We start from the raw sequence: 72,089 nt of genomic DNA, 5'->3' as shown, positions 1-72,089 counted from the left end.
AAAACTGAGTGGTAGGGGACATTTTCAAAAGTTGAGCACAGGGCTTCCCTGGTGGCGCAGTAGTTGAGAGTCCGCCTGCCGATGCATGGGACACGGGTTCATGCCCCGGTCTGGGAAGATCCCACATGTTGTGGAGGGGCTGGGCCCGTGAGCTGTGGCCGCTGACCCTGCGCGCCCGGAGCCTGTGCTCCGCAACGGGAGAGGCCACAACAGTGAGAGGCCCGTGTACCGCAAAAAAAAAGTTGAGCACAAAATTCACACCTTCAAGGAAGTTACTATATAGTTGGGGATTTAAACTGTACAAACATGAACTAATTCAGGATAATTAGGTCCTAAAGTTGGTGGCCTTGATTATAATTGAAACAGGAGCTCAGAGAAGTGAGAAATCAGGTTGGGCTGAAGTTTCATGGAGGAAATACATGGCAGAGACAGACTGGTTATTTATTAAACCTGTTTCTTCTTTGTCCTAGACACACATCCAGACTACTTTTGCCAGCAGCCCCTCTTTGCAGTCAGATGTGGCAATATTACCAAGTATTAGCCAATAGAATGGGAAAGGAAGTGGAATGTGCCACATCTGGGGCTGGCTAGTAAAAACATGCCACTCATGAGTCTCCACATTCTTTGCTTTTTTGCCAATGTGATCCAAATAAGCACAATGACCTTGGGAGCCATACACTGACAATGGCAGAGCCATAGGAAGGAAAGTGGCTCATTCCCTAAATCACCACCTGAATCAGAGCCATTCTTTAATCAGGGATACCCATTTTGGACATATAAGGAATAAACATCTATTGTTTTGATTCACTGCACTATGTTGGATTTATTGAAGCAATTAGTGTTACCTCAACTAATACAAGTTAGGGCTTAAATTACCCTGGAATATGTGTGTCAGGAGGTAATATTTTGAAAATAATGACTGTGCTTTTCCTCTACTGTTTTTTGCACACCCTAGTTGCCCAGAGGCATTCATATGTTTTTTGCACACCCTAGTTGCCCAGAGGCATTCATATGTTTCAGGGACTATTAGGATTATTAAATAAGGAATACAAAGAGAAAGAATAGTTTTTTTTCTGGCAATATGGCAGAAAAGATATCTTTAAAATCTTCTGAAAACAATCAAAAATGCTGGACAAAACATGTCCTCATGTTAGCATTAGTTTGAAATGTTAACTTAGGCTTCTGTTTTTACAAGTTAGCAGGGCATAAGGGTCAATGATAAAGTTGCTGGCACTGACAAAGCCAGGGCCCACCAAGGTAAAAAGTGGAATAGGAGGTGTCCTGCTAAAGACAGGACTCCAAAAGGCTACCAGAATTGCCTGTCTCAAAAATCAGTGCTCAGTAGAGGGGAGAAAGCCTTTACTGAACATTTATAACCATAAGACAATCCTTACATGGGTTTTGAGTATGAATTGATTATGTGGTCGGTCCCCAAACCTCTAGTTGAGAATCTTTAAGTCCTTGCTTTGCAGATTGGTGATGATCCCAGGCACTTGGGAGAAACAAATGCAAAATCTAGTGAAACTCACCTTCAATTCAAATCTCAAATTATTCCCATTGATAAAGTAAAAAAAATAAGGTCACAGTAAAATAAAACAGAGTAAAATAAAAACCACAAACACACACATGCATATAGAAACAAAGCATCATGAACAAAAACTAGCAGAAATAAGAGATAGTAGAACTGAACCCATAGACATCAAATTTTTAAATTATCAACTAACAATATTGCATGTCAACTCTATTTCAGTTTTTTAAAAGTCTAAAAAATTATCAGATGCACAATATAAATGTTTAAAAAATAATAGAAGGACACAAGTATGTAAACTATGAGCAAGATGAGACAGGTTAGATACAAGAAACAAAAAGGACTGAAAAAATTATCGACTGTAGCATATAAAGATTATAGACAGAAAATATGAAAAAGAGGTTAATACATAGAGAAGACAACAGAAGTCTAACATATACCTAATCTAAAATCCAGAAGTAGAAAAAAGAGTATAAGCAGGAACAATACTCTGAGAACCTTCCAGAATTGATGAAAAAAATCAATCCACAAATTCACAAAACAAAATATCCAAAGCGAAATAAATACATAAAAAAGAAATTCACATCTATAGACACTTTATAAGAAAACTGCAGAATGCCAAAGATAAAAAGAATATCTTCAAAGCAGTTATAAGGTTTCCTTGAAAAACGGATACCTTCCAAGACAAATGGCAATTAGATTCAGTATTGATTTCTTAGCAGCAGAAGTCAGAAGACAACGGAACATCTTTAATGTGTTGAAAGAAAGTAACCAGAATTTTATACCTAGCAAAACTATATTTTAAGGAAAAAAAGGAAAGAATTAGAATTTTCCAACAAACAGTAAGTAAAATAGGTCTCCCTCAATTGATCCTCACTTAACGAAATCTATGAAGAGAAGTGATGGGTAGGGGAGTACAAGTCGGGGAAGAAATTATAAGCAAAGAAAGTAATAAATATGTGGGTAAATCTGAACAAATTTCTATTTTTAAATGATAATGTCTAACCCACAAAGCTAAAAAAACCCACAAGATAAAACTAAAACACTGGGCAAAAATGGGACCCAAGCTAGCAGGGGGAGGTGTGAGAGGTGGTAATGACTACAATTAAATGGTCTAAGCTCCTTGCATTGTTTAGGAGGGGAGGAAAGATAATGATTCACTTTAGACTTTTAAGTATGCATGCTTAAATTTCCAGAGAACCGCTAAAAGAATAATAATAGAGTGTAAAACTTCCAAAGTACTATAGAATAATACATGAAATAAGGAAAAAATGTTAATCAATTCAAAAGAAGGCAAGAGGTGAAAGAAAAAGAAACATGAAGATGTGAAAAAAAAAGAAACATGAAGAGGTAGGACAAATGGAAAGAATAAAATAACATGAAAGAATAAATTGAAATCAATCTGAAATTACAATAAATATAAATGCTTACATATTTCATTTAAAAGATATGTATGACTGCATAAAAACAATACCCAGTGTTACATCATTTACAAAAGATACATCTAAAATACAGGATGTAGGGACCTCCCTGGCAGTCCAGTGGTTAAGATGCCTCACTTCCATTGCAAGGGGCATGGATTCAATCCCTGGTCAGGGAACTAAGATCTCGCATGCTGTGCGGCACGGCCAAAAAATAGAAAACAAAATAAAATAAAATACAGATGTAAAGAGTTTGAAAAATCAAAGAATGGAAAACAAAGAGCAAGAACTAATAATGAAGAAGCTATTATATCCTTCTGTTGACTAGTATTGTTGCATGGACACCAGACAAAATATGCTTTAAGACAAAAAGCATTATGAGAGTTAAAGTGCACTACTTCATAATAATAAAAAATTTGATTCTCCAAGAAGATAGAAGAATTCTAAATGTGTATATACCAAATAGTGTAACTTCAAAATATATCAAGAAAAAAAATGATAATCTACCACCTTACTGAGAGACTTTTAATACACTTCTCTCAGTAAAAAAATAGATCAAATTGGGATAGGGACTTCCCTGGTGGCACAGTGGTTAAGAATCCGCCTGCCAATGCAGGGGACATGGGCTTGAGCCCTGGTCCAGGAAGATCCCACATGCCACGGAGCAACTAAGCCCTTGTGCCACAACTACCGAGGCTGTGCTCTAGAGCCTGCAGGCCACAACTACTGAGCCCGTATGCCACAGCTACTGAGCCCACATGCTGCAACTACTGAAGCCCGTGTGCCTAGAGCCCATGCTCCGCAATAAGAGAAGCCACCACAATGAGAAGCCCACGCACTGCAACGAAGAGTAGCCCCCACTCACCGCAACTAGAGAAAACCCATGTGCAGCAACAAAGACGCAATGTAGCCAAAAATAAATAATTAATTAATTTAAAAAAAAAAAAATTAGGATAGTGGTCATCTTGCAAAAGATAGTGCCTTGGGGCATAAGGGGACTTCTTGGGTGAAGCTAACATTCTATTTATTAACATAAGTGCTGGTTACATAGGTGTGTTCACTTAAAAAAAAATCCATCTGTTTACAGATGTAACTGTAGACATAAATATACACACAACATATGTTTACATATATATAAATACATAGGTATCTATACTATATATCTATATATACTACAAATGGTGTGTGGGTGTGTATATATATATAATGTTTCCATCTATATGAAATCGTGTGCAACTAAACTATATACAGTTTCAGGATTTAAAAAGTATGTGGTAAAATTATAAAGAAAAACAGGGCACAAACCAGAAACAACATACTTCACATCTACTCACATCCAAGTGGCTAGAATCTTGCCATTCTTTTTTTTTTTATAAATTTATTTATTTATTTGTTTTTACTTTTTTGGCTGTGTTGGGTCTTCAACGCCGTATGCGGGCTTTCTCTAGTTGTGGCAAGTGGGGGGGCTACTCTTTGTTGCGGTGTGCGGGCTTCTCATTGTCGTGGCTTCTCTTGTTGCAGAGCATGGGCTCTAGGCGCTCGGGCTTCAGTAGTTGTGGCACACGGGCTCAGTAGTGGTGACTCGCGGGCTCTAGAGTGCAGGCTCAGCAATTGTGGCGCACAGGCTTAGCTGCTCCACGGCATGTGGGATCTTCCCGGGCCAGGGCTCAAACCCCTGTCCCCTGCATTGGCAGGCGGATTCTTAACCACTGCGCCACCAGGGAAGCCCAAATTTTGCCATTCTTAGCTGCAAGGGAGTCTTAGAAATGTAGTTAATGGACATAGGTGGGAAACTAGTTCACTCTGCCATAGGCCGAAATTCCATAGCCTTGAAAGTCAGGCTTTCTCCTGGGACAGGATTTTCACCTATTAGCAGCAGTCTGGAGGACCCAGCTCAAAGAATTGACCTGAAGGCTACAGAAGATACTCCTTTCTTCCATGAGTGACAGTGAAGTTGCTAATCTTTCTGCCTGGATGGTAGAAGGATGAGATGGTGGAGGGGAAGTGAAAGAAAAGCCCACCTCTTTCTGGGTCCAGTTAACGATGGGAAGGAAAAAGGAGATAAGAGAAGAAGACAGTGGATTCTGCCTCTGGATAGAGGAGCTACCCCTGAGTGCAGAGGGATGTGTTTGTGTCCATCCCCCTCCATCATCCAGAGCCCTAGGAAGAGAGGGTCTGCACCAGCCTGGAACACAGCTTCCTCAGCCCAGCACTGCAGCCTGATCAAACAGAGGGAGCTGTGTGGTTGAGTGCCTCGGGTAGACTGTGGACTGAGTAGTGGACCCCTTGCAAGGACCACCAGGCCAGTGGGCTTGATGGATGGTGTCACACATACTCAGAGTTTGCTGCCAGTGGGAGCTAAGGGTGGACCCAGCCAGCAGGGGATGACACGTCAGGTTCTGATAAAGCCAAGAGGATGACCAGATCAACTTTTTTTGCAAACTGTGGGTCACTTATTGGGTCCCAAGTGTGGTTTTTTGTTTTTGGGTTTTTTTTTTTCATTAAATAAAATAGAATGGAAAAGATCTGAGTACATCAAGTATAAATAGGATAATAATACCTTGTAAAATTTCTATTTCAGCTATACAGGTTATTTTGTAAAAACTTTTGTATCACCTGTCCACATATGCTTACTGGAATCTCATGAAAATGTATCTGTGTTTTACTTTGAATCTTTGGAAACCACTGGACTAGACTATGTGTTATAAGAGCCACAGACTTCATCTGCTAATACAGAACAAGCAACACCATGGCAAGAGACCCAGCCTCTGAGAGTCAAGGCCACCGTAACTAAGGAAACAGATTTGCTAGTCCTCTGTAAGAAATAAGAGTACACGAGACACCCCTTCCTCACACTCTGACATCACCGGCAAAGAAAGGGAACAACAGGAAGGAAGGGATATTGTTTTCCTAGGAAGACTGAGCATTATCTTAAGGGACTATTTGGATTATCAGATCAAACTAAGTTTTTAAATAGACGGGATCAAAAGTTATTATTCTTTTTCCTGATAACCGATGGGTGTCTGCTGGGAGGAAGGTTTGCCGCAGACAAAATAGACAAATTGCATTTTTCTGCACCTCACAGTTGCAGAGTGGGTGAAACTGGTGACCCTACAACATGTGAAGCGGGGAAGAAGAAGGTTGTGGTCAGGGAACAATATGAACAAAGTCAGGGGAGCTAGAAGGAATAAGGCAAGTTCAGGGATGAATGAACCCTGACCAGATCTGGGGGCATTTCCTGAGCACTAATGGGGACGGCCAGATTACAGAAGGTCTTGAAAGTTAGGCAGAGGAGGACAGACTCGGTAAGGAGAGCAACAGGGAGCCCGCATAGGTTCTTAGTAGATGAGGGACATAACACAACAATAACAACGTAAAAATAAAAATAGCTACGATAATTTAAGTTGCAACTACGCATCAGGCTGTCTGTCAACGGTTTCTCATTAGCTTTCACAAGCATCCTTTCAGGATTTCCACATTAATGAGTCTTATTTCACATTACTGAGCCTGAGGTTAAGGTCACACAGTTCAAAGTAGGTTTGAAAGCCAGAAGTCTAACTTCAAAGCCCTTAACTTCCAGAGTGGTTTAGGGACAGAAGTCTTCAGGAGGACAGAGGAAGGAAAGGGGGCAGGAGGGACAGAGCACCTCGGAGGTTCCCAGCAGTATTCTCAGAGTGAGGCACTAGAACTCAAGATGAGGAGACGACCATGAGGTGGATTTCAAAGAAAGCAGCAAGGAGCCCTGGTGATAAATGAGATGCCTGGCATGTAAAACAAGTGGCTGTCCAAGTTTCCCAACCTGGGAAACAAGGATAATGGTTGTAACAGAGAAAAACCAAACCAAAACAAAAACATACACAACAGAATAAGTGCCCTTATTGAAAATTTCTGCCTGAATGCTTAGACTCAGAGCTTATGTCCTTCTCTTGTTCCCATTTCTCAGACCGAAAAACCACTTTCTCAGGATCTTCATTTTGAAGTTCAGAGGACCACTAAAAATGACTCTTGTAAAGCATTCTCAGTTCCAAGACTGTGGAAGGAGCTGAGAAGTGGAGAGCATTGTAGAGGCTGCTGGTGCCCGGCCCACGTCCCCTTCAGGCCTCACTACTCAGCGCCACCAGTCCAACCTTCTCCTCGACCAGAGGTGTCAAGAACCTCCCTGAGCACCTTGTCTGGCAGAAGCTCACGCACCAACCTTAAGTGCTGGGAATCAACGTCTCCTGAGTCATCAACCAGTGCCCAGAAGCGACATGCTGGACACCAGCTCTCAGCACGCCTAGGCACCCCTCGCAGTGTAACCGGGGATGGAGGTGGAGGGGGCGGGGTGCGGGGGCATAGACGAGTCTCCCACTCACGCCCCCTACTGCTGTCTTCCTGGGATCGTCTCCCAAGTAAACTACCCACCCTGGAATCCTCCTTGCACTTACACCTGGAGAGAGGAACTCGGGGAGGGCATCACTTCAATCTGTCGACGTCAGCTTAAAATATAAACTCCAATAGGGCCAAATTTGGGGATACTTACAGTTTAAGAAGCCACTCAGAGTTAGGGAACAGACGGTTGACTCTGCCAGTGATTTCTTCCCCTTTAGTTCCCTATCACAGGGCACAGTCGCTTACATGCAGTAGGCATGCAATAACTGTTCATTGAATGAACGGGTGGGTGATCCGTTCCCCCAAGTTGGTGCATATATATATATTGAACACATCCCTAGATCAATTCTTTAAAATGACTTCACATGTGAGATCTGTGAAAGTACACGTGTGAAATATCAATTAGTTCCATTCAAGTGCTGATCATTTACCTGAAGTCTTCCAGAGAATTAGAAAGTACCGGGCACCTGCATCACTGAAAATGTCCACATCGGTTCCATTGCTAGTTCCAACCGGTCACATACATACCAGGCATAGTGGGGTGCCCAGGTGAAGATTTAACTTGTCATTTTCCCCTTTGCCAGAATGAGAGCAGAGCTCCTGGCTTAGATGAGAAAGTCAGACTAACCCAGTTTCACTTGGTCTGTATAAACCCATGTGGAGTTTGTTTGATTTACAGGTAAGGGGGTCTCAAGAAGGAGATACCCAACACCCTCCTAATCTGACAACTTAAGCCACTTGTTTTTTATTCCGAAAAAAATAAAGGAAGTATCATTGAATTTGCATCTCTGAGTTTCTTGAGCAGTTCATATGAATTATAAAGAGAACACTGTCTAGGAAATCTGTTTTCTGGATGCCACCAACAGAAATTCTAAGTGTACTATTTGGGTAATTAAAGAAAATCATATCCCTGTGGTAAGAGCCCTTTGTTCACCAACTAGGTGAACGTGCTCAGGGACGCATGAAGGGAATTTCAAAAGATGAAGATGGCAACCTCCCTGGTGGCGCAGTGGTTAAGAATCCGCCTGCCAGTGCAGGGGACACAGGTTCGATCCCTGCTCCGGGAAGATCCCACATGCCACGGAGCAACTAAGCCCGTGCGCCACAACTACTGAGCCTGCGTGCCTAGAGCCCGTGCTGCGCAACGAGAGAAGCCACCACGACGAGAAGCCACCACGACGAGAAGCCCGCGCACTGCAACAAAGAGTAGCCCCCGCTCACCGCAACTAGAGAAAGCCCGCGCGCAGCAATGAAGACCCAACGTAGCCAAAAATTAATTAATTTTAAAAAATTCATTCAAAGAAAGAAAAGATGAAGATAAATTAAGGAAGGTAAGCTCTGACAAGGGAACTAAAAGGGTCCTCCCATCACGGATGGTCAAACATGGGAACACAGAATGTCAAGAAGCAAAACCCTACTTCTTGCCAAAATCACAATATTTTTCCCGCCCCTTGCAATTTTTCCCAGGAGGAGACTCCATTTCAAGCATAGAAGGGGGAGTTATCAACCCTGGAATAGAAACAGAGGAGCAGTTGTAAGGTAGCCAGTGGGACGGAAAATGACTGGAACTTGGAGTCAGGGGGCCTGAGGGTGAGAACTACTTGGACCAAAGAGTGTGTGGCCTGGAAACATAGTTACCTCAGTTTCTTCATCTGTGAAGGGACATTACTGCATATTATCATTATTTATTATTAGTAGTAGTAATATTAATACTAGATTATTACAATAATGAATAGGGGCAGCACCTGATAAACGAAAACCCCTTATCAGTTTGATGTGACTTTTCTATATTATCCAGTATTGCCAAACTTACCATGAGCAACTTATTTCTTTTCCGAGAGACCATTCTAAATGCTAAATCCAATTCCACGAAACAATATGACTGTCTTAATTTAGAGACCTTATTAACTAGTCATTAAATGGTAACTGTTTTCATTTTACAGGCTGCAAAAATGTTAAGTTTGCCAAATTAGAACATTTCAGACTTTAAAGAGAAATGTGAGGTTATCTAAAATCTAACCTTGTATAGTATTCTAAAATCACCTCTTCCAGTAGGACTTACTACTGTCTGAATCTTAAGAAAGTGACATCTGCAAAGGTAGCGGACACACTCTGTGTAATATTTGGAGTCCTCCATTAACAACTTCAGCAAGGTCCTGGTAATTGGACAGCATCCTTGAGTTCCAAAACAAAGTCCCCAAGAACATCGGAGTATAAATGCCCACTCAAGGAGAGTCACTGGTCTATCATTATGAATACGCCTTGGGACAGCTCCGGTGGTTTTCTATGGCTGTACACACTCATTCTTCTTTGAAATGCAGGTGGGAGGAGGGAATAAGATAGCTTTAAACAGCCTAAACATGAAAAGCTTTATTCAATCCAATTCAACAAACCAAAGTTAACCACAGTCATTTTCATCCACTACCACAGCCAACTATTTTGTGCTTATACTAGTTTTATCTTTCTAGAGGAAACATTTTCTTTAAAGACAGAAAAAGTTCCGGCACAAATTGTGGGAAGATCTGTGGCTTCCCAGAATATTGATTATTTTAATCGCCATCTCTGACCCACACAGGTACTAGAAGCATGGCAAGCACAGTGGAAGTAATAGGAGCATGCAGACAGGGGGCTGTCCTTTCTACTTCTATAAACTCCCCAACTGTGCAGCCTCCAAGAAACAATGCGAGGAGGTTTGCTGTGACCCTAAGAAGCACAGTGCTATGGATACCGTACGCGTGAAGTCCCTGCTGCCGGCTCCTTCTTTCTGTAACCGAGCACATGTGAATCAAGGGGTTGTGAAAATTAGGAGTGGAAGTGAAGGGGATCCCTCTGTCCGCCACCCCTAGAAATCTTAATATTTATGGCCTCTGGGATGTAAACAAGGGGAACTGAACTCAATCCCAATACTGCCATTTCAGTAAATCTCATAATAGAAGAGATAATCTGAATATGTTTGATGATATTCAAATATCATCCATGTGTTATCATTTTACTCAACATTCAAAACACTACCGCGTCTGCCAAGCAGATTATACAGCTTGGCAAACTTTCATTTCATGAATGACACTTAATATGAAATAATTTTCACTGACAGAGTAACAGTGATGTAACAGATCCTGAGGTGGCACTAGGATAAATCCACACATTCCAGGACAATGACAATCGACTCATCTCAAACACCTCCACATGGTGTTCCTGTAACTTATGAGGAAAGGGGGCCCTTTAAAAACGTCCTTTCCTGGGGATATATGTGTATGTATGGCTGATTCACTTTGTCATAAAGCAGAAACTAACACACCATTGTAAAGCAATTATACTCCAATAAAGATGTTAAAAAAAAAAAAAAAAAAGTCCTTTCCCCTTCCCTTATTACAGATGGAACCAGGGCTCTTTCATACTTATAGCCAGTCCAGCCTAGCGCTATATACAGAATGGCTTATTAGAGCCCATTGTCTGCCATTCCTTCTTCCTCCTCTGAGCACAAGTGCCCTCTTAAATTGTCAAGGCAAAAGTTCTCTCTTCAGCTCAGAAGTTCCAGGACTCTGCAAGCAATTCCCTCGGGGCCTTCCTTAGAGAATATTTGGGGCACTTTAAAAGCAGTGGTTTTCAAACAGTTCACAGGGATACTAGGGTCCTAGGGTGTGCCCCAGGCACAGCCCAGGAGAAAAGAGCAGATTCTGGGTTCCTGGCTCTTGGTTTCCCCAGAGCAGCTCTGTTTTTATTCCACTCATATATTAGGGTCTTGCATAAGACTCCATTTGGTGCTAAATATAAAACCAAAATGATGTCTTCAAAAATGTGTGAAAACCATCGCAACAAATGGTGCCCTCCCTTAGGCTCTCTTAACCCCCTCCCCCAGCTGTTCCCTTCAAACGGAGGTTTCTGTACTTATTTTCCTTTAAAGAACCTCACCCTGCTTCCTCTTCCAGAATTTGAAACATACATGAATTGAAACTGTTAAATATATTTATTTTATAATATTCAGAAAGTGATCCAGAGTTTTGCACAATAAATCTTTTCAAGGTTAAGCTTCATTTTTCTCATACGGACTCTAGCCTGGCTTTAGCTATAGCCCCTCCCCAAATTCCAACTCTCCCCAACTCCATCAGCAAAGGAGGCATACACCTGACATGTAATTTTTATGGATTTTACTGTTACAAGCCAAGAGAAGAATGAAGCTGACTCTTTCCCTTTACCTCTCCACAGAACTGGCATTTGGTTGGTATTCTGGGCTAATTATTAGAAATTTGGCATCATCATCCAAAAACGCCAACTTCAATTAATGTCTATATATCTGACAACTGAAAATGAATTGGAATTTTACTGAACATCTTGTGTGTTGGTCAAATAAGTTGTATATAGCAGTATAATGAACCATGTTTCTAATCTCAGAGTCAAAAATAAATGAACAGAAATGCCAAAGATTTGGAGTAATTTAATTGTACTCCTCCAAAGTCCATTTAAAAATGAACTGTTCTGAGCAAACTATTTGACAGACAATGGAGCATGAAGGCAGATTCTAGAAACTAACAAATCCCATTCATTTCCTTCAGTTTGTAAAAACAAGCAACTGACATGTTTCCTGCCAATGAACACAGTTGAAGATAAGAAAGCTCCCTACAGGAAATCCTTTGCTAAAAGAGAACAGTTGTGCCACTGAGCTTAACCTTTTTCACCGAATCACAATCAGTTAAATATTTGACAAGAGGGGATCATGAAGTACACGCTAAATCACCCCAATGATGCTATACTGCTTCTAACGTCTGTATTTCCTATGGCATAGATGCAGGATATTAAATAAATATTACAGTATAGTTAAGAGTTTTTCCACCTCCTCTCCCCTGCCACCATGCAATTAGTTTATGAAAACAAGGGGAATTTTCTGCTTTTTAAAAAGACCAAAGTGTTCGTTAAGTGAGATGTAAAATTGACCATTTTCAGTTAAGACTAAGCAATACCATGCTATAAATCATCACGATTATAAGAAGGATATTTCTCAATGAATATCAAGCACTTCAAATTTAAAGACTACCATTGACAAGATTAGAAAAATATAAGAAATGCACCGGTTTTATATTTACAAGCTTCAATGTTGACCCTCAAATTCAAAATTTAGCCTCCTCAGTTATTTTTTGCTTAGCAAAGTGAAAGGGGGAGATCTCCAAACTTTTCTCCTTTCTTTACTCTCCTCACTAAAACAACTACCAAGATATTTAAAATATTCGCAACCTTGAGTTGGGGAACCTCTCAATTACCCTAAAAACTAAAGCACTCTTCTCCATCCACAGAAGAGGAGGAAACATTTCTAAGTTAACCAAAATAATAATAACTGCAGTTTTGAAAGAGCCCTTATTTCTGTTTAGGATTACCCTTTCCCTGCTTTGCTATTAAGAACACCCTCATACTTCCCAAAGCACCAGACAGAGTCTTCTTCTATCCTGTACAGGCAGCCTTAGAGCAAAGCTCCAAAATGCCACAGTTCTTCAAATTCAATTGCAACAGTTCAAGTTAGAAGCCTCTTGCAAACAGAAACTCTTCATTATACCGTCCCCAAATGACTCTTCAGCCACAGGTAACAGCCTAGTCTTTACAGCTCCACAGAGTGTTGTTCTAACAGTAGACTTACAAATCAGTTCGCTTCTACAATTAAGTGATCAAATACATTCTTCTTAGCCTTCCCTGGCGCAACTCCGAGGTAGCAAAATGCAAAGTAAGCACGCGTGCTCCTCCTTGCTTTAAGCCCTTTTCCTCACATCTTTTCAGTAAAAATACAGTTATGAAATCCAGGAGACTGCATTTTTGGTTGTTGTTGTAAAATGACCTTGATTTGACAGGCACGGTCTCAGGTTTCAACAGATGCTGTGGGAAAGCTTACAGAAGGCAACATGTTCTCCAGGCATCTGTGATGACATGCAGGTTTTGTTTTTTTGTTTTTTAAATGGTGGTTATGGTAGTGTACGTGTGTTGGAGGGGGTAACTCGTCTCAGTTTCCATGACAACCATGTCTCTACTCATCGGTTGTTAGATACCATCCACTTCCTGTGTCTAAATTTTTAAGCCAATCGGAAAAGTGTTTATACATTTAACAACTTCTGGGACGGTGCTTCTTTAATTGGGGTGTTTTAAGGCTCAAATGGAGTTGTCCACCGGCCTTGTATTTTTCCGCTTATGTAGAACATTTCACAATATTTACCAACTCATTCTTTTAAGGTGAAGAATGCCCCTTTTTTTTTTTAAACTTGAAATGCATTCTCCTCAAACCAGATGCCACAATTTCTTATAACAGTGTGCAAGCTGATTTTGATTGTTGGCTCTTCGTGGCCTTTTTCTTTCCCTGTTACAGACTTAAATTTAGTGCGTGATACGTGCTAATAATGCACAAGACACATTATCAAAGTAAAGATGCAATTAAACACCATCTGCTGACACTGATATTTAACTCTTCAGATCAAAAAAAAAACAGGAAAAATTATTCTAAGTTGAACAACTTTGCATTCTATAACTCCCAAGGAGAAACCATTGAGAACGTATTGTAAAGTGATATGTCTATAAAAGCTGATGTCTGCAAAGAAATTTGTCACCAGAATGGCCTACTTTCTTTGGATAGAAGCAACAACAAAAAATTAAACACAAAGGTATCTCAAGCAAACTGCACCCAAATTAAAAATCAACCTTGCAGAAATCTGGGCACGAGAAGGCTACTCTGAAATTACAGCATGATTTTCAAAGAAGGTTTTGGGTGACTGTTTCCCCAAGTCTTCATCGAACTGACCAATCAGTGTGAGAGCAGAGTGGGCTGGAGTCATCTGTGCAGTCTTCCGAGCTCTCCAAGCTGCTCTCCCCTCTGTAAGGCAGCGCTGGCGATCAATGAAAAACAGGGAACAAAAGGAATATAACAGGATGTCTCCTTAGCTAAGGAAAATGATTCCCTTTTTCCTCAATGAGCCAGCCGCACCCTGCCCACAACAGCTCCACATGGGAGCTCCCAGCAGACCAGACCTTCCGGCTGAAGCACATTTTACACGTGCAAATCATGTGTCCCAACTGCTGGCAAATGTGTCACCTTAAGCACATCCTGTGACAGAGGGCTCCCCGAGCCCAACCAATTGAAACTAATAAATTAAATAAATTAATAATCCCACCATTAAAAGCTGCCAAGAAAGACTGTGTTTCCCTTTCCCAAATGTCAAATCCGAGAGTATAAACAAAGCATGAAAAATACTCTCTTCAGCCTCCCCAGCCAGTAATCACGGTTTTCTCCTCAAAACCAGGTTTCTCCAAAAAGAGAAATATTCTGACTGCCCTCAAAGGAAACTCTCATCTGTATATGTCATATCAGGATAACCAGTTACAGTATCTGAAAAGAGGTTTAAACTGCCCACAGATTTGACTGTTTATAATTGATAGCAAAACACTTGACTGTTTATAATTGATAGCAAAACATTTGCGACAGCAATGCTGTAAACTCTGCCCGAGCCAAACTCCACATTTAACACGTTAGTTCCTTGAAAATAAAAGTAATGCCTGGGGAGCCCACAGAAGTAAAGACCTAGGAAGTAATTAACAGAATTACATCAATTATTTCATAATTTTTTAAAATTATCCATTTGTCTGCTATTTAAAAAAACAAATTTAAAAACTACTATCCACAAATTCCTGAGAAACTTTTTTTTTTAAATGAACTTACTTTTGAGACAAAACTAATGAAAATATGCAACTTGCCAGCCCTGGATCTCTCCCATTCGGACTGCATGCTATAAATCAATCTGAAACCAGGTGGAAATACGGGGGCGGACACCTTAAAAAATCAAAGGGTGCCCCCAAATGCAGCAGCCTGAACACTGAGGGCTTCTCGTGACAATGCTGAACCAGAGCAGAAGGTCAGGAGGCAGGAAATGAGCCCCATTTTCGTTACCTTCGATCGCCTGCCCCCCCTTCTGCTTCTCGCGGCCGCATTGGGGGGCTGCGGCGGCGCTGGACTCGCGGGTGGCCCCGCCGCCGGGTCGCGCCGTCTCCCGGCAGAGCTGCAGCCGATCGCGGCCGGAACCCCGGCTCCAGCCCCGGCGCCCGCCCGGGGTCGGCGGCGCGGCTCTCACCCGGGCCCGGAGCCCTGCTGGGTCCTAGTGCGCGCCGCGCGTCTGCCGGCGGCCAGGTCTGCAGCCCGCACGTACGGCAGGCGGCTCGCGAGCACCGTGGTTCCCCGGGAAAACCGAAAACCCCGTCGTCCTCTTTCAAAACCAGACACGGTAGGTGCGAATGAACTGGAGCTTAATGTCAAATCCCGGCCTAAGATGTTAAAAGAAAAACACTGGGGACAACTGAACTCTTTGAAGGCGGATATTAACATCTGTAGCCCCAGTGTAAAGCGTAGGGCAGTAACTGGTTTCCGTAGGTTCGCCCGGTGCACTTGTGATATTGTACATTCACAGACGGTAAGAGAGAGAGTGCGGGATCAGTAATGATACGTTCCGAAGATATAACGGCGCCCCCGAGAAGAAAAAGGTTGAAAATTGTGTGTTTAAAACAACGTTTTAAACAGTTTTCCAGTGATTTTTTTTCCTAACACGTCCTTCTGCATTTTGCTTTCTCTTACTTTATCATATGCTATTTTAAATAACAAAGGCCCATATGGCAAAACACGTAGTCATTTGATTTTCAAAAGACCTCAACAATTGCATCAGAATATGCACTCATGTATCTCCTAAGAAATCAACGAGCAAGAATTAATGGTGGCATATGGTGTGCTTCATGGAGAAAACTGAATTACAAATTAAAACAAATGCAAAAATTCACAAATTCAGTAAACTGAAAGTAAATTATGACCCTAGATATATACACAAATCAGCTTATGTACAATTAGGGGAAATGTAAGTTCTAGATTTCTCTAACTGCAGAAAGTGTGTTACATGAAGAGATTCCCCTCATTTGCCCCCAAAAGGGCTTTCAGCGCCCTCTCAACACATTTGTTTACTACAGCCCACCTGGAAGGCAACTTTTAAACTTGCAAGTGCTCATTTAAGAGGACAATTCTATTAGCTCTTAATTCAAAATAAAAGTGCTTTAGTTTGAAAAGCCTGTTTAAAAGGCTTCAAGACTGGGAGCTTTACTTTCAGTCTTTGATATCACCAAGTTTCAAGGTCACAATTCTGTAAAACTGCTAATAACAATGGCGCTGTGGTTTGACACCAAAAGGAAAATCAAATGTGTGTTTTCTGAGTTCTATTTTTGGAGCTCAAAAAGTCCCTTTGAAAATTACTCTTGCCCTCCTCCTTCCCAATTATAGCTAAATAAATGTAATAGAAGATTTTTAGTATTAATTAAACATCAAAGTCACCTTTCCTGCTGCCTGATGTCCATGCAAAGAACCAGTTGTAGTATGTTACACTTGTCGATCTTCAAAGCCCTCGCACAGACATCTCATGTGATCTTTACCATACTTCTGTGATAAAACAGACACTATAATCCCCGATTTTCAAACGAGAAAGTGGAGGTCCCGAAGGGTACAGTGACTTGTCCAAAATCACACAGCTGGTCCTCAGAGCAGCTGGGATCCCCAACTCAGATGCCAACATCTCCAACAGACTCCTGCTTTTTCAAGTGCCCACCTGGCCTCCCAACTATTTCTCTACAAACACTATGGAAAATGAGGTATCCAAAACAAAAACTCAGTTATGTTCCTGTAGTCATCATTTCTTACCTGTTTTAGAGCAGCGATTTACCAAAATGGAAGTAAGAGGCTAGTTGCAAAAGTTTTAGTCTCTGCTAATTGAGAAAGCTGGCTGGTCAGACTTCTGTCCTGTGGCTGTCCGGGGCACCCTGGCAGACTGAAAACTTGAAACTCTGGGGCTAAGCAATGTCCCTGTCACCTATACACCTTTTTATTCTTTATCAGAGACTAGAAACTGACTCCACTTGACACATGGAGGAAAGAGGTTTTCTCAACTTGGTTGGGAAACCAAGGTATTTGGAACTTGGTTTTCTATGTGCAGTCCCAGCGCTGAAACTCCACAAGAACCCTAGAACCTCAAAAGTTTCAGATACCTGGTGGCCTGTTCATGATATCCAGGGCATCCCTGCCCAGACCTGGTGATAATGGAGGTGTTACTTCTCAGCCCTCCTGCACCCCTGGGAAAGTCGCCAGTCAGTTCTGTTTGTAGCATTCTACTTCCTCCTCTCCTCTGCTGAAAGGAAATGTAACTTCTCTTATGATGTGGCCCAAACCAGCTAAACACCGGCCAGGTGAGTGCTGGGTGACATTTAACTGAAAAGACAGAAATATCTGATTCTTAAAAATGATTCATTCCTGGGCTACCCTGGTGGCACAGTGGTTGAGAGTCCGCCAGCCGATGCAGGGGACACGGGTTCATGCCCCGGTCCCAGAAGATCCCACGTGCCGCAGAGCGGCTGGGCCTGTGAGCCATGGCCACTGAGCCTGCGCGTCCGGAGCCTGTGCTCTGCAATGGGAGAGAGGCCACAACAGTGAGAGGCCCGCATACCGCAAAAAAAAAAAAAAAAAAAAAAAAAAAGATTCATTCATTTCGTGGGCAGCTCATAAGGAAGAGTCTGGGCGTGTCAATGTCCTCAAAAGAGGTGGACGACCTTCCTGGGGAACCACTTGGAAGGATTCATGCAAAACTTACGTGGTGAATTCGTGTGATTCCTTTGTTGAAAACTGGTCTAATTATAATCACACCATCCACTGTGGCCTTCAGATGTTGTACATGCTAGGCTGAAAGTCATCTTAGCACCAATAGGAGGTGATGAGAAGCTGAAAAGAAGAGCTGGTGGTGAGCAATTCCTCAAAGCAAGAGTGCACCAGAAGAGGGGCTGGTCAGAAGAAACCATCATTCATTCATTCATTCATTCATTCTGTATACCTCAAACGTTGAAAACCTAATGTTTTCATGTTTAATGTAAGCAAGGTACTGTTCTAGGCTCTGGGTATAAAATATAAATAATGCATTATACGGAGCCCTCAGACAGTCAAACAGTTGCAGAGTGGTGGTGTAAGTGCTGCAGTAAAACCATGTTACAGGCACTGTGTGTTCGAATGCCAATGGTTCCAGTCCTGGGCCAGTTTGACTTCAGAGCCATTCTCAGCCTTGCCTCTGCTCTGTTTTGCTACTAGCTGACTCGTGCAGGCCAAGGTTTACAGAATCCTGGTCAGTTGGCTAATAGCTGGGTATGGTCCATGAGAGGCACTGGAGGGAAAGTGGAGGGTGGGAGGAAAGGAGAGGCCAGAGAATGTCTTCACCTCCCTCTTGCCTCTGACAGCATCTCTAGCCATGACTGCATCTAGCTGGGGCTTCTGCCAGGTGACCCCAGCCCTTGGCTCAGGTAACACCGTCACTTCCTGTTAACTCTCCAGCTTAGTGATATTAATGGCTTTCTGCTAAAAGTAGTTGCTGGGTAACTTCACCTTCCTTTGTTTGCATCTCACATCCTCCATCACCTGTGGAGCAATCCCCTGTATTAAGTTCCTTCTGTGCACATCAGCAAATCCCAGTGGAAGGGCAACTTACAAAATACCTGAGCAGTACCCCTCAAAAGTATCAAGGTCATTAAAAACCAGGAAACGCTGAGAAACTATTACAGCAAAGAGGAGCTTCGAGGAGACATGACAATTAGATGTACTGTGGTGTGCTGGATGGGATCCTGGGACAGAAAAAGGACATCAGGTAAAAACTAAGTAGATTTAATAAAGTATGGATTTTACCTGGTAATACTGTATCCATACTGGTTCGTTGATTATAACAAATGTACCATACATTAACATGTAAGATGTTAGTAATAGGGGAAAGTAGGTGTGAGGTAGGTGGGAACTCTCCGTACTATCTTCTCAATTTTTCTGTAAATTTAAAACTGTTACTTTTTAAAAGTGTATTTAAAAAAAATTCTTCCATGGTAAACATTTGAAGTGGTTTTGTTTCCCTACTACAGAAACCCCACTGCCTCCCTTCCCAAGCAGGGGCTAGGTCTGATCCAGCAGGTCTAGGGCTTTTTTACAGGGAACTAAAACAGGGGGTTTCATGGTCAAGACATCAAGACAACCCCGCAAGGGATCAAGTAGCTCTGGGAAGCCAGGAAAAAACCTGAATCTGAAGCCAGAATGTGGTCTGGGCAAGGATGATGAGAGGCGAGAGATGGCTGTGAGTGAGGAAAGAAAGACAGCCAGCCTGGGGGCGGAGCCAGGGTCCAGGGTGATGGCTGAGAAGGGAGGCTGCTTGAAAGACTATGGGGTGTAGGAAGGGCTGGCCCCGGCCTCTCTGGGTGAACAGAGAGAAGAGGAAGAGGGGAAAAGGAAGAACAATAATAAGTCACTGAGTCGTTTTACCTGCATTTTCTCATTTCTAGCCCCTTATAAGCAGGGTACTATTTTTATTCCCATTTTACAGATGAACAAACTTGCCCCAAATCGCACAGATATTTAGGGGCAGAATAACAGCTCAAATACAAGTCTGTAGGACACCTAAAGAGAATCAACAAGTCACCATGCTGGGCACCCTTGGTAGAAACCATGAAGTTGAGTCTTCGAGGACAAGTAGAGGTTAAGATGTGAGCAAGTGTGGGGAGAAGAAGGACTTCACGGAGGGGACATCCTAGGTGTGGGCAAGGGCATGGAGGGATGAGAAAGCCAGGCAGGTCAGAGAGCTGCATGGAGAGCAATGAGGCTAAAACAAAGGTTTCAAGTGAGGAAGTGCCTGTAGGTCCCACTGGAGATGCTGACAGGGGCCAGTGCCCACCCAGGTTTACACTTTATCTTGACTTGCACATGGCAAACACATTTATCTCCCTTAAGCCTTTGCTCAAATGTCCCCTTCTCAAGGTCTCTTGAGCCTCCTCATCCTGCTGTACTTTTTTCCTTCTTCCCTTGTACTTACCCCTTACTAATTTACTTATTATTCATTGTTTGTCTCCCTCCACCACCAACCCCCATACAAATAAAAGTTTCACAAGGCCAGGAATCTGTTTTATTCAGTGATAATTTCCAAGAACACAAAACAGTGTCTGGCCCACAGGAGGTGCTCAATGATTTTTTTTTACATGAATGAATGAATGAAGTTAGTAAATAAGAAAGTATTTGTATCGGCTAGGATACTTCAGAGAAACAGAACCAATAGGATGTGAAGATATATAGAAAGCAGTTTTTGTAAGGCATTGGCTCACATGATAACAGAGGCTAAGTCCCAAGATCTGCAGTCAGCAAGGAGAACCATTGGTGTGATCTCGGTCTGAACAATGACAGGCTCAAGACCCAGGAAGTGCAGATGTGTCAGTTGGAGTCTGACGGCAGGAAAGAACTGATGTCCCAGTTCAAGGCAGTCAGGCAGGAGGACGTTCTCCTTACCCAACCCTTTTGTCCTATTCAGGCCTTCAACTGATTATATGAGGCCCACCCACGTTAGGGAGGGCAATCTGCTTTATTCAGTCTGCTGAGTCAAATATTAATCTCACCCAAAACACCACCACTGATGTAACCAGATATCTGACCAAATATCTAGGTACCCCATGGCCCAGTTAAGTTGATACATAAAATTCACCATCACAGTTTTGAAAGGGACTCGATCATTCTAGAACCTGTAAGGAGAATGATTTACAAGGGAGCAAGACAAAGGCAGGGAGACTCATAAGGAGGATATTATTATACTAGTTCAGGCAAGAATTGATGCAGACCTGCAGGAAGCCATCATTGGTAGCTCCAGATGACCCTTCTGTGACCCATGGGTGATATGTGATGTTACATACCAAAGGTATCACCTAGACACAATGCCAGGAGGAATCAGTCGGAAGTGCAATGTCCAGAAAAGAACAAACTGGAAGACTATGGTGGGTTCTGGTCATTGAGAAGTCCCCTTGCGGCAGGCTGGGGACAAGAGCACCTTCTGGCCTCTTTAACGGCTCAGTTGGAGTCGACATAAGTGGGGGTGGCTACTTGGCTCTCCTTTTGGGGACTTTCCACTCCACTAGATGGTCCTGGTGTTGAATGGGAGCAGGCATCTTAGCCCCACACTGGGCCCTTGCCCCCACGCCAGGCTGATCAGAGTCTTCTGGAATTTTCTAACTGAAGTCAGGGGAAGTGGGCTTCCTTCTGCTCTGGTTTCCAAGTTGTAGGGTGCTGCCTGCAGCCACACCCTCAGTTTGTGGGCTCAGGAGATGGGTCACAACCCAACTATTAACCCAAGCAGGACATAAAAACATGATGAAAGCATAAAATAAACTTTGGATTCTCCAAACAGACCTTTTCCCCCTCTATCGTCATAAACGGTTTAGAAGAGGCTGTATACATAGCCACCGTTTAGGTACACACAGAGACGCACAGAAATCCTCACTCAATTGGAAATTATGTCATAACACTAACTTTCTAGATACAGGTGATATCAGGTGATATTGAAAGGCAGATTTTCCACTTCCTTCTTTGGATGCTTTAAATTGCAATAAAATGCCACCTGCCTTTGCCCTGTGAGGTCACAAACCTTAACATCCTCCATGAAACCAATGGTGTCACCCTTCTACTAACACACTTAAGAGACGGTGCACTAGCACGTGACCCACCACTTTCTGAGGATCTAATGCCTCCCGCAGGTGACGGCACGAAATCACTACTGTGAAGCCATGCTTGTCGGAAGGAATGAACAAACCTCACTTCGCTTCATTCACGTCTTTGATATTTATCATTCCCTCCTTTATATCGACCAAATCCGGTAATTTGCAGGTGGTCCTGCGTTGGCAGTAGTGATGAGCGGGTGGCATCCCCTTCTCTGTAGGACCAGTTACAGAATTGGCTGCAATTGGTGTCCTCAGACTCGTTTCCCTCAGCTCTGGCTCAGCCCTCGTGGAGTGATTTATCCCGGGGTCTGCAGTGCTTGGGGCAGAGCGCTGCCAGAAACAGGCCGGCCTGGCTCCAGGCCAACCAGCCGGCTTCTGAGCTGAGACTCTCCGTGTCTCCCCAGACCCGCTTCGTCTCCCTGGGCCTCGCTCTTTCAGCTGTCTCGCCTCAGGTAATCATCCACACTCCGCAGTTCCCAGCTCTTTATATCCCCTCATTGCAGATCTCTTTACACATGTTAAGTAAGCCTTGAAACACCCAGGAAAGAAAAACAAAAGGCTCCCCCCAGCAGGAGGGCAGCCCCCACTCACCCCGAGGAGGAAGGACCCTGTTCCTTGGAGCAGACAGGGTTGGGGCAAAGAGGGTTGCACCAACTCCACACATCACAGAAAACCCCATTCACTTTACAGTCACATGTCAGCATCACAGGACAACCTCCCACCTCGGGGTCACCCGCCACAGTTGATCCAGATGACCTTGGGAAGGTGGGTCCCAGGCAAGACTCTGATTGAGAGGCAGTATCTGTATCACGCCTGTGATGAATGCCCTTCAGTCTGTACTGTAGTGGTGACGGTCACGGTCATGGGCTTTGGAATCAGAGAGGCCTTATTCCACACCACGGTCCTGCCACTTCCCACCTGAGCTGTCTCGCACACGTGGCTTGGAATCCTAAGTCCCACTGTCCTAGTTGTAAAGAGGATATGACAGTATCCAGCAAACCCCCTCCTTGGTTTCTGAGGAGGATGAAATCAGATCATGCGTGCAAAATATTGGGGGCCAAAATTAAAAACATATTTATTTTTGGCACATAAAATGGTTTGTTTCAAAACCATCTCTCTATCTAATCCCAGTCCATCTGAATTAATGTAGTTCTCTAGCTGTGTTGGAACCTTTAACCTTTATCTCAAATTAGCACTGAAGTGTCTCATTGACAAGAGATGGTGCAGAAATCCAAATGATGTCTGTAGTTTAGTTGAGAGCTTATACCATATTCAGTGTCTTAGTTTTGATAAATGTATCCTGGTTATTTACAATATTGACATCCAGGAAGCTGGGTGAATGGTATACCGGAACTCTTTCTTTCTTTGCAACAAATGCTCATCTGACAACAACGATAACGTTATTAAAATGCATCAAAATCGGTAACACTCACACATAGGTCTAATACTTCACCTATACTTTCAGTATACTATAGTAAAATATCTCCTTAGGGTTCAAAAACATGCCAAGTTTTTTTGTTACCAAAAGGAGAGGCAATTTAATGTTATCTCTAGCTGTTATCACCACCAAGAAAAATTCCTTGAGTTTCCAGTGTCTGCAAGGCACCATACTGTACGTGAAAACTGCAAACATTACTGTCAGGAAAAAAAGGCTGCCTGCGTGGAAATCATTTGAAGGTAGCCGTTCAGATGTAAGATATTTGATAACTTTACTATTTAAGTCCCCAGTGCTTCCCTTATTTCACAGAAAATGGATGACTTACCAGTCAACCAGCTCCGCGCTTTCCCTTCCAGTGGGCAGTGACTACCAAGAACCACCTTGTCAAATAACGCCGTAGATTATACTGCTCGCCACCCTGAGTACAGTTTTTGAGATGTTCATCTGAAAATGCTGAGATCTTTTCTCTCTCTCACTTAAAGGAGACCAGAGGCTTTACATACTTTTATTTCCTTATTTCTTGTACCATGCACATTGTGAGATACTCATGGGGGTCAGAAGGAGGTTTGCCAAAGGCAGAGGGTGAGTTTTGTTAATGGCTTTGACGTAGATCCCATCAAAGAATGTGAATATCCTGTGGCCACATTCCAACAGGTTCAGGAAAAGAGCCGCTGCTTTAAAATGTGAAGAGATATATGCTGTCAGGTTGCCCAGCTCTCTAGGCTATTAGGAATCTGTGAAGTGTGACTCTCTCCTGAACGTATGTTGGCAAAGCATCTCATCATTGAAAGTGCTGTTGGCACCTACTATGTGCAGGCATTGGGCTGGGTCTGGACCCATAGAGTAGATGAAGACATGGTCCCAGTTCTCAAGTGCAAGAACGACATGTGTCACTGTTTTTAGTTGCCCAGGATGTGACCTCCTTCCTGTGCTTGGGGGAATCCCCGACCTTGGGAGTCAAAGCTAAAGACCGGAAAGTCCCCTGGAAGTGCCAGAGACAGACTTCCCAGCCTTTCTTGCAGTTGGGGGGGGAGGGGCATGACCTAGGCTCCCCCTGCAACTGGCCATACCAAGGAGTGGGATGGTGCAGAATTCTGCAGCCATAGGGGTGGTGGCAGCATCTTTGGGGTCCATAGCAGGGTCACCGCCAGACCAGTTTGCAGCAAAACTGCAGGCTTTGAACCAGGCTGCATCACCTCATTGCTGATCCCACCTCCAGCCCACCTGAGGATTTCTGTGGGCCACCTGCCATGCTGAGCATAAATGCCCTTTCTGCTTAGACCATCCAGACTCAGCCTCTGTTGACTGACACAAGGGCGCTGCCCCCAGTCTCCCTAGTGGACACCAGTTGAGCCAACCAGCCGTTCTTCTTCAAGCCGCAGCATTGGGTTTGCACTGATCCCTCACTCTGTCACGAGACTCCTTATAATAACACACACTTAGGTACGGGGCTATTTGTGGTCATGGAATAAGCCAGTTGCTCCCATGGGGGATTTAACTAGTTACCTTGGCTGGTGCTAAGCGAATCAACCAGAAATGTAAGCAAATTTAATCTCAGATACATTTCTGCATGGATAAAATGAGACATGTATTGTACACATATTTCTGGTACTGTAGACAGGGTAGTCTCTTTTTTTTTTAATGACACTAAAGAATGTAAGACACTAGAGTTCTGGGCAATAACAAAACATAAAACAAAATAAACCTTCATAGTGACAGAGAAAACATCATTTTTGTTGTTGTTTTAAATAGAGAAGAAACAGTTTCAATATTCCGTTCATCTTCCTTATTCAGTCTCTGTCTTGTAGAAATCGCATTGTGGTGCATACTTGTAATTCATCCACTGACGCTTCTTGATGACATTGAACTTGGCAATAAGAAACTTTCAATGTGAGATTGGATCATTTTGTCTCAAAGAGCAAAGAATTGATTCCTTAAGAGACTGAGAAAATATGAACTTCCGCTGATGAAAACCAGGAATGCAAGTCTTTCACATTATTCTCCCAACAAGTTAAACGTGGAAGTGGGCTCATTTCTTAACAAAACGAGAAGGCGGAGAGATCATTAAGCTTCCCACTTACACTTACTTTGAGCAACTAAGCCCCGACCCCTCTCACTAAGGCACTAATGAGTCCCCCACGGCTCACTCTACCCCCTGTGCCGTGTGACGCTGCTGCTTCATTTTCTGGGAACTCTTGCTTTCCTGGAGCTCTACTTGCTTCTGGTTTTCCTCCTACCTTTCTTGCCAGTCCTTCCCAGTTTCTCTCCCTGGCTTCTCCTCTGCCTGCTTCCTGATGCTGGTATTCTATCATTGGCTTTTTTCTCTTTTCTTTCCACTTGCGCTCTCTCTAGGTGATCACATCCACGTCTTTGCCTTAGAATGATCACCAATAATCCATCACCAGCACCCAGCTCCCTCCGGAATCTCTGTCTCCAATAAGCTCCTGGACCACTCGACCCTGTATATTTTGCTGTCACCTCGAATTCAACATCCGCTATGTCCCAATCTGAATTATTTATCCACCTGCTCTAAACCTCTTCTTTCTGTATTCCCATATCCAGCATCCAGAAACCACAACATTATCCTTAACACCCTCTTCCCGCCTGCTCTACATTCATTCACCGAATTCTATAGATTCTGCCTCAGAAATTCTTCTTACACTTGGCCCCTCCACTCCGTCCCCACGGCCTCTGCCTCGGTTCAGCCCCTTCATCTCTTGACCACTGCTACTGCCCCCAGCGTACCCGGCATGGCTTCCCAGTTATCCTCGCACCAGATGAGATGTGCTGCTTGGGCAGCCAAGGGAGAAAAGCCCATCAGACCTGGGAATCCAAGCAGATGGGAGCGAGAAAAAGAACAAAGGTTTCTCGGGGGGTTAGGACCCTGGAGGATTCTGAGGCTTGAATGGAAGAGACGGTTATGAAACCTCAGCAAGTCCTGCCTCTACCAGTGACCAAGCTAATCCCTAGAGCCACTCTCAGGGTCTGTACATGGCTGCTTGCCTCCACCCACTTCCTACTTCCAGGGAAGCTGCCCATGGCCATATAATTAGTTATCCTAAAAGACCACTTTGGTTCCATCACTTTCTGACCCCCGATCTTTGGTGACTCCCCATCAGCCATAGAATACACAACATAGAGTTTACGTCCTCCTCTCAGCACTCCAGAACCCCTATAACTCTCTCATGGCTCTGTTCCCCTGTGTATCTTCGCTTTCTGAAAGTAACCTTTCTCCTCTGAACTACTGACCGTGATTTTTCAATTGCTGAAATTTTGTCTATGCGTCTTCTCTTCCTAGAACCCTGTCATATAATTCCTCAAACTTGTTTGTTTCGATCACACATGATTATTCATTTGCTCAACCAATATTTATTGAGAGCCAACTATGGGCCACCTGGATTCCAGTGAAGAAGGCAAACCTCTGTCCTTGAGGAGTTTCTCATCCACTGGAAAGACAGACAGGCAAGGGAAAGGAAGTTACATTACAATGTGATCAATTCTGCAATGGGGCTACCAGACGATGACCTGGAGCATCCTTCTGGGAATCTCTCACATCTCATCATCACGGAGACAATCGGGTCACCTTATGGAGGAAATACTGTCTCTCTTTTGAACTCCAAGGGTGTGATTCTCAACTTTGTGGTACAAAGATTCATGTGGAGTGCTGTTTAATCACACAGTTTCCAAGGGTCCATTTCCAGAGATTCTGTTTCAGTAGGTCTGGGCTTGGGACTAAAAATAAGGATTTTTAGTAAACCCCTCAGTGAACTTAATAGATGAGACCACAGTTCACACTTGGAAAAACATTGCTAAGGGGTTTACTGTTTTCGCATCTCACAAAACATACCAGATACTGCCTTGTAATCTACATGCTTACATATATGGCCTCTATAGTTTGCTAAATAATAGCTCTTTAAAAGTAGGGTCCTTTTCTTTTTTTAACATATTTATATTTTACAGGGCAAAAGAAATTGCATACCTTTTGTACCTTCATAAGTCCTTAATAATTTTAGTTAAGTCCTTTATTTTGTTTGAATTTTTATAATAACTACATATTGCTTTTAAAAATTAAAATAAAAAAAAAAGATTGATCTGAGGATGTATTGCTGCTGAAGGGTGAGTTATTAGTGACAAGATGGGGTGGGCAGGGGGCTTGCTGCCATATCCCTGAGGCCCAAGCCCCTCACGTGGGGGCAACAAAGCCAGGGTACCCGCTGCACATGTCAATCAGGGCAGCTAACGCTGCACTAACATGGCGTTAAGTAAATGTTTCAGAAAGATGCCATTGGGCCTTGGAGGAGGGTGTTCTTCAAAGCTAAATCTGATCTCCTGCAGCACAACTGTGGCAAACCATTCTTTCAAACAAGTTTTTCAGTGGCCTTTCATGAAAATGTGGAAGGAGGCCCAAGATTCCCTGGCCCAGCTGGAGGAAGTCAGCCTTCCTTTGTTTGCAGCCTCCAGAAGGCACTGCACCTGACCATCCCTGCCTGGAACAGCTACAGGACCGCCGGACACCCTGGGGTTGGTGTACCGAGATGCTGGTCCCAACCAGTGGGTCTGACTCCGCCCTCTCTCTGCTCCAGCTGGATCCTTTCCTAGATGTGAAAATGACTGTCCGCGATGCCACACGTGCTGGGCCCCTGGTTGTGGCAGCCTCCATGGTTGTGTTTCTTGGGGTGCAGTCCCTGGACCACCCACATCAGAGTCATCCCAGGTAGTGAACCTGAGCCAGAGCAGGGCCTGGGAATCATCAGAAGAGAAACAAAAGAGGAAGATTAAGCTGGGATTAATATTCTCTTTACTGTTTTTTCCTACAATTCTCTTTCCGTTCTCAGGAGAGGCTCATTTACTATTCCCTGAGAGCCTCCACTTGCCCCAGCTTCCAGCTCTCCTCTCCCCACAGCTGAAACCATTGACCCACCTATGCAGTATTAGCCCTACTCCAATCTTGAGATTCTAGAAAGTTCAAGAATCTAGAACAAGTCCAGATCTTGGGCAGGGGAGTTTTAACAATCTACTCTTTAACGAGGCATATATTCTACCTCAGAACCCAGTGAGATGTGTCTTGGGCTCTAACAGGACAAGGAAGGTTGGGAGCTATCAAGACCCAGAGCAAGACTTAAAACTGGACCTAGAACTGGATCAAGATGGAGCCAGCCCAGTCACAGGTGCTGGTATCGCACCCACTGCAGCAGGTGCCCTACTCAGCAGTAGGGACAATTGCAGGGCAGACTCACATGCTCAGGTATGTCCCAGCAAAGCAATAGGGACCCAGAGGTATGGTCAATAGCCAGAATTAACATAGCCCACTGGTGAACAAAGGGTCCCTAGCTTTTAGGCTGAGTTTGACAAGCTTCTCTTAGAGGACCTGTGCTACTAGGTGATTTAGCAGAACAGGGAAGCAACACAAGAATCCAGTTACCAATTCGGGGTGGGGTATGGCAAAGAACGTACCATGGCTTTGGAGCAAAGCTAGCTTTGCTAGTTGAACAAAACGAAAAGGAAGAGGGACATATGCAGAGGGCTGAGGTCTGGAGATGGGCTTCAGAAATCATCTCTATGTTCCCCTTTATAGGATTCAGAGGAGTCAACAATACCCCATCACAGGGCTGAGGTAGAAGGCAAAGAGGGTAAACAAGGCAGCCCTGGACAATGTCCTGGGTCCAAAAGCCAACCACTGCCTCAGATATATAACATTTCTTTACTACAACACCAGCATCCTTCCTATCCTCACATGCCCTGGTTCATGCTCTCTGAAAATCGGGATTGATCATCACGTGTGCCTCTTCAGAACATCTGCTAAGCAAAATGGGATTAAAAACAAAGTTAGGGGCTTCCCTGATGGCGCAGTGCTTGAGAGTCCACCTGCCGATGCAGGGGACATGGGTTCATGCCCCGGTCCGGGAAGATCCCACATGCCGCGGAGCGGCTGGGCCCATGAGCCGTGGCTGCCGAGCCTGTGCGTCCGGAGCCTTTGCTCTGCAACGGGAGAGGCCACAACAGTGAGAGGCCCGCGTAACGCAAAAAAACAAAAAACAAAAAACAAAGTTTGGGCAATGTTTCCTTTTCATAAGCATTTAGTAGGAGTGAGAACCTTTAGAAGCACTGATTTAGTCCAACCCACTGATGTAATCTAAGGCTCTATATAATCCATTATTTTAATTTCTAGAACAAAATTCCAACGGCAATTCTACTGGTGTTGCCACAGAAAATTAAAAAATGGAAAGCTCATCACGTCTTGGTAGTTATGAGGGTAAAATCTCATGATGCGCTTTATACTTTTTTATTGGCAGGTGGTTTTATAGGCGAGACCATGTGGTGGGGTTTGCCTTTACCAATGGCAAAATAGGAACACCAATTTATTTAGGTGGAAGTGTTCTAACATTGCTCTAAAAATCATGGATGTACGTCTCCAGATAATCCCGGTCTCAACTCTCCTTGGTGGCTTACCCTTACTATCGTCACACAGCTCATGGATTTAGGAAGATGTGCCTCCCTACCTTCCCACTTCCCAATTCAGCTCACCCTACTTTATATAAGCTCCTTATTCTCCCCACCCCTCCCCTTCTCAATGGCAAGACAGGGGTCTGGTCATTCCTTCTCCTACTGTATCTTTGAGATTATGTCAACGTGGTTTTTATTTCACATTTCCTTTAAGATGTTTGTTTGTGCTAAAGAACCCATACAGAGATTTTTTTTTTTCCTCCCAGGGGATTAGCATTTTAGTAAGAGCTGAATAATAAAAGTGGATTGTAAAAGCCTGTCAGAAATGTAGTGGTGCGTGTCTTAACTTCTCATAATTGCCTCGGAATGATTAGGATTGAACTTTGTTGTTGCTGTGTTCTTGTTCCAAAGTGAAAACAGGCACTTTTTCTCTGCCAGGTCTCCAGAATGGATGTCAAGGGGGAACTGACCTGTGATGCTTTATAAAAACGTAAATTCTAATTTTCTACATATAAATGATGTGGAGCAACTTAAGATGGGGCATTAAGGTGTGGACCACTAGGACTGCTTTGAACGGTTCTTAACCTTTTGTGGACGTCACTCACACTCCTTCGAGAATTTGAAGCAATTGCATACGTACACAAAGATATATAAAATACGGCAACAATTTCAAGGGAATTGTGGACTTCATGTCCCTCAGATGAAAAAGATCCTTGTGGGGTCATCAAAATATTCTCCCCCTTCTTCTGGTTCAATCTTAATCCAGAAGTTAGAATAAATGGATGAAACTTAGAGTCCAATTAAGTTGCAAATCTACCATGATGCTTACCATTGTGCTGGGTACAAAGAACCCAGAAGAATGTAAAACCTCATCCTTGCCCCAGAGTCTCGACACTTTGAGATGACTATACAAACTTACATGATGTACCTTTCAACAAGACCGTGTAGAGTTCAGTGCTAATTTGTGTGGTAGAGAGTCAATGGCTTAATCAAAGAAGATTTCATGGAGGAAGAAGGATTTCAGTTGCACTTGACAGGATCTGTAGGGCTTAGATAAATGAAAGGGAAATGTGAATGTTTTCCGTGGAGACAATATGGTTCAAGAGAGAGAATGTGAGCTTTGACATCTGATACATCTGGGTTTGAATCACCACTCTGTTGATTACAGGCTCTGTAACCATGCTAAATTTATTTAATATCTCTGGATTTACATTTCTACATTTGTAAAATGGGCATTTTTGTAGAATGGATGGGAATCATAAATGAGATAATTTTTTAAAAGCATAGGGAGCAGTGCCAAGAAGGCAACAACTACATTTCTCTTGTTTGCTACCATATCACAAGTGCATAACCCACGGGCTGGCACATAGAAGGTGTTTGGATAAATATCTTCAAGAATGTTAAATGGAAGAGTGAATGAATGAATGAATGAAAAATATGTTGAGTAGTAGGCAATAACGATGAATCCAATGTGTGGCGATATATAATTTATTTTTCAAATATATTATAATAAATAAAATTATAGGATAGCTCTAACTAAAATGGATTCACATTGTGTCCTAGATGATCCAAGGACAAACTCTCCAGTGTCTGGGTTATTTAGGCCCTTTACAACTTCGTTGCCAGCTTCACAATTCTGGCTGATTTTCATGAATTTTTTTTCCTCCGTCTTTGGTTTTCAGTTTTCAGCAGTTTACTATGATGTCCCCAAGTGTGATTTCTTTGTATTTAGCCAACTTGGGGTTCAATGACCTTCTTGAATCTGGAGGTTGATGGTTTGCATCAGTTTGGGCAAATCTTTGGCCAATACCCTTCGAATATCTTTTCTGTCCTAGTCCCTTCTTCTCCAAGTCTCTGATTACCTACGTGTTAGACCTTTTCACTGTATCTCATATATCTTTTACCCTCTTTTCTGTTGTTGGTTTTTTTTTCTCATTCATTTGTCTGTGCTTCAGTTGAACATTTTCTATTAACTTGTCTTTCAGTCACTAAGTTTTGTTCTTTTGTACCTAATCAACCATTAAACCCATTTAATGGGCTCTTAACATCAGATAGCAGGCTTTTCAACTCTAAAATTTTTATTTTATTCTTTTTAAATAGATTCCTCTCTAGTAAAATTTTCTTTTATTTTCCTGAATGTAGTAATCATAGTTATTTTAAAGCTCTTATCTGCTATTTCCAACGTCTGGGTTACCTATAGGCATATTTCTATTGCTTACTTTTTCTCTTGGTTTTCAGTCTCATGGTACCTCATATGGGGCTTGTATCAGCTGTATCACTTTTTGTGACCACCTCTATTAGATAAATCCTTAAGAGATCTCCAGATATTTATAATATGCGTGTAAGGCAGAAGCTTCTTTCCCAAATCACAAAGACATCTACTTGTGAGCAAATATCTAAGGGGACAAACATCACTATCTGGTTAACAACATCTAGGTTTCTTAGGGTTCTGAGGGATTTCCTTCATTCAACAAGTATTTGAGATCCTGTTATGTGCCAGCACTATTCTTGTGCTAAGGCTATTTTGGTGGTCAAGATAAGGTCTCTGTACTTATGAAACTTGCATTTTGTGGGGGAAAGACAGCAAAAAATAAACAAATAAACAGCAAGAAAACTCTCAGAAAGTCACGAGTATTCTGCTGATAATTAAAATAGAGTGACCTGATAAACAGTAGCTTAGGGAGATACTTTACGTTGGATGGTTAGGGAAGGATTTTGGGGGAAGAAGGTGACTCTCAAGGTGATAACTGAATGACAAGAAGGAATCAGCCATGCGAGTATGAAAAAGGATTTGAGGCAGAAGGGAGATCTAGCACAAGGTCGTTAAGAGGGGAATGAGGCTGACACACGTGATGGTTAAATTTATGTGTCAACTTAACTGGGTCGTGGTATATTTAGTTGCTCAGATATTTGTTTCAACATGATTTCTGGGTGTGTCTGTGAAGGGGCTTTCAGGTGAGGTTAGTATTTGAATCCATAGGCTGAGTAAACAAGATTGTCCTCCCTAATGTGGGTGGGCATCACCCAATCCATTGAGGGCCTGAATAGAACAAAAAGGTGGAGGAAGGGAGAATTCACTCTCTCTGCTTGACTGCTTGAGCTGGGCCATTGGTCTTCTCTTGCCCTAGGACTGGGATTTATCATTAGCATCCCGGGCTCTTAGGCCTTCAGACTTGGACTCATATCATCAGCTCTCCTGGTGCTCAGGTCTTCAGATTCAGACTACAACCCACATCAAGGTCTCCTGAGTTTCCAGTTTGCAGATGGTAGATGTTGGGACTTCTCAGCCTCCATAGTCACGTGAGCCAGTTCCTTATAATAAATCTCTTTATGTATGTAAATATAAAGATGTTATTGATTCTCTCTGGAGAATGCTGACTAATGTTCAAGGAAAAGAAAGGTCAGACTGACCCGAGTATAAATGGGGGAAGTTGAAAGTGAAAGAAACGAGGCAGTGGACAGAGACTGTCCAGATCCTTTAGAGCTTTATAAGTCAGAGTAAGGAGTTCCGATTTATCCTAAACGTGGTAAGAAGCTACTGAAAAGCTTTAAGCAGGAGAGGAACAGGGTCAGATTTATATATATATATATTTGTTTTTGGGGGGTGGGTACGCGGGCCTCTCACTGTTGCGGCCTCTCCCGTTGCGGAGCACAGGCTCCGGACGCGCAGGCTCAGCGGCCATGGCCCACGGGCCCAGCCGCTCCGCGGCATGTGGGATCCTCCCGCACCGGGGCACGAACCCGCGTCCCCTGCATCGGCAGGCGGACTCTCAACCACAGCGCCACCAGGGAAGCCCTGTTATATTTTTAAAAGCTCACTTTAGCTTTTGTGTGGAAAGAAGCAGTTTGCAGAGAGGCAAGATTGAAATGGAGAAACAAGTTGGGTTGTGATTGCAGTGGTCCAGGAGAGGGATGGTGAGGACTTGGATGAGGATGAGGCGAGTGGAGATGAACAGGAATGGAAAGACTCAGGATTGCTTTTGAAGGTAGAGTCCACAGAGCTTGCCAACAGCTCGATATGAGTGAGAAAGGAGAGATAGTTAGAGAAAAATCCTAGATTTCTGGCATAAGCAACCAGGTGGACAGTAAAGCCATCCCACTGATTTGGGAAGACTAAGGGAAAGCTCATTTGGAGGTCAGTGGGGTGGATTGGGAATTCTGCTTTGGCCACGTTAAATTAGACATGCCCACTCACCATCCAAATGGACATAGCAAACTAATACTTTGGTACATGCCTCTAGCTTTTCAGAGAGAAGTTCAGCACAGATAAAGAGTGGGAAATCATTCACATGTAGTTGCTATTTGAATCAGCCTTGGGACTAGATAAGACATCTATATTTCTTGGCCAAGTATACAGAAACATGACATCTCGGACTGGAAGAGACATTAAAGATCCTCTAGTCCAATCCTATTCTTTTATAAACAAGAATAATGAGGCCTTGTGAGGCGAAGTGCTTTTTTCATAGTCATACAGTCCATCAGAGTCTAGGATTTCCTTACTTGGTTCAGTGCAGTTTTATTTACCTTCTGCTTCTAAAATAGTGCAACTTAACTCCAAAGTTATAGCAAATATTTGTTGAATGAGATAATTACACTCTGTGCAATATTGGATTTTAAATGACAAAAAAAAGTTTAAAGGGAAAAGAAACCACAAATAGATTGCTTTAAAATATTTCACTATCAATTTGAATTCAAATAAAGAGCAGCTTGGTTGGCAGACTGGTTGGCTCAGTGAAAAATGAATTAGCAGAAACATTTTAATCCAGAATTTATTGTAGCTGAGGCAACCTTTTTGAGAGAAGACTTTAAATTAAAAGGCCAATCGTTTCTTCATCATATAGAAGAAAAAAACTTGCAATGTAAAATCCCATTACCTGAGTTGTTAAACTGGGTAGTAAAATTCTTTAGACCACTGGCTGTTACACACACACACACACACACACACACACACACACATTTACAATTTCCTTAGATAAACAGCAAGTGTGTGTCCTCCTGCTACAGCAAAGTGGTACAGAAGGAAGCTGTGAGATTGAAAAGAACAACCGTGGACATTTTGTGTTGGCTCACTTAGAATAAAGTGAAAGAAGCAAAAAGTTGAAACTGATGTTAACTGCCTTCCAATTTAGCAGCAAAAAGCTAACCTAGGCACTGCAGATAAAAGAACGTGGCAACAAATGATCAATAATTCCTTGTACAAATGTACTTCTGACTTGTTTATGAAACTCTCGATAACTATAGAAGATATTCCAAATAGAATGTTCCAGATGTTGTTCTGCCTGAGAGATTTTCTTTTTTTTTTTTGAATTTTGTTGTATTTTTTTTATACAGCAGGTTCTTATTAGTTATCTATTTTATTCATATTAGTGTATACATGTCAATCCCAATCTCCCAGTTCATCCCCCCAACCCCCCAGTTTCCCTCGTTGGTGTCCATACGTTTGGTCTCTACATCTGTGTCTCCATTTCTGCCTTGCAAACTGGTTCATCTGTACCATTTTTCTAGATTCCACCTACATGCGCTAATATACAATATTTGTTTTTCTCTTTCTTACTTAGTTCACTCTGTATGACAGTCTCTAGGTCCATCCACATCTGAGAGACTTTTCTGAGAAGAAAGCAACATCTGTGCCTTTCCCCTGTGTCTGTATCCAGCAAACTTCCTGCTACCAACACAAGAGAAACATAAGCATCATTGAATCTCTTTGAGCTTCAATTTCCTGGTCAGTAAAATGAAGCAGGTGATTGCTTGAGAATTCCCATGGGCTTTGAAATCATATTTCCAACACTTGCCAAGGCCAAAATCAATAAAAAGAAAAAAATAAATTCTAAGGTCATGTGAGACTAACTTTTTTTCTATGCTGGAGCATAGCTGTGACCAGCCACTCGGTAAGTCACCTACCTTTGACCCCCTTTCTTTATGCCCCCAGTTAAAATACCTTTTCTTTGATATTTTATTGAGTCTTTAAAGTAGTAAACACCATTTTATAAATAAAGTCATAGTAACTTCTCTAGTAACTACAACATATAAATCCAACTTTCAAACATGATCTCAGATGAAATCTTCAATGCAAATATAAACGATGGATTCTTTTCAATGCCTGAAGATATGGTAGAAGACTAGCCTAGTGTGAAGACGTGCTCTAACGTTAGGTTGGTAAACAAGAGACCACTTGTCAAAACCAGGGGGTGTCCCCTTTCAGTAAGGAGGACTTTCTCTCTTGTGGATCCCATCTGTACGGTCTTTGCAGGGGTTGATGCCACACCAATGACCGACAGCTGAGTGCAAGAGGACTCTTCTGCTTACTGATTGCCCACGCAAGATCAAGGCCTCTCTTCCCATATCTTGCTTCGTTCAGTTAATTCTCTATGTTTGGGGGAAATAAAACTCGACATTAACCCTGATTGCCTCTGTCACCACTAAATGTTGACCCAATTTAATGTCAACTCAAATTTGACGTGTGCCAAGTTTCACAGTGGGGAGCTTCCAAATTTTCCAGGATTTTGGTGGTGGTAGAACAGGAAACATTCCCGATCGTCTTCTTCTTCTTTTTTTTTTTTTTTTTTTTTTTGCGGTACGCAGACCTCTCCCGTTGCAGAGCACAGGCTCCGGATGCACAGGCTCAGTGGCCATGGCTCACGGGCCCAGCCGCTTGGCGGCATGTGGGATCTTCCCGGATCGGGGCACGAACCCGTGTCCCCTGCATTGGCAGGCGGACTCTCAACCACTGCGCCACCAGGGAAGCCCCCTTCTTCTTCTTTTTTTTTAACAACCAGTTACTTTCACTACTGTATCCCCAGCAATTAGTGCAGTGCCTGGTATGTAGCAGGCACACTATATTTGCTGAAGGCTGAGTGAATGAATGAATGAATGAATAGACATCCTTATAGTCTGGGGAAGAACTTTACGTGATGTGAAGGCGGAGAGCAGGACTGCATTTACAGTTATCTTTAAAATTTCCCAAACTGGCTCCATATCATATGTTATCAGGGAAATGCAAGTTAAAACAATGAGATATCACTCTACGCCTAGTAAAACAGCAAAATTGGAACTGACAACACCAAGTGCTGGTGAGGATGTGGAACAAAAGGAATTCTCCTTCACTGCTGGTGGGGATGCAAAGTGGTACAGCCGCTTTGGAAGACAGTCTGGCTCCTATCATATGATCCAACAGTTGCACTCCTTGGTATTTATCCAAAGGAGTAGAAACCCATATCCACACAGAAACCCGTCATAGATGTTTATAAACAGCTGTATTCATAGTTGCCAAAACCTAGAAGTAACCGAGATACCCTTCAGTAGGTGAATGGATAAAGAAACTGGTGCATTGAGTCGATGCGATGATGTTCAGCACTAAAAAGAAATGAGCTATTGATCCATGAAAAGACATGGAGGAACCTTAAATGCATATGACTAAGTGAAAGAAGTCAGTCTGAAAAGGCTACAGACTATATGACATTCTGGAAAAGGCAAAGCTATGGAGACAGTCAAAAGATCAGTGGTTGCCAGGGACTGGGGCACAGCACAGAGGATTTTTAGGGCAGGGAAGCTACTCTCTATGATACCATAATGATGGACACATGTCCTTGTATATTTGTCCAAACCAACAAGTAGAGTGAATCCTAATGGGAAGTATGGACTTTGGATGGCAACAGTGTGTCAACGTAGGTTCATCAGTTGTAACAAATGTCCCACTCTGATGGGGGATGTGGATAACAGGGGAGACTGTGCATGCGGGGGGGGGCAGGGGCAGGGCCATATGGCATATCTCTGTTCCTTCCCCTCAGTTTTGCTGTGAAACTTAAACTGCTCTAAAAAAAGAGTCTATTCTGAAAAAAACATTCTAATAATATTCGGAAAAGGGGAATGAGGTGAAATGTTTCCTACACTCCCTCTTCCAACTTCAACTCTGAGCCCAGTGCAAGCACCCAGTTTCCCTACTCCATGTACGGACCTCAGTTAAACTGCAGGAAGCAGAAAGATCTGTTTTACTCTACAGCCTGTCCTCTTTCCATTTTACCATATCATCTCATCATCCAAAAGTCTCCTAAAGTATGTTGTATACCTACCTCATCTTAAATGAAAAATACTGAATATGAAATCGATGACTTAAAGATGTAGTTAGGGGGCTTCCCTGGTGGCGCAGTGGTTAAGAATACGCCTGCCAATTCAGGGGACACGGATTCAAGTCCTGATCCGGGAAAATCCCACATGCCACGGAGCAGCTAAGCCCTTGTGCCACAACTACTGAGCCTGTGCTCTGGAGACCGCGAGCCACAGCTACTGAGCCCATGCGCCTCAACTACTGAAGCCCACGTGCCCTAGGGCCTGTGATCCGCAACAAGAGAGGCCACTGCAGTGAGAAGCCGGTGCACCGCAACGAAGAGTAGCCCCCCGCTCGATGCAACTAGAGTAAGCCCGCGCGCAGCAATGAAGAGCCAATGCAGCCAAAAATAAAAAATAAATTAAAAAAGATGTAGTTAGGAACATAATTTCTAGGGTAATGGAGATTGCTGCAGAATGTAGAGCTATTTGACAAGACACAAACTGGTTCCTCATTGCTGTAATTTTTTTTAAATGAATTTTTATTGGAGTATAGTTGATTTACAATGTTGTGTTAGTTCCTGCCGTACAGCAAAGTGAATCAGTTATACATATACATATATCCACTCTTTTTTAGATTCTATTCCCATATACGTCATTACAGAGTACTGAGTAGAGTTCCCTGTGCTCTACAGTAGGTTCTTATTAGTTATTTATTTTATATATAGTAGTGTGTATATGACAATCTTTTTTTTTTTTTTTTTTTTTTTGCAGTACGCGGGCCTCTCACTGTTGTGACCTCTCCCGTTGCAGAGCCACAGGCTCCGGACGCGCAGGCTCAGCGGCCATGGCTCACGGGCCCAGCCGCTCGGAGGCATGTGGGATCTTCCCGGACCGGGACACGAACCCGCGTCCCCTGCATCGGCAGGCCGACTCTCAACCACTGCGCCACCAGGAAAGCCCTATATGCCAGTCTTAATCTCTTAATTTATCCCTCTCCCGTGCTGTAATTTTTGAATTACTGAGTCTGGGTCTTTTTCTATCTTCTCCTTTGTCACCAGCCATCATGTCAATTTCTAGAAGCCTCTTGATCTTTTTTGAATTAGTTGTTTCTAATCTTCTGTGGGCTAAGAAACCACGTAACCAGGTTTATTAGGATCATGTCTAAAATGGGAAAAGACAGTTGCTGAATGACAGAGTAAAAGGATGGAAATCAAATTCATGAGCTTAGCGAATGAGCTCATGGTGTTTATTTTAACTTCTCAGAGGCCTTTTTCTTTGAGCTGTGTTCTCAGTGACTGACATTATTGGAAAAATGACCTCTGGGTAGGTGAGTTATTGCTACAAAATGGCATTGTTTCCTTTAAAATGAATAAGAATGGCAGCTAATACTATATTCCATTTTCTTTGTAGAATGGATTCTTTGTTTAAAAAGAAGAGAGCAAAAAACCCAACAACAAAAAAAGGTAGAGCGATATACTCTGGGAAAGAAGACCTAAAGTGAGTCCCATTATATGAATAGCTAAGTTGATAGGAAAATAAATGTTGTTTTGCTCATACACTGAGAAGTCAATAAGCAGAAAATGAACTTCAGAGTAGCAGGGCCGATATTTATTCAGATGTCCTTTGTAATTAAAAAACAGCACCCAAACAAAACAAAGCATAGTGTAGGCACAATGCCTGGAAGGGTTACATATGCTGGGGAACAAATTGTTGTGTAAACAGATTTGTAAAACTTATTCATGAGACATCGATAGCTCATTAATGGAGAGGATGATCCCTTTATTCAGAAGAGGTTCCATTATCTTTAAATTCTGTAGTTTAAAGTATAGTAAGGGATTTGAAAATGGAAAATTCTAGTAAAAAGGTTTAGAACACCAAAATGGGAGGAAAATTCCTAAGAGCTCAGAGGTTTATACTCTTGGAAATTGTTCAATAAAGATTTAAAGGCCTTTATCTGGTTTTAACGCTGCTCGTTCTTCACCTGCCTCATGACAAATAACTCTCCTTTACCCCTACCCTTCTTCTTAAGACTATCTTCAGGTGGCCATGAAGGGTATTTTATTGTATCAATAGCCTATAAGCAGCTTCTTATCTTTTAACCACAGTCTTGGACTCTAAGCTCTACCTTGTATACCAGAGATGTTATATAGGTTTACCTTGTGTGCAAACTCTAATCATTTGATAGTGCCTTCCTAGAGGGTTACAGTTAGAAAGTTTCTGAGCTCACATCTGTGCTCAGCAGGAAGGAATGTAGTGGTTGATTAGTGGTGTCTACCATGGGCAAGACAGAGGTGATGGATATATGCATGCCTTAAAATCGCCATCCCACTCCTTTATCCTGCCAACAGTGAACCAAGAGAGGCCGGGTTCACGCTCAGCTTCTCTCTTGGGCACTGGACTTTCTGTTAATTAGAAAGATCAACTCCCGATCTCCAATACCAGCTTGTGGAATATGCAAGTATGTTGTTTCTGCATTTGAAGAGGATGAGTGTATATGGATTTGATTCTTGGCCACTTGGTGGGTGGATTATATAAATTATGGATATATTTTAAGTCGGTTGAAGAGTATTTAACACAAATATACTTTAAATATGACAAACACAGAGAGAGAGGGAGGGAGAGGAAGAAAGAACAACATCTATATCCCAATGAAGTTTTTTTCCATTTCTTAACCTAGCACCATTTCTTAATCTCTCTCTTCTGAATTAAAAAAAAAAAAAAAAAAATCAAAGAGAGCAAGTTTTCAGCCAGATCATTAAAAAGGGGGAAAACTGATAACATTGATCAACAGGAAATATGACAATTCATGGCATAGTAACAAATTAGCCATATAATTCCATATACTTGAAGGTACATTTGACTGAAAACTAAATGGGAGGGGGACAGCTCTTGAGAAGAAATCAAAGGAGGAAAAAAAAAAGAGAGAAGGAATTCAATTCATTCAAGGAATGTTGGGCTCCTGCCCTCAGGGAGTTCCTGGTCAAGTTTACATTGGCCCATACGCATTCCTGGGTCATGGATGGAGACCTGAAAGCTAGTAGCTGAGTCTGTCACACAGAGTGAAGTAAGTCAGAAAGAGAAAGACAAATACCGTATGCTAACACATATATATGGAATTTAAGAAAAAAAAATGTCATGAAGAACCTAGGGGTAAGACAGGAATAAAGACACAGACCTACTAGAGAATGGACTTGAGGATATGGGGAGGGGGAAGGGGAAGCTGTGACAAAGTGAGAGAGTGTCATGGACATATATACACTACCAAACGTAAAATAGATAGATGGTGGGAAGCAGCCGCATGGCACAGGGAGATCAGCTCAGTGCTTTGTGACCCCCTGGAGGGGTGGGATAGGGAGGGTGGGAGGGAGGGAGACGCAAGAGGGCAGAGATATGGGAACACGTGTATATGTATAACTGATTCACTTTGTTGTAAAGCAGAAACTAACACACCATTGTAAAGCAATTATACTCCAATAAAGATGTAAAAAAAAAAAAAAAAGCAAGTATACAGGTATTTCAAAACGGAAATTTCCTCCTATCTTCTTTTCTTGGTAGCCCTGTTCATGACCTTGTTATGCTCTGGCAAGTGGACCCCTTCCAGATGTCTACCAGGCTTTTCCTCCTGTCCACCATCACTGTACGTTTTCATACTCAGAAAACTGCAAAATAATAACATCAGTATATAAGTATTTAAGCAAGAATTAAAGTCTTTCAGAAGTCTTTCTTACCTTTGTGAGACCTAAGTAATTTTAAAACTTGAATGAAAGTTGAATGAACAAAGGAAAACAAATATAAAAGAATGTAAAAGAGCATCTGCTTTCCCTTGCTTCTAGGCCTGCACTGAGCAACACGGTAGCCAGGAGCCCCAGGTGGCTATTAAGGATTTGAAATGTGGCTAGTCTGAATCTAGGTATGCCATAAGCATAAAATAGATGCTGAATGATGAAAACTTAGAACAAAAGAGAATGTAAAATATGCCATTACTAATTTTGTCTACTGGTTACATATAGAAATGATAATATATTGGACATATTGGGTTAAATAAAATCTACTACTAAAACTAATTTCACCTGTTTCTTTTTACCTTTTTAATGTGGCTACTAGAAAATTTTAAATTACCTAAGTGGCTCACACTATGTTTATATAGGACAGAGCTTCTCTAGGTAATTTTTTCTGTAAAACATTCAAGATGGATGGTGATGTAGTTTATTTTTGAAGATTTACAGAAATAGAGGTAAGTAGTCTATGCTAATTTATCCTTTAAGTCCAGAAAATCCCTTCTAACTGCCTAAAAGGACAAAAATATTATGAGTGTCTATAGCAGAGGGTCACAAACTCTACAAGGCACAGATAGTACATATTTCAGGTTGTCAGGACTAAATGATCTCTGTCATTTTTGGCCTCTCTCCACAGCTTGTGGAATCTTATTTCCCTGACGAGGGATTGAACCCAGGCCAGGGCAGTGACAGTACGGACTCCTAATCACTGGACGTCCAGGGAATTCCCTGTTCAACTGTGTTCTTACAGTGTGAAAGCCACCATGACCAAGATCTAAAGAATGAGTGTGGCTGTGTTGTAAAAAAGTTTATTTACAAAAGCAGGTGGAAATGCCATGGGGCACTAGGAATTTCTAAGTACATAATAGTAGGCATGACAAAAATACCCCATAAGTTGAGAAAATTTGACACAAGTGGTCAACTTGCTTTTGTTCAAAAATAGGTATTTTCTTTTGTAAATATTGGAATAATTTGGCACGGGGAGACACTAGGTCTGAAATCATGAAAAGTCTGCATTAAAGATGATTTGGTTTTCTTTTTCGGCTGTGCCATGTGCCATGCGGGATCTTAATTCCCCGACCAGGGATGGAACCCATGCTTCCTGCAGTGGAAGCGAAGAGTCTTAACCACTGGAAGGCCAGGGAAGTCCCAAAGATGATATATTTTAATACAAAGTAATTTTTCAATTACATGTACACTACATTTAGTATTACCTTTTGCAGCAATAATTTGTTATAAAGCTACTTGTCTCTGAAATGATTCCATAGTCATAAGTTAAAGAAAGAAAATATGTATCTTCACATACGATTCATTATAGTCTACTGCAATGTCTGTTTTCCCCAAGCTGAGGAGATCGTGTGTTCTCAGCCAATGAGACAGGATGTGACAGACTCTGCTGTATGCTGCTGTCCAATAAGCATTACTGTACTATGAAGCATATACTCTCAACCAATCAGCTTTCTGCTATGCCACTTAAATGGGTTTTGTAATGTGTTGCTTAGTTTAGGATGGCCTCTCTTTTCGACACTTAATTTTGTGTTCTGGATAGTTTTGAACCCATCAATGACTGGCAATGTGTACGTGTGATAAGACTGGACTTGGTTTTAAGGGAAGAGTATCACCAGGGATTTTAAATATTAATTATACAATAGCTTGGGACACCTTTATGGAAATAGTTGAGGAAACAAGAGTAAAGATCAACAGATGATTGGGACTGGTGGAAACTTTTGATGCTGTGAAGGACATCATGAACATCCCTGCAGGCTGGGGGTGGGGTGGGGTGGGGCGGTGGGTAGGGAACCATGGTGGGAGGCTTGTGGCCTTTATGGGGATTTGGAAAGAATAGACATGAGTTGGCAGCATAGCGATGTGAGATGCTGAGCATATAACTCCATAGGGATGGGGCTTCCCTAGTCTACTCCAGTACTGGTTTGGGAGGCAGTCCCATTTCTAGAAAAGCAGCCCTCATGATAAATAAGTTTATGAGTGACACAGAATTCAAAGTAGACTTAACATAGTCTTTTCAAGTTTGTTTTGACAAATAAGACATCTTTGGACCTGCTTTAATAAATCTATTTTAAAATGTAGTGTAACTTACATGTTTCATTAATTATATATTCAACCACCTAAACAGCTTGAAAACAGTTTATTTTGTAAATTGGGTTTAATATTTTCCTCTGAAATATTTTTAAACCATTCATTTCCATTACAAACTCTGTAATACAAAAGTAATCTCTGAGCTGATCTCTGACCAAATCGTGACAAATTCTCAATCAGCAGCATCTAAATCAGGGCATCCACCAGCTAAACAGTGGCATCAGTCGTTAATCTCTTTGTAAAACTGTTTATTTTTCTGTTTAAAAGAGATAGTAAAATCGTGCTCCTGTAAGTTATGGTTTAAAATTGGAAAGGGATATATGATCCCTCTAAAGAAGATAGTCTGCTTCAGAAAGCAGTTTGTATTCCATTCTGGGTTAGAGATGGTTACCAAGGAGACAGCTCAACTTCATCAGTAGGCTTCTAGGATCAGGAATCTAGTGGGCTCTTAGAAAGTGTTTGTAGAAAGAAAAAGGAGAGAAATAAAGAAGGAAAGAAAAGAGGGAGGGGTAAGGGAGGGAGGACAGGCTTTTTCCTATTAGGAAAGAACATTATGATGGTTAATTTCATGTGTCAACTCGGCTAGGCTACAGAACCCAGATATTTGGTCAAATATTATTCTAAATATTTCTGTGAAGGTATTTTTCAGATGGGATTAACATTTAAATCAGTAGATGTTGAGTAAAGCAGATTGCCCACCATAATGTGGGTGGGCCTCGTCAAATCAGTCGAAGGCCTTAATTGAAAAACCCTGACTGCCCCCTTAGAACAGACAATCCTGCCAGAAGACTGCCTTTTGAGGCAAACTGTAGCAACAACTCTTTCCTGGGTTCCCACTCCTGCTATAGTACCTTGTCTCTCCCAGCCTGTACCTATAACCTCATAGGGAGTTCCATATGATCACTTGGAGAAAGAGAAAACTTGGGCCTTGTTTACAATAGTCCTGTGTGATATGCAGCCACCACCCCAAAGTGCACAGCTACAGCACTAAAACCCTTTCTGGGATATCACTGAAGGACAGTGGTGAAGTGAAATCCTCCCGGTGGGTAGAATTTTGAGCAGTGCACCTGATTGTTCATTTTGCTTGTTAGGAGAAATGGCCAAATTAGATAGCAATTAGATAACAATTCACAGTCTATGGCCATGTGAGGTCTGTGGTTTGACTTGGAAGGAACACGACTGGAAAATTGGTGACAAGGAGGTCTAGAGAAGACATATGTGGACAGACCTCTCTGAATGTGCAAAAAATGTGAAGATATCTGTGTCCCATGTGAATGCTTGCCAAATGGTGACCCCAGAAGGGGAGGATTTTAATAATCAAGTGGATAGGATGACCTGCTCTGTAGATACCAGTCAGCCTCTTTCCCCCTGCCAGCCCTGTTATTGCCCAGTGGACTCACGAACAAAGTGGCCATAGTGGCCGGGATAGAGGTTATGCACGGGCTCAGCAACATGGACTTCTACTCACCAAGGTCAACTTGGTTGCAGCCACTGCTGAGTGTCCAATCTGCCAGCAGCAGAGAATAATACTGAGTCCCTGATATGGCATCATTGCCTGGGGTGATCAACCAACTACCTGGTTAATTACATTGGACCACTTCCATCATGGAAGGGGCAATGTTTTGTTCTTACTGAAATAGACACTCTGGATACAGATTTGCCTTCCCCTACACACAGTGCTTCTGCTGAAATTACCATCTGTGGACTTACAGAATGCCTCATCCACTGTCGTGGTACTCCACATAGCATTGCTTCTGATCAAGGAACTTGCTTCACCGCAAGTGAAGTGTGCCAATGGGCTCATTCCCATTGGAATACACTGATCTTACCATATTCCCCACCATCCTAAAGCAGCTGGCTTGACAGAAAGGTGTGATGGCCTTTTGAGGACTCAGTTACAGCATCAGCTGGGCTGTAACTTGTAGGGCTAGGGCAAGGTTTTCCAGGAAGCTATATATGCTCTGAGTCAGAGTCCAATATATGGTGCTATTTCTCCCATAGCCAGGATTCACAACTCTGGGAATCAAGGGGTGGAAATGAGAATGACACCAGTCACTATTATCCCTAGTGATCCACTAGCAAAATTTTTGTTTCTTGTCCCAAGATCTTATTCTCACTGGCCTAGAGGTCTTAGTTCCAGGGAGAGATTCTTTTACCAGGAAACACAACAATGCTTCCAGTGAACTGGAAGTTAAGACTACCTCCGAGGCACTTTGGGTTTCTCATGCCCCTGAACCAACAGGCAAAGATGGGAGTTACTGTGCTGGCTGGGGCGACTGATCCTGATTACTGAGAGGAAATTGGACTGCTACCCCACAATGTAGGTAAGGAAGAGTATGTATGGGATACAGGAGACCCCGTAGAGTTTCTCTTGGTATTACCATGTGCTGTGATGGAAAACCACATCAACCCAACTCTTGCAGGACTACTAATGGCCCAGACTCTTCAGGAATGAAGGTTTAGGTCACCCACCAGGTAGAGAACCATGACCAGCTGACGTGCTTTTGCTGATGGACTTTTGAGTGACGACGATGTGTCAGCGCAGGTTCATCAACTGTAACAAATGTACAGCTCTGCTGGGGCATGTTGATAACTGGGGAGGCTATGCATGTATGGGCACAGGGTGTATGTGGGAAATCTCATTTCGCTAAATTTTGCTGTAAACTTAAGTTGCTCTAAAAATAACGTCTATTAAAAAAAAAAAAAAAAGACTGAGGTACTCCAAGGAAGAGGTAATTCTGTCTCCAGACTGCTTTTGAACTCAAGCTACCAAATCAGCTATTCTATCAGTCTCTAGTCTGTTAGCCCATCCTTCACAGCCTCCAAAATCACATGAGGCAATTCCTTAAATATCTCTCTGCATATGTATATATGTATATGTATATGCACGTGTATGTGTATGTGTATGTGTATGTGTGTGTGTGTGTGTATACATCCTATTGGTTGTGTCTCTCTGGAGAACCCTAATATAAACATCATATAAAGTAATATTATGCTGATATAAACATCTTTTACATGACTCTAAATTTTTTTTTAATTGTTGTTGTTACATGGAGAGAGAGATGGTGTAAGTCAAAGCTTGAGGAGATGTGAAGCTTTAGCGGGTGTAGCGGTAAGCAGTCAGAGGCAGGGCTCTCCTGGTAAGAGTCATCCCAGTCTCCACTGAAGAAGTTGAGGGTGAGTCTTTTAGATTTTTAATAAAATGTGAGATGGACCTGATGGTCTTAAACTCGCCGTTGGTAGGTGAGAGCAGAGGGGCCACCTGAACGGAAAAGTCCATTTCTTTAATGAATCCTACCAGACCTACAAGCAGATCCCATCCTAGATTCTGATTCTGAGAGCCAGGAGCTTTGATGACAGCTATGGTGCTAGTCAGACAGAACAGCCAGCAGCTTTGATTGGAAGTATAAGGATTCCAATGACTGAAAAAGAAGTTTTCTACAGAGCTTTAAGAATAAAACAGAGATTAACAGTGGCTGATAAGATGCAAGGATGGATGAGAAATGTAGCAAATGTACTTAGGTATGTATTTTTTCATAGTAATTTGCTCTGTGGGGCTATCTTGCTTGCTTTTTTTAATGTTTATTATTTGTTTTAATAAAGAGATATATTCTCTGTAAAAAGAAATTATAATTAGGTTATGAAATAAATTAATCTTTTGACTAATCATACCTTTGGGAGATTTGGGTTTTTTAGACTGCAAAGCTCTAATGTAAGAATCATCACTTACATGGAGACCAATACCCTAATCGTATGCAAAGCACTAAGAGGAACTAAACAGTCTTTTGAGTGCCAGGCTTACAGACTCAACCCCATAAAGAGAAAGAAATATCGGAGGAGCAAATCTATATTAAGATTTCCATGTCTAGGTGAACTTCAAATGCTGTACCAGGCCTCCATGGCCAATAATTATAGTAGAAGAGCACTCAAGACACCCTATCTAGGTCTGGGGTTGTGAACTTTTTCAACTATGAGGACTCTCTATAATATTTCCAAAATCACTGGGATCCCCTATAGAATGCTAGCCATATTTTAGTATCTGATGCAAACATACATAATAACAAAAAAGTTAGTAAGAACTTGGAAGTTATTTCAAATGAATGTGTCTCTTCATTCATATGCACGAGCTCCATGATTTACTTAGTCTAGGCAGGTACATGGATTCATAAGCCCCGTGTAGTAATTCTTCAGTAGCCTCAGGGCTCCTCTGCCACTGATTTAGATAATGAGATGCGAAGCGTCTCGATAACCTATACACCTTTAAAGTCTCTGCACCTTACTGAGAACAAAAGCAAGGTTCTCCCTTTGGATTCCTTATCACGGATCTCACTGATGCCCTCAATAGCTCCTTACCTGGTCTCGCGGCTTCCACTCACCTCCACTCCCTCTCCCAGTTCAAATCCATCGTGCACATCATGGCCAGAGATACCTTTCTAAAAATCTAGATCTGATCCAGCCACTTCCCCACTCAAACATATGCATGGCCCCTCATCACCAAGAGCAGTGGTTCTCAATCTTGAGCACACATTAGACTCATTTGGAGGACCCCTTAAAATGAAGATCATCACGGAGTGCCATTCCCAGAGTTTCTGACTCAGTAAGTCTGAGGCCAGGACTAACGATTTGCATTTCTAAGAAGTTTCCAGGTGATGGTGATGGTGGTGGTCTGAGACCACATCTCGAGAACCACAGCCCTAAGTGTAAAACCCAGACCAAAGCAGGTCCTCCACTTCCTGGACCCTGACATCTCTCAAATATCGTCTCCTGCCTAGTCTGCCCTTCACCCTTTACCCACTTGTCAAATTCCAACTCATCCTAAGCTCAAGCATCACCTCTCTCTTAGAGTGCCCTCCAGGAAAATATCAATTTCTCTTTCAAGTTCCCACTGACTGTGCCGAGCATCTTACCGAGCATCGCACTTTTGCTGAGCATTGCATCTCTTTGCAACCATTTGCTTACACATATCTGCTTCACCCACTAGATTGGGTGCCCCATGAAGAGGGGATCTGGTCATACAGCTTAGAGCTTCCAGCACCAGAAGATAGTAGGTGCTCAATAAGTATTTATGCGGGCTTTTAAATCAGTATAAATAGCAAACGCACAACTTTAAAAACACACTGTTTCTCTAAGACGTTTAGAAACCCTGCACCCTGCCGGCTAGCGTCAGTAGGATTAGACTGTTGTCAGTGACTCAGAGTTCAAGATGCTGCTTGCAGCAAAGAAAGTAATATGTTGTTAGCACCCTGTAGCTATTTGTGATCCTGATTAAAGAGGACATGTATACGTCATGCATGCAAATAGAGTGAAGAAACATCTGAAATCTTTATTAGAATCTAGGACCAACTAGACTGACACCAAACCAAAAACTTGTGTTTGTCTCTGAAACTCTGTATGATTCAGTGAAAATCAAAGATGGTTCCACATTCCTCCCAGCAATGCAGCATCAGAGAGAGGGAAACTCTATTTCAGTGATCTTTTCTATGTATCTTTTACAAACACAGCTGAGAATTCCCAAGTAACAGACTAACTGGAGGATGGCAATAAGAGACGAAGGAACTTTTAAAATGTTTGAGATTCTCTATAGTCCGTGAAGTAAAGAGAAAAAATAGGGTCTATAAGAACATCTGATATGGCTGCTTATAAACAGTGAACTATATGCGTACTGGGTCTAAAGACTATTTGTGGTACAATTGCCTGTGGAGGGATACCTGGAGAACTGAAAATCAGCATCTTCAAATGTAAACAAAATTATATACACGGAGTCTATTGTTCTATTATGAGCTCCTACATGATGTATATTCTGGTTGATTACTCATTGATGATTAGGGGATTTTTGTGTTACTCTTCCAAGGGTAGATATATCTGGTCAGCGACTGCTTTAACCTGTCAATTACTCCTTCCTTCCTTCCTTTTTTCCTTCCCTCCTTCTCTCCTTCTTCTAACTCTATTGCCCTTATATATGCATACACATACATACAAATTTTATATGTATATGTATACACACAGACATACACAAACATTCTCCTATTATTCAATTACTTCTTTTGATTTTCATGATTTAATATGACAACGGATACCTCCTCATGCTCTGATAACAGCTACCAAAGTTTGCTCAACCTTTAACTATCTGTTATCAGATCCTGCTTATCAGAACATATTCAGCTTTTAAAATGTTTTTCAGATATTCTGTTCATTTTTATTCAATTAAATAATTGAGTGTCACAGGTTCTGGTGACACTACAGCAAATAAAATAAATATGATTCCTGACCTCATTGGGCTCACAGCGTTATGAGGGAGACTGTCAGTAAACAAGTGATCTCACAAATAAGTAAACAATTACCAAGTACAAGTGCCTTGAAAGAAAAGTCTTTCCTGAGACATTAAGAATGAAGAATCTGGACTTCCCTGGTGGCACAGTGGTTAAGAATCTGCCTGCCAATGCAGGAGACACAGTTCTATCCCTGGTCTGGGAAGATCCCACATGCCACAGCGCAACTAAGCCTGTGTGCCACAACTACTGAGCCTGCGCTCTAGAGCCCGCGAGCCACAACACAACTACTGAAGCTTGCATGCCACAACTAATGAAGCCCGTGCGCCTAAAGCCCGTGCTCCGCAACAAGAGAATCCACTGCAATGAGAAGCCCGTGCACCGCAACAAAGAGTAGCCCCCACTCGCCACAACTAGAGAAAGCCTGTGCACAGCAACAAAGACCCGACGCAGCCAAAAAAAAAAAAAAAGAGTGAAGAATCTAATTTAAATGAAGCAAATATGGAAGATGTCATCATTGACCCCCCAATTCTTCTTCCTTTCCTGTATCCAAGCCTTTTGTCACGTGATTGTTCCAGCCTCTCCCACATAAGGGGTGGAGTGCACTTCTCACCTTTAATTCTGGCTTTGGCCTTGGAATTTGGTTTGACCAAGAGAAGGAGGCAAAAATGATGTTGTGCCAGTCTTGAGTCTAAGTCTCAAGAGTTCACCCGTATTTATATTTGCCTATTGTACTTCTATCATTGCTGTGAGAAGACTATACCCAGATTAGCCTGCTGGTTCCAGAAGGAGGACAGACACTCAAAGCACCCTGACCCTCCTAATGTGCTCCAGTCAATCCTGGCTTAAAGCGAAGCCTCCAGCCATCCCACAGGCTCATGTGTGATCCCACCTTACATCAGATGACCCAGTGGACCTATAGGTGCATGAACTACAATAATAAGTGATTATTTTTTGAGCCACTGAGTTTTGGCTTGTTACACAGCTATTGTTAGAAATAGCTAACTGATGCACGGCATCAGAGAATTCTCTCCCAGACAGTGACATTTGGACTGAGACCTAAATATTAAGTAGGTATTAGACAGATGAAGAATGAAAGTAAGAATGTTCTTACAGACGGGAGGCTTCAGGGGAGAAAGAAGTTGGTCACTCAGATGATTGGAAGAAGGTTTAGAGAAAAGGATGGGCTGAAGACGGGGAGCAGGGGCTAGATTATGCATGGTTCCTCATACAGTCTTTTTAGAGAATTTCAGATTAAATTTCAAAAATCGGGCTCAGAGGAGAGCTATTGGTAATCAAGAACATTAAAATCAAAGGATTGCTGTCTTCATTATTATTAATCTAGAACTGCACGGTTCCTTAGGGTAGCCACTAGCCACATATGGCAACTTAAGTTCAAAGTAATGAAAATTCACTTCCTCACATGTACTAGCCTCATTTCAAATGCCCAGTAGCCCATGTGGCTGGTGGCTACCATATCAGCTGCACAAATATAGAACATTTCCATTATGATGGAAAATTCTACTGGACAGGGTCTTAGTTTCTTTTTACTGTGTAACAAATTACCATAAACTGAGTGGCTTAAAACAGCACAAATTTATTATTTCAGATTCCATAAGTCAGGAATCCAGGTACAGCTTATGTGGGTCCTCTCTGCAGGGTCTCACCAGGCTGCAATCAGCCTGTAGCCTAGGGTCTCCTCTGAGGCTTGGGATCTTCTTCCAAGCGCCCTAGTTGTTGGAATTCATTTTGTTGTATCCACATAGCCAAGGGGCTGCTTGCAGCTCCTAGCGGCCACCTTGAGGTCCTTACCTTGTGTCCCCCTCATCTCATAACATGGCAGTTTGGTTTTTATCCTTGAGGCCAGCAGGATATTGTTTCTTCTCTGATAATTTCCCTTTTGACTAACTCAGTCAACTGAAGAGTAACCTAATCAAAGGAGGGATAACATATCATACTCACTGGTTTACACACATTCAAGTGGAGGTGATTATATAGGGTGTATATGCCAGGGCATGGGGGAACCTTCAGGGCCATCTTAAAATTCTGTGTACCACAGACAGAACTGACCTAGAAAGTGGGAAAAGCTTAAATACATTAATAAATAGAGAAGGCAAGTGGCGGGAGAATTTAGAATGATTAGCACAGGCTTGGCCCACAGGTGTAACTCTATTTAAATAATCTCTACATCACCGAGGTCTGTAACAGCCTGCTTGTAATTAAAGACTGGCTGCAACCAGGATCAAGGTTTATCCACAGTAATTTCACCCTCAAAGTAGCTGTAACCACTACTCTACCTGCAACTGGGAAGCAGCATAAACAAGACCCATAAAAGCGAACACAAATAGATGTTACCTTAAGAGCTGACATCCCTAGATTCTGTTTCCTTGCTGTTACTAACCTCCAAGAGTTTCTGACCTTCTGCTAGTCTTGATCTTCGAAACCCAATTGCTCCATCTCAGATTTACTGGTTTACTGGCTTGACACAGTCCAGCCTTGGCCTGAGCTCCCTGGCTTCCAGACCCTTGGCCCCTCCAACTGCAAACATTCTTGGGCACAGTCCCCTCCTCTTGCAAGCCCTGTCTAGCTGCTGCCCATCCCCCAGGTGACTTGGGTTTCGGAGGAGGAGAGGACTTTAAATATTGATTTTCAGGGAGAGGTGCGCTGGCAGAAAAAAAGCATTTACACCATTTGGTTTCTCTTTTTTAATTGAAGTATTGTTGATTTACAATATTATATTAGTTTCAGGTGTACAGCATAGTGATTTAGTTTTTTTACAGCTTATACTCCATTAAAAGTTATTACCAGATAATGGCTATAATTCCCTGTGCTATACAATCTATCTTTGTTGCTTATCTATTTTATATGTAGTAGTTTTTATCTCTTAATCCTGTACCCCTCCCTTGCCTCTCCCCTCACCCCTCCCTTCAGGTAACCACTAATTTGTTTTCTATATCTGTGAGTCTGTTTCTGTTTTGCATACACATTCTTTTGTATTATTTTTTAGTTTCCACATATAAGTGATATCACAACAGTTTTTGATTGGTTGCCCTGAAGGTAAACGTCAACCATGAATTATAAGGACCATGTAAGACTAATTATTCATTTTAAAGAGGTGCTAATTAAAAATCATGTAAGGAATGTATTTACCATTTTGATAAAATTGTATCTACATAATGTTAAATTTCACAAAGAAAGTGGTTTTTTTTTAAATGTTGCATTTAGTTATTTTAAGAAATTCTATTTCAAGGCTGTACCTGATTCTGAAATGGCTTCTATAGTAGCACTTCCTTTAAAAAAGTTTTTGTCTGTTACAAGTGAAGAATAAGTGTTTGCATTCTAACTACAGTCAGTATTTCAACAGTGGAGATATTTTAGTGCCTTCGGTGGGCATTTATCTTCTTGCCATCAGCACAATAGAACAAAAGAGTACCCATATTAGCATTAATAATAAAACCAAGTCCATTATGCAGATTTTCTTGTCAGTTAAATTTGTTGCAGGCTCAGTTTTGGATTCAATTTCATACATTTGGAAGTACTTTTGCTGTCAAGCACATTTTTATCATTTTAATTTTGGAGGGTTTTTCTTCTTTGTTTTTTTGCTCTCCTGTGTCTAAATTACCTTTTTCGAGGTTGGCAAATGGTTCTTCCCCACTGATATAGGAAGGGTTTGATTTGGCAGACTTAGGTATTTTCCCTGCCATGTGAATAGGGTTAATTTTAACAGAGCTGTTTCATTTTAACAGCCTCAACTTGCTCGGTGTATGTCCTGCCAAACAGCTTTGTGTATGATTGTCGACTGATGTCAGCACAGTTCTAGAAATAGTATTTGATAGTTAACAGCTGCCACAGAGCCAGAAGGGGAACACGAGACATTGTATTTCAGGAGGGTTTACGAAACTGGTGGCTATTGTTTTTATTTATTTATTTATTTGATTTCTTGACAACAGGAGAGTTTAAGATACCATGTATAGGCTTTTTAAAAAGACTGATATTCCTAAGTAGGTCAAGTGGATCCTAGGACCTTGACACTATATACCATTTAAATATTCTGCTCTCAAATAATATTTGATTAAGAGAGGTTTTTACTCATTTTGTGATGACGTATATGGTCAACAGGTAAGTAACAAAAAACAGGTAGGTCGAGACTTGGCAAACTTTTTCTTTAAAGAGCCAGGTAGTAAATATTCTAGGCTTTCTGGGCCATGCAGTCTCTGTGGCACCTACCCAGTTCTACTGTTACAGGGCTAAAACAGACAATTTGTAACAGATAGGAGTGGCTGTGTTCCAATAAAACTTTATTTACAAAACAAGCAGTGGGCTGGATTTGGCCATGGGCTATAGTGTTTCCACCCTTGTTTTGAATACTAAGTGGGAATATTCCACACAATTCCATGCAGCATTCCATAAAGGTTAAAGGTACTTACACTCTCTTACAGGCTTCTGAATCAAATTCCCCATGCATTCCCTGTGGAAACACGTGCAGTTCTTTTACGGACGCAGAGGAGTACTTAATTACATACGTATATGTGCTCTACAACCACTCTAATAATGGTCTGAGAGTAACGTGAGCAATAGATATGCTTTAATGAACTGAGAGGATAAAGATCATGATCTCTGGTGTACAGTGAACCTGATTTTTCCTACCTTTCTTATTTTATTTAATATCACCCTTAAAGTTTGAATTATCCTGCAAGAATGCAGGTTCATTAACTCCAGTTCAGCTTGTGCATCATCTTAATGGGACATATTTTGTAATGATGTAAATCACAAAACAGTTCTGTGCTCCAAATGACCTGCATATTTCACTGACGTCATTACAAGCAGTGCATACTAGTAAGAAAACGCATGTTATTATTTAAAGATAACTTACACAGAGAAAAAAATCCAAGGAAGAAAAACTAAAGCATGTCTGAAAAAAGCAAGTCAAAGAATATGCTGGTTGCAAAATGTTATCTCGAAAGCCTTTATATGCTTTGCCCGTGCCCACTCTCCACCATGAACAGACTGCCATGAAAATTACCAATTTGACCGTATACAAAGATGGGGAGAAAATGTAACAATGCCTTACACTTTTTATTTTTCTGTATTCATGTATCACATTTGTTCTAGAAATGCCATTTTTGCCTTTGGCATCTCAAAGGCAAATTGATGGTCCCAAGCTGGAGAACGTCTACTTGAAGAGGATCCCATGCACTAGCAACTTCCTAAAAAATGATCACTTTTTCCAAACATGCCTCTTGCTCGAGGCTACATTTTCTTTTCACAATAGTTTTTGGAAACTTTCCCTCTCTTAATGTTACCACAGTCTCTTTGTTGTCTTGTTCTTTCTTGTTTTTCCTATGTGTTACTTTCTAGAGATGGGAATGTCATCTATTTGTCTAATGGGATACAGAATGATTTTAATACTGTTGCTCTTTTTAGCTCAGTCTATTACTTGCCTTCAATATATATATCATATAACACAATAGTGTTGCACCATGTCAAAAGCTATGATGCTTTTTCTTTAATGGGTTATCTTATAGCAATTTAAGTTGAATAAGTAAATCATTACACTCTCAGTTATTCTTATCTATGTACATAATTTATAAAAACTATGCCTGTTATTGTGTTAATCATTTCCTAATTGAGTTAGGACCATCTGTAGATCTCTTTGGCTCTAAGATATCTGAAGGATGCTGTGTTGTCAGCAACCACTTTTCAGTTTACTCTCCCACTGTCATGAGTAAACATCACTGGTCTCAGTACTGATTGCTAGAATATCTCAGCCCTAACTTCACCATCATGCTCTTCAAATGGCATGGAAGTGTTTTTTATGGGCGCTCTTCTCTCTCCCAAACTCTCCACTTTATCCCCTGGAATCCCTATAAAATGCTAAGCAAATTTCCTAACATATTCCATCACTTCACAAAATATTCCCTCCACTTCCTAATTATAACTGAAATCTGCTCTCCCTCGAGGACATGGGTGTTCTTTATAGGACTCTTAAGCAGCTGTTCATTCTCACAGGATTGACATGGAAATAGGCCAGGAGCTGGGGGTGGTGTGAGTGCAAGAGGGCTTGATATTCCCTCAGCTTCTCATTGTGGCAGCCAAGTCATTACTTCTCTACCTTCATCTGGGCTTTACTTCCTCTTTGAACCTCGTGCCATCCAATTTGTAGCATTTTACCACCCCTCATGCCTGGCATCTACTGGTCCAGAGGTTTGCATAGTAGAGGCACTTCACAAACAGGGAAGGAGTTTATGAAATAATCAATATAATTCCCCAGATTAATCAAAGACAATTCAGTCCCTCCATCACAGGTACCACAGTCATTTTAGGGGTTCTTGGTTTCCAAGAGGGTAACCTGTCTAAAATGCTTACCTCACTCTTCTTTTACACCTCAACTCCAAAGATTTATACCCCCACACTCATGATTGTACTACACTTTACCATCATCTAGAGCACTTTACTAACTCAAACACTTTAAACAATTTAAAATTCTTAAAGTGTGCTCCAAATCAATCCCTTACTGTCCTTACTTTGTTCCCTATCAAACCATCTACCTAAGTGTTTCTCTGAATGTTGATATCTGCAAACAACTTTATGGCCATTTAGAACACATGTGGATATTCAAATGTAGGCAAATTGTTTTTTAAAAGATTAATTAAAACTTTTAGAGTGACTAATGAGGTGTTTATACCAATGCTCCTTCTGAGAAAAATTAGAAAAGCTGAAGCAAATATTAAACACAGACAAACCCACACACACACACACACACACACACACACACACACAAACACACACAAAAAAACTCTAAAGATATCATAGAAATATCAAAGCAGAGATAATTTGTAGGATCAAGATTTGAATAAGGGAAAACCCAAAGAGGTAAGCCTGGTATTTGGAGTGGAGTGTGGCTGAGAAAATGAGAAAGTAAGCAGAGATATTAGTGGTCTCATAGATTCAAGAAGTGCTATGAATACCCAAGCAGCATGTATATACATATGCTTGATAGTAAAGCTGCTAAAATACAAAGACAAAGAGATAACCTTAGATGCCTCCAGAAGAAAAATTATATATGAGCTTCAAAGAAGCGATACTGTAGGACTTACAGCTGACTTCTCAACAGAAGCAATGAATCCAGAAGGCAGTGGAATCATATCCTCCAAGTACTGAAAGAAGATAGCTGCCAACCTAGAATTCTATGTCCAGCAAAAATATTTCTCAAAAATGAGGATAAAATAAAAACATATTTAGGCAAGTGAAAACTGAGACTTTTTTAGCATCAAACATTCTCTTTTGCAAATGTGAAAGAGAAAATTTTAGGAAGAACTATGATCCTAGATGGTATTTGCAGAAAAAGAATGAATGATAAATATGTACATAAATTTAAATATTTACTCTATGAAGCAATAGTTATAATGTCCTGTGGGGCTTGAAATATACAGATACAATTAAGGTACATTACAATAACAGCCCAAAATGTGAGGGGTAAATGGACTTAATGCATTTTTAGTTTCAAGTATTATCAAAGAAGAAATAAAGCAACAATTTATATCTTACTTTTTTTAACATCTTTATTGGAGTAAAATTGCTTTACGATGTTGTGTTAGTTTCTGCTGTATAACAAAGTGAATCAGCTATATGTATACATATATCTCCATACCCCCTCCCTCTTGCGAATACCTCCCACCCTCCCTATCCCGCCCCTCTAGGTGGTCACAAAGCACGGAGCTGATCTCCCTTTGCTATGTGGCTACTTCCCACTAGCTATTTTACATTTGGTAGTGTATATATGTCAATGCCACTCTCTCACTTCATCCCAGCTTACCCTTCCCCCTCCCCATGTCCTCAAGTCCATTCTCTACATCTGCGTCTTTATTCCTGTCCTGCCCCTAGGTTCTTCAGAACCTTTTTTTTTTTTTTTAGATTCCAAATATATGTGTTAGCATATGGTATTTTTTTTCTCTTTTTGACTTACTTCACTCTGTATGACAGACTGTAGCTCCATCCACCTCACCACAAAGAACTCAATTTCGTTTCTTTTTATGGCTGAGTAATATTCCATTGTATATATGTGCCACATCTTCTTTAACCATTCATCTGTCGATGGACACTTAGGTGGCTTCCATGTCCTGACTATTGTAAATAGAGCCGCAATGAACACTGTGGTACATGTCTCTTTTTGAATTATGGTTTTCTCAGGGTATATGCCCAGTAGTGGGATTGCTGGGTCATATGGTAGTTCTATTTTTAGTTTTTTAAGGAACCTCCATACTGTTCTCCATAGTGGCTGTATCAATTTACATTCCCACCAACAGTGCAAGAGGGTTCCCTTTTCTCCACACCTTCTCCAGGATTTATTGTTTGTAGATTTTTTGATGATGGCCATTCTGACCAGTGTGAGGTGATAACTCATTGTAGTTTTGTTATATCTTACTTTAAGTAAACCAGGAATGCATGTTGTAATCTATTGGGCAACTACTAAAAAGAATAGTTTAAAATACATAGATAACAAGTGAAGAGAACTAGAAAATGTAATAACAAAAATGGAATTAATGAATAATAACACAAGGAAGAGAGAAAAGGGAACATAGACCATGTAGAACAAATAGAAAACAAATGGTAAGATGGTAGATTTAAATCCAGATACATTGGTAATTACATTAAATGTAAATTGACTACATTTTTCAGTTGAGAGACAAAAAATTTGAGACTCGATTGAAACAATGACATACTGTTTACACTAGTCACATCTTAAGCATAAGGATACAGATAAGTTGAAAGCCAAAAGATAGAAAAATATATACTATGTGAACAAAATGAGAAGAAAAGTGATGTACTATTATCAGTCAAAGTAGACTTTAAAGCAGAAGCATTACTGGCGATAATGAGAGATATTTAATTATATATCTCTACAAGACAAAGTTAAAAGGAGAAATAGATACATCCATACACATAATGAAAAATTTTAATATACTCCACTCAGTAACCTGATAGAGCAACAGAATAAAAAGGTCAGTAAGACTATAAATTAATTGAATAGCATGAGCTAAGAAATTTAACATAGAGAGAGAACACTTTACCCAACAACTGTAGAATACACATTCTTATCAAACATATATGGAGGGCTTCCCTGGTGGTGCAGTGGTTGAGAGTCCGCCTGCTGATGCAGGGGACAGGGGTTCGTGCCCCGGTCCGGGAAGATCCCACATGCCGCGGAGCGGCTGGGCCCGTGAGCCATGGCCGCTGGGCCTGCGTGTCTGGAGCCTGTGCTCCGCAACGGGAGAGGCCACAACGGTGGGAGGCCCGCGTATTGCAAAAAAAAAAAAAAAAAAAAAAAAAAAAAACATATATGGAGAATTTATTATCCATATGGAGAAAATTGTCCATATGTTGAGCCATAGATTTAAAATAATTAAAATCATACACAGCTTCTCAGGCTGCAACTGAATTTAATAGAAGTTAATAATAATAAAAAAAACCCTAGAAATCCCCAAAATATTTGGAAATTAAAGAGTATAGTTCTTAATTAGCATAGGTTAAAAATAAAGCATAATGCAAAAGAGAAAATATTCTGAAGTGAATAATAATGAAAATACAACATACCAAAACTTGTAAGATACAGCTAAAGCAGTGTTTAGAGAAAATTTTTATCATTAAATGCATAGGTTTGAAAAAATAAAAAGGCTAAAAATGAATTAGCTAAGTAACCTCTCAAGAAGTTAGGGGGCAATAGCATAATAGACCCAAAGAAAGGAGAAGGAGGGAAATAACATAAGTAAGAGGAGAAATTAATGAAATAGAGAACAAACATATAACAAAATCAGCAGAGTTGGGTCCTTGAAAAGTCCAAAAAATTTGATAAAGCCCTAGAAAAACTGGATCAAGAGGATGCCAAAAGTAGTTCTACCAATTCACATACTCCACCAGTATTTTCTCAGAGGATCTATTGTTCTAATTGACACTCAGTATTGTCAGGGTTTTTGGTTTTTCCTATTTTAGGCATTGTGGAGTGTATGTAATGGTATCTTATTATGGTTTTAATTTTAGTTTCCCTAATGGCTTATGTGGTTGAGCTCACTTTTATATATTTATTTACAATTTGTAAATCATGGTTATTGTTTATGTTTTGTTGCAACATTTAGATGTTGGATATGTTTAAAACAAACATACCCAATATTGTATCTTTTCTTATGTCTTCAACAAATTTTTTTAAAAAATCAAGTGTAAAATTGAGAAATCTTCAAACACTGTGCTGAAATCATTTGGACTTGAGTTTGTATTTCTAGAAAAGTCTAACGTCTGGTCCTCTGTCTTAAGAATTGTGGTGATGGGCAGTGAAATGATTAGTGAGAAAAACCACTTGGTAATGTAAAATGACTTCACTGGCACTATTACTGTCATAAAGAAATAACTTTGCCTCATCCTTCATTTAAAAACGTTATGGGTACCAGCCCCCCTTCCGGCCCGCAATGGCCAACATGCTTTCATGCGAAAAGCAGAATCTCTATTCACTGTCTATTTTTTGTGTTGCCTGACAAAAAGAAGCTCGTACTCAGTGGGGTCAAATAAATCACATTTATATTTTTCACTGTTTTCTTCAGCACTTAGGCAGTTGGGTTTCCCTCTTCTTTTGAGGCAGAAGTTAGCATGCAGGAGATTTATTTGGGGAGTACTCTTGAGAGGAACACCTGTGGGGGGAAGGGAAGGATGGTAGACTGGGAAGAGGAGAAGCTGAGCTGCAGCGTAGCCACTGCTGGGTCTCAGCCGACCCCGCCGGGAGCTCTGGAGCTGGGATAGCCATTCAGAGTTGTTCTGAGTTGGGGCACTGGGGTGGGGCCTCTGTACCGTGGTGACCTGTGGGCTGTGGCTGTGGGCTGTTGGCTGTGGGCTGACCTGGAAAAGGACTATGACTTTAAGTGGGATAGCTCTCTCCAACCTCGGCTATTCCATCAGGGCAATGCAGCCTATGGCCGCTGCCAACGCTGATCAAATTCACGAGGCACGTTATTGAACGTTCAAACGCTCTGTGGATACAGCGGTGTTTGGGATGGCCTTTAGGAGCTGCATCTTTTACTTGAGTTGTCCAGCTCTTTCTTTGCTGTGCTTATAGGCAGTCATGTATCAATACTGAGCCCAAAATACCTACCCTGCTGACATTGTGGCTTATGGAGTACTTCACGTGCCCAAATGTAAGGCAATTGTGTATATAGGCAACACTCTATGAGAAAATATGGAACAAAAGCCTTTTGGCAATTTGAATATAATATAAACTTTCAGGAATGCAGATGAAACAGCCAAATAGCTATGCATAATATTTACTTTAATTATGTATATTTAAAGTCTCATGTTATAAACTCTCATGCGACAATTTTATTCAAAGTCTTCATATGCTTTACCATATCTGTCATCACTGGAGTCAATTTCTGAGTTTTCTAGAGTTTTTTAGAACACATCACCTTTGTTTCCTTCTAAATTGTTTAAGATACAGTACTTTTGGAATCTCTATATAATAATGAATGACCTTGGAAATTGTACCCTAAGTTAAAAGCAGCCATTTAGTATTTGTGAACTCCATAATCACTTACTTTATTACTTCTTAAATTGTTTGTCATTTTTTTTTCTTGCAACAACTGACATCTAACTTTGTATAAGTCTAAGGTGTACGATATTTTGATTTGGTACATTTATATATTGCAATATGGTTACAACTGTAGCGTTAGTTAACACCTCTATTATGTCACATGATCATCGTTTCATTTTTACGGTGAAAAAATTAAGATCCAGTCTCTTAGCAACTTTGAAGTTTATAACACAGTATTGTTAACTATAATCACTATGCTGTGTATAGATCCCCAGAACTTATTTATCTACTAGTTACAAGTTTGTTCCCTTAAACAACATCTCTCCTATCTCCCCAGCCCCAGTCCCTGGTAACCACCATTGCAATCTGTTTTTATGAATTTGGCTTTTTGGATTCCACATATAAGTGATATTGTACAGTGTTTACCTTCCTCTGTCTGACTTATCTCACTTCTTAAAGTGTTTTTAAAAGGTTTATTCTCAACAATTTCCAACACACGTGATCGAGAGATCATTTTACTATTAATAATTACTAAATCTGTGTTAAAGTTTTCTTTTTAACCGATGCCATAACTTACCACTATAAGAATATTAAAACAACGTCTTCTCCCAACGGTCTTATTATTGAAAATAAAGCAACTCAGACAGCACTCTGTAATATGAGTGACTTTGTAAAGATTCTAACTTAAGGCAACAGCTTCTTTTCTGAGAGATCATCTGTGGGGAAAAAAGACCTTGCATTATATTTGTGTGTGTGTGCAGCAACCATGAGCTAAATGAAAAACTTTTCCTCTGTGTAATGGTTTCCAAAGATAAACAGATTGAGAGCTGCCTTAACTTCCCGATTCCACCCTTACATTTATCTTTCTCACATCTTCCCTCTAGTGTCAGAGGAAACTTACTGAAGGTAGGAAAAAGAAGAACAGATGCGTCATTCAAAGTTGCAACTTGTGGCAAAGACAGTCTCATTATTGCAGTGAAGCTGGGAACGTGGTAAAACCAAATAAACGAAATGACAAATTGCCAAGGAAAAGAAAAAAATAGAGTGAGCGAGTAGCAACATTCCTTTATCAGAGAAATCAATGATGTGTGCCATGTCAGTGGCCCTCCGCAGCGGGGAGGCCAGGTGACCCAGGCTTGGTTGAAAGCCCATGACTGAGCCCAAATCCCTTCCCACAGCGACCCATCTGCTGAAGCTCCCCTTGAAGACATCTGCATGCTCCCAACACCACCCCTGGTTCCTAATTCCAATATTCATGTAACATTCTTGCTTCACTTGGCCTTCCTGCAAAGGTGAAGGATCTCTGGAAACGTGCTCCTCCCCTGAGTTCACTAACTCACCTTCTACACAGCTTTCCTCTTCTCCTTCGGAACTCTCCCTTTCCATCTTTTCCAAGGAAATCTCTCATGATTTACTAGTAAAAGTTCTTGTTCCCTAGAATTCCACTGTCTGCCCTCTGCCTAAACGGCGTACTCTGCCCAAGCACACTCACTTATCCCTGTGGCTTTATTTGTTGCCTGTAAACTGAGATCTTCCAGCCAGATTGTTTGGGCTTAAATCTCAAATGAACCATGTTTTAGCTGTAGAATCTCAGAAATGGGTATAATAAAACGACTGATCTCACAGGACTGTTTAATGATTAAATGAGATCATACATACAACATGTTTAGTACAGTGTCTGGCACATGGTATAAAAACACATGAAATGTCAGCTGCTCTTCTTAGTGTCTATTTCCAGCCTGTATCTCCAACCTGAGTTATCTTGCATATTATCATTTAGATGTCCCATAAACACTGCAGATGCAACAGGTTCCATTTAAAACTCATCATCCCACCCTCTCCATCTCACTGTCCCTGCTGTCACCCCCCGCACACCCCCCTAAATATATTCTTCCTTCAGTAACATACCCTAATGTCAGATAGCATCCTTGAGATGGAGAGCTCATTTGCAATATTTCACTTTGCTAAGTTATTTTGTTATTTCATTTAATGCGATCAGTATCCATACACGTGTTTGAGCCCCAAACCTTTGCCTGATTCTTAACTCCTCTTTCTACCTCCACCCGACACCCTCCCCTTGCTCCAAATTAAGACTTAAGGTAGCAGAAGAGCCACTCCAGACAGAAAGGACAGCGTGTGCAAGCGCTGAATGGGTGAATGGGTATCACATGCTTGTCTGACTTTCAAAACTGTCTGCTGCCAACACACAATTTCAAGAATGTGTGTGGCAGAATTACAGGCCAAATAAAATAATACCTAATATGTTGTGTCTGTATGTGGTCATTTTTTAATGTGCTTGAATACATTGTCTTATTTGATATGCACAAAAATCATGTGAGTTGGGCAGGGAAGATATTACTTTTCTCATTTTAAAGAGGAGGAAACTGAGTCCCAAAGGGGCCTCAAAGACCTGCTAGAGGTACATGATCTGAGATCCATGAACGGAGGAGCAGCTCTATCAGTTTGTGGACCTGTGCTCTGTGCAGCGTGGCCGCCTCATCTGACAGTGATCAGGGTATCAAAGCCCATATCCAAACCACTGCCTCCAAATCAAGGGCACTTGCTGTATTACTCAGGGTTCTCCAGAGACACGGAACCAACAGGAGATACGCATGCCTGCATGCACACCCGTGCATACACACACATCTTAGAAACGGGTATAATAAACACATAGATCATATAGTATAGCCAGTGTCTCTCTCTCTATATATAGATAGAGATAGATAGAGGATAGATAGATATAGATATATACATATATTTATTGAGAGAGAGAGAGAGAGAGAGATTGATTTTAAGAAACAAGTTCATGTGATGATAGATGCTTGGTAAGTCCAAAATCTGCAGGGTAGGCCAGTCTGGAGACCCAGAGAAGAGCTGATGTTGCTCCTCAAGTCTAAAGGCCACCTGCTGGCAGAATTCCTTCTTGCTCATGGGCCATCAGTCTTTGTTCTATTAAGACCTTCAACTGGGACTTCCCTGGTGGTGCAGTGGTTAAGAACCTGCCTGCCAATACAGGGGACATGGGTTCAAGCCCTGGTCCAGGAAGATCCCACATGCCGCGGAGCAACTAAGCCCATGAGCCACAACTACTGAAGCCCATGCTCTGCAACAAGAGAAGCCACCGCGATGAGAAGCCCGCACACCGCAACAAAGAGTAGCCCCCACTCACCACAACTAGAGAAAGCCCATGCGCAGCAACGAAGACCCAATGCAGCCAAAAAGAAATAAAAATTAATAAACAAGTTAATTAAGAAAAGAAAAAAGACCTTCAACTAACTGGATGAGCTCCCCCGCCCCGGCACCGCTCCATGATGGAGGGTAATCTGATTTACTCAAAGTCCACTGATCTTTGAAAAGCATAAATCAGATCTTGTCATTTCCCTGCTGTAGATCCTCCAATGCCCTTCCAACTCTTGAAGAATACAATCCAAATTCCTACAGTGCCCACAAGGTTCTCCTTGGGCTACATTCCAAACTCTGTTAACCTAGATTATAAACCTTCTCCTGAGTCTGTCCCCACCCAGCTGGCTAATCCCACCAACACCACTCCCCATTCCTGCTTCTTCCCTTTCAGGAATCCCTGCACATGAAATTAAGATAATTCAAGGAAGGCTTAACTGTGGGACTGTGTACAAAGCGTTGGGTGGGGTGTAGGAAAACCACAGAGACAGTGCAGCGCCTCAGGGCTGTTATCACCTGAAGGAGGGAGCAGTTCCAAGACCTTGGAAGAGAAAATGGAGAGGTGTCCCGGGACACCACCAGCCAGCCAGAAACCCCTCCACAAGGACCTGAACTCACTTCAGGCCCTTCATCCAAATCTCCTCCATCCGTATCTCCTCCTGGAGCTCCCCATTGGCTTAACCACAACTGGCTGCCATAGAGTACACTGGTGCTCACCAATGTAGTCCCTGCAAGTCAGTCTCCCTTCAGAGAGTAGGAGGCAAAGGGTGGAAGGTAGACCTCAAGGAGCAAATGGAAGGAATAGGGCACAAGGTCCTTAAACAGGTCCAGCGATCTCTCGAGGGGGCGTATCATATGAACATCCTTCTATCTGGGTCACCTTCCTCCTTCCTGCCCTCTCCCTAACACTCTCTCCAACTCTGATGTCCCTTCACTGGGCTCTGTGTCCTTGCCACGTGTCAATAACACCCTGAACCTCCCCTTATCACACTGAATAGTAATTATATTAATTATCTGTCTCTCCTACCCTGTACAGCTTGTTCATAATTATTTACCCAGCAAGTTGTCTCTGTGCCCTGCACATAGGCACTCAATTTCTGTTGTTGAATTGAATTAACCAGAATCATTTTATGTTCTTTTTTAAAAAAAATTTTTATCGAAGTGAAACAGGAGAGAAGGGGGCAGGGCACAACATCTGAAAGAATGGCATAGCCCAAGGACATGACATAAATTGATTAGAACCAAATGGGTTCAAGATGGTGGACAAGTCGACTTCCACTAGACCTTGAGCTTCGGTATACACTCACTGTAACACATCAGCAAGCTAAATGACACACCCACAGGCACCATGACAGTTCCAAGACCGACCATAAGGATCAAAAACTGGGCCGTGGCCCAATTCCTGGAAATCCCCGCCCCTTCCCCAAAGTAGCTGGAATACTCCTCCCACTCATTAGCCTATGAAATTACCCACCCCTATAAAAACTGACAACCCCATACCCTGGTGGCTTTCTTGCCTTCTGACTTGGCCCACGCTCTGCTCTGTCTGTGGAGTGTGTGTTTCTCTCTAAATAAATCCACTTCTTACCTATCACTTTGTCTCTCACTGAATTCTTTCTGCAATGAGACATCAAGAACCTGAGCTTCACTAAATCCTGAAACCAGGTGTGTGATCTCAGTTGGAAGACTGTGAGTTTAGGTTGGGTTCGAGTCCTGCCACGGAGGTTCAAATCCCAATCTGAGGTGCACAGTTTCACAAGTACAGTTGATTTATTGTAACATCTTACAGAAAATTCCGAACGAACTTTTTGGCCAACCCAATACAATGTTGTGCTAGCATCAGGTGTATAGCAAAGTAATTCAGTATGTATATTCTTCTTCAGATTCTTTTCCATTATAGGTTATTACAGATATTGAATATAGTTCCCTGTGCTATACAGTAGGTCCTTGCTGTTAATCTTTTTTTAATATAAATTCATTTTATTTTATTTATTTATTTATTTATTTTTGGCTGCTTTGGGTCTTCATTGCTGCCCGTGGGCTTGTCTCTAGCTGTGGCAAGCGGGGGCTACTCTTCATTGTGTTGCGCGGGCTTCTCATTGAGGTGGCTTCTCTTGTTGCGGAGCATGGGCTCTAGGTGCACGGGCTTCAGTAGTTGTGGCACACGGTCTCAGTAGTTGTGGCTCGTGGGCTCTAGAGAGCAGGCTCGTTAGTTGTGGCCCACGGGCTTAGCTGCTCCGCGGCATGTGAGATCTTCCCGGACCAGGGCTCGAACCTGTGTCCCCTGCATTGGCAGGTGGATTCTTAACCACTGTGCCACCAGGGAAGCCCCTATCTGTTTTTTATATAGTAGTGTGTACATCTGTTAATCCCAAACTCCTAATTTATCCCTCACCCCACCCCATTTTATGTTCTTAACCTCTATTTTAGCTGTAGTTATGTGAAATAAAATTCATATTTTATGGCAAGACAAGACAAATTTAAACATAAATTCTTCTCTGCTCTTTGGCCTCCCTCTCGCCCCACTGTGCATTGTGTATCTTCATTACCCGTGGACCAGACCTCCCCCGTTGGCAGAAACACCTGCTCAGCCATAAAGAGCAACATTGTCCCAGCACCAACAATAAAACTCCTTAAAAAATAACATTCCTCCTTAATCTTGTAAGAGGTCACGTGACCCACCAGGATTACGCTTAGATCTGGATTATGTGAACTGTCAATAATACGTCATTTGACATACAGCCCTCTGTCTCAAAAAACTTATATAACTGTGCCTTGATTTCTAACCGGTGGAAGACTCCTCAGAGCTTTCTGAGATGCTCTTCCCGAGTTATAATCCTCAAATTTGGCTCGAATAAAATTTTCCATTTCTTTCTTAGATTGACTGATTTTTTGTCGACATATATAATACTCACTGACATCCATATTCTTATCACATGTTTGAGAAAATAGGCCAAAGTATTAACTTATACATATTCAAGCCACAAAGATACTGCAATGTTATTGTCAGCATTTTAAACAACCAATTCATTATCTTTATGTATACTCTTTTCTACAATATGCACTGAGGATAAGACACTTACCCTCTTTAGGCCACTGGTCTTTTTATCTGTGATAAAAGGGAATTTGGCCAGATGATTTCCATGGTGTCTTCCAACTCAAAATTTCAGAGGTTTTAAGTGAAGGGCTGCATAATCTCCTTAAACTCGGCACCCACGTCTCACCCGTGGTTGTGTTTCCAGCACTCAGCCGAGGGTTTGGCATGCAGCAGGGACGTGAGAGCACAGCCCAGCTGTGGGGTGTCTGTTCAAACCCAACTCTGCCACATTCTGGCTGGGTAAACCTAGGCCGTTACCTTAGCCCTTCAGAGCCTCAATCTCCTCCTTTGAAAAGTGGGGCTAATAAATGGGATAATGTTGGCAAAGAGCTGAGCACAGAAGCCAACTCACGGTAAACCATCACGGAATGTGGATGACTGTACGAGCCAGTGAATCTGGGACGCTAGACAAATTGCCGAGATTAAACTGTGCACTATTTCTTCAGTATCATGTTCTCTAAAATACTGAGTGATTAACATAACTGTTCCTACTCTCTAGTTCGTAAGTAGATGTAAATTAGTTCCTGGCATTTGTGCCAAAACACCAAATATTACTAAGATGTATGGTTAGTAATTATATATACATTTACAGTAGGAGGCATACACTAAATTTATTTATCTTACTTTTTATGTATAAATAGATACATAAACTGATTATTACACATTTAAATGAACAACAGGCCAAACATTTGCTGAAACTTTTTTGTGGGCAAGAATTTTGTTTCTAATAAAAAGAATTACTCGATTATCATATTGTTACCTAATTATTCCCAAACAAAACAGTCTGAACTTTTATTGAGTTAAACCAGAGCTCAGGAGTTACCTTATCTTTCAAACCAAGTTTCTGACTATCTCAATAAATAAGAGAAGGTGTGATGACAAATGTAATTAACAAATGTGACTTTTTCTGCCAATTTTTTCCCTTAACTGTTTATGCTGTCGGTTTTGCCCATCTGGTTTTCATTTGAGAATAGAAATCACTAATCCCACAAACCATCCACTGATTTCTAATCCTAGAAAAGACTGGTATTACTTAGCAACATAATATGTTTTTCTTTCCTCCTGTGGAAATAAATGTGCAGCTTCATAGTGGATTAAAAAGACAATTGAGAAATTTCCTATTATAAACATGTATGGTATCTTAATTTCCTAGTATAATAGCAGACAGACGAACATAATTCATTACATTTTCAATGCAAATTGTTGACAACTGTTCATCTGGTTGAAATTATTTAAGCCACATCAACTCTAAAGAAAGTCCTACTTTCTAATTCCTATTTTTTTATAAAAATAATTCCATAGGCTTTTCAATACCCAGCAATCTCTTAAAAATTTCACATGATATTTAAAGCACCATCGTTGCAACCCCCATAGAGACATCTAGGCAAATATAAGTGATTTATATGCAGATTTCAACCTATTTACCGAGCTTAATAGTGAGAGACAAAATATTATATGCAAAATGCGTTCATTTAAAATTTTGATCAGATCTTTCTGCTGCTTGATGGAATGAGAAAGTTATATTGGTATTGGAGTAAATACATTTCAGAATAGAAGTCTCGTACCACGTTCATCTGTAATGAAAGACCTGGACGACAATGTGGCTAGATGATCCATCCGTTTCACTCGTCTTCTTGATTGACAAGTGTCACGGCAATGTGACTCAATCCTGAGATTTCCATAGTAAGCACTACAGTGGCTGAAATTATGACAGCTCTCAAACCAGCAACGCTGTGGGACCCACCGAGATCACCTCATCCATAGGATGCCAGCCACATGTGGTATACAAGATAATTTTAGGAATTACACACACATTGGTTGAAGTTACAGTTACGTTTGTGTATCAATGTGTATTAGAAGAAAACATAACTAGCATATTGAAGCTATGATTTCATAGATGGTATTACTTAGGAAAAGGATCAGTAATTAAGCAAAAAGTGAGTTGATTAAAGAAAAATATTAACAAAATAATAGTGCAGGTGGCATATGGAAATGACAAAAATAGTGATGGCCATATGTAAGGATGACTAAAATTTAGAAAATACTGACCTACTCCAACCCCTAATTGTATAGGTGAGGAACGTGAAGTCCTGAATAGTTTTAAAGGTTTCCCCAAGATCCTATGGCTTGTCAGAGGCAGTTTGGATTCTACAGTTTACAGCCCCACACTCTATGTATTGCATCTAAGATTGACTATCTTGCCTTTACAACATCTATTTCAGCCTCATGGAGCACACACATCTTTTTCCTGGAAGAATGGGTCAGTGAGAAATTCAGATAAATTCTCAAGCTATTTATGTATTTGATATTGCTCCTTTTTATGGAACAACGGTTGTCCGATGACAATGAGTACAGTTGTCATTGGACCAGAATAAAAAGTGCTAATGAAAGTTGATCTCACTTTGAGCTACATTTTTTTAATTGAATAAATTTGACACGTAACACTCTGTCAGTTTAAGGTGTACAGGCTGTTACTTTGATATATTTGTATCTTGCCCTATAATTGCCATTGTAGCCATATTTATCACGCTATGTAATTACAGTGCAATATTATTGTCTAGATTCATCATACTGTGCTTTAGCTCTCTAGGGTTTATTTACTAGTCCTTACAAGATTTGTACCCTTAAACGTCGTCACTCTTATCCCCGCCTTACCCACCAACCCCTGGTGACCATTATACTCTCTGGTTTTTCTACAGGTTTAACTTTTTTAGATTCCACATATAAATGATATCATTTAGTACTTGTCTTTCTCTGACTTATCTCACTTCTCACGGCGAGCTACATTTAAACAGAGTAATATTGATTAGGTCTGTGTTGTTAGTTATGAGTATAGATGTGGACTATAAGAATGGTAAGTTTATAATCCTCTATACATTTTGTTAAACTAACTTGTGAGCCTTCTTACTAAATTCAGCTATGCTTAAAATTTCACTTTTATCCAACACACGAAGGCCTTTGGACATTTTTGCTTTGTATGTGAAGGATGTTCTAAGATATAGATTCTACAGTGTCCTGAAAATGAGGGGGGTGGAAGTGGGAGGGGTCCATATAAATGTCACTGTGCTCCAAGTGATGCGCTGGAGCCATTTTCTACCAGACCATGAGCATCACTCCCCACCCGCCTCCAGCGTTCAGAGATGTCACATTGGTAGCTTGAAATCATTGACCACAGTGGGAGTATTTACACCACAGTAGTTGGCAAATGCTACAAATCAGTGTTTCTTCGTTGAGAGAGTTGACTGTCAAACATTTACAAGGAAACCACTTTTTTGAGGGTGAGTGGAAGGCAGGCCCTTTTAAAATGAGGCTTGGTGGTCTCTCCTTTCAGTGGTGGTGTGAGAGCAGAGTACGAACTGCAAACTGTGGCGGCCAGAATCCTGGCAGGACAGGCATTTAGAAAGTTTCTTCTCCTCTTTGACTGAGTACTAGTTGAAAGAAGTGCAGCCAAAACTGTAACCAAAGGAGGTATTACGCTTCCAGAAAAATCACAAGGAAAAGTATTGCAAGCAACGGTAGTAGCTGTTGGATCAGGCTCTAAAGGAAAGGGTACAGAGATTCAACCAGTTAGTGTGAAAGTGGGAGATAAAGTTCTCCCAGAATATGGAGGCACCAAAGTAGTTCTAGACAACAAGGATTATTTCTTATTTGGAGATGGTGACATTTTCGCAAATATGTCGACTGAAATATGTCACTACTGAAATGGCATCACGTGAAGCTGCCCATTCCACTGAAGCCTTTCATCATGTAAATAATGTTCACATTTCTCCGTGTAAAATAAACGAATGATATCCAAACTAATGACATCCAGTGTCTCTAAAATTTAGTTTCAATGTATTGATATAAACGTTTCCAAATAAACGTATACAAGTGAAAAACAAAAATGAGGCTTGGGTGCTTTAAGAAATGATACGCAAATTAACTTTTGCACCTGTTAGGGAGTAACAGAGGCAGCGCCACCCCTGCTCTAGGCAGCGGGTGAATGGAGGATGCAGAGAGACTCTGACCGCGTTTGCTTTGCTTTCGGGGGACTATGGTATAATTTGAGCCCTGAGGACAAAAACACAGGTCCAAATAATCAGAAATGGCTTTTCTCATTATTCTGCTGACCAGAAAGACCCTGCCTAAGGCTCTTTGGAAAGTAAACATGACAGGTAATGCCTTCTTCAGAAAAATATTTCTACATAAAAATCTTCATGGGGTTTCCCTGGTGGCGCAGTGGTTGAGAGTCCGCCTGCCGGTGCAGGGGACGCGGGTTCGTGCCCCGGTCCGGGAAGATCCCACATGCCGTGGAGCGGCTGGG

General features: G+C 41.5%; 1 pseudogene; it reads left to right on the top strand.

The window, feature by feature from the left end:
- The first annotated feature begins 28,452 nt into the window (after positions 1-28,452).
- LOC136118333 (10 kDa heat shock protein, mitochondrial pseudogene) lies at positions 28,453-71,487 on the top strand (annotated as a pseudogene).
- The last annotated feature ends 602 nt before the right edge of the window (positions 71,488-72,089 follow it).

Source organism: Phocoena phocoena, chromosome 2, assembly GCF_963924675.1.
Source record: "Phocoena phocoena chromosome 2, mPhoPho1.1, whole genome shotgun sequence".
In the NCBI taxonomy this organism is placed as follows: domain Eukaryota; kingdom Metazoa; phylum Chordata; class Mammalia; order Artiodactyla; family Phocoenidae; genus Phocoena; species Phocoena phocoena.
This window is presented reverse-complemented; position numbering and strand designations above follow the sequence as displayed.